At 39.3% G+C, this 58,915-nt stretch overlaps 3 protein-coding genes across 3 annotated transcripts in view; all 3 read left to right on the forward strand.

Annotated features, from left to right (window-relative positions):
• The first annotated feature begins 31,847 nt into the window (after positions 1–31,847).
• LOC137272790 (solute carrier family 22 member 16-like) lies at positions 31,848–38,205 on the forward strand. The gene is made up of 10 exons (XM_067805183.1): positions 31,848–32,048; positions 32,884–33,188; positions 33,545–33,750; positions 34,085–34,300; positions 34,604–34,843; positions 34,957–35,091; positions 35,372–35,454; positions 35,830–35,953; positions 36,257–36,329; positions 37,922–38,205. Exons 2-10 carry the CDS (start codon positions 32,904–32,906, stop codon positions 38,120–38,122), a joined length of 1,563 nt encoding a protein of 520 aa, XP_067661284.1. The 5' UTR covers positions 31,848–32,048; positions 32,884–32,903; the 3' UTR covers positions 38,123–38,205.
• A 3,693-nt stretch (positions 38,206–41,898) lies between these two features.
• On the forward strand, positions 41,899–46,498 carry LOC137271960 (organic cation/carnitine transporter 2-like). Its single transcript, XM_067804340.1, has 9 exons — positions 41,899–42,168; positions 42,605–42,810; positions 43,471–43,686; positions 44,103–44,342; positions 44,432–44,566; positions 44,780–44,862; positions 45,331–45,454; positions 45,830–45,902; positions 46,292–46,498. The coding sequence occupies exons 1-9, from the start codon at positions 41,899–41,901 to the stop codon at positions 46,496–46,498; spliced, it is 1,554 nt and encodes a 517-aa protein (XP_067660441.1).
• A 10,846-nt stretch (positions 46,499–57,344) lies between these two features.
• Positions 57,345–58,915, forward strand: part of LOC137272791 (organic cation/carnitine transporter 2-like) — a 7,303-nt gene continuing 5,732 nt past the window's right edge. The window contains exons 1-2 of the mRNA XM_067805184.1: positions 57,345–57,630; positions 58,043–58,332. Coding sequence (XP_067661285.1) covers positions 58,063–58,332 — 270 coding nt within the window. The 5' untranslated portion in view covers positions 57,345–57,630; positions 58,043–58,062. The remainder of the gene's footprint in view (positions 57,631–58,042; positions 58,333–58,915) is intronic.

The raw sequence follows: 58,915 nt of genomic DNA on the forward strand, positions 1-58,915 counted from the left end.
GATCGACAGGTGAGAAGACACAATTTCAGTTTTATTGATGACTACATGGCGGGTGGCACAAGCTTGTGTTTGCCTCACAGAGAAGCAATTAAATATTTAATGTGGAAGAGCCAAGCATTCAGCTGAACAATATATAGTGATCGATAAAATTTTAAATGCATTAGGATACCATTTGATCGTGGGAAAGCTCTGAGTGAGTACGTAGTGAGTTAAGATCTGAATTACACCAGCAGTATTTCTGCCTCATCGTGACTGAATCAAGTTATACATTAACAGTAATTACAGGTAAAGTATAACACCTGTCAACAAAGGACAATAAAACGACTAGACTATCACACACACACACACACACACACACACACACACACACACACACACACACACACACACACACACACACACACACACATACATACATACATACATTGTAACCAGCTGTTACAACCAGCTAAATGATCATTTATATTTTTCGGGTCTGGTTGTGGATATTCTCCGTAAATGCAGATGTGAATTTTACTGTAAAAGTTGATCAACGTTTATTATGAATGTTCTGAATGAATTCTTGAACATTTGCCTGAAAATGTCTTCTGTGCCACAGCAATTCCTCTGCAACAATTGCAGCTACAATCTTAGAATCCAGTCTCCCTGTGTGGAGTCGTAGTGTCGTTTAGACACTTTTCTTGTGTTCTCCTGCAGAATATATGCAGCTTCGCAAGAATTTCCTAACATATTTAATGGCAAGAGTGCTGGGAAACAATACGTTTCACTTATGGTATTGGTCTTGTCCACAGCAACATAAAGAAACAAAACCTCAGTCCTGTTTTGTATGTTCGAAAAGTGTCCTACAAAGAAGTCACCCTGTGTCAAAAGGTATTATATGGACTATGTAAGTGACATCCTTTTGAGATGAATATACATTGATTTCCTAAATGGCTGCAATATTTCCGATGTCACGTAAAATTGTAAATCACTCACTCACATTAATTTACTGCCCCAATTCACAATTCCTTTGCAAGAACTGAATGCATAGCACTATGATGAATTGTCATTAACGGCATTTCCCATTATAATGTCGGTTAATAGTAGTTATACAGTCTTCATTGCCATTCCTGATATCAGAATGAATTTAGTTGCACTGTAGCTGCATTCGACCTTACTTGGCGTTTGACTACTAGATGATCGGTCATTCTGGTTCTCTTGTACAGCCTTATATACAATATAGGTAGAATGTTCCTGCGTGATAAATATATACTTACATCATATAATGTGGCAAAGATACATTAGTGAGGTTCTACAATGCGACCTCGCTGGAAAGGAATATATTAACACCGTTCACTGTGGCGACAGTAATGGTCAATAGCGTTACGCATTTAGCGCTTCTCACTAATGGGATCTTGTTTTACTTTGCCATGAATGACTTTGATATCACGTCAATACCACACACATTCACATCACGTCTGTAGAAAACAGTGAATCTACTAATTGATTACTGAAATCACTCTATAAATTGGTCGCATGTCAAAGAAACAGCGTTGATAATCATAATACGTGTCCTTGTTATTATTAAAGGAACTGGTCAGTATTGACCTCGATGAAAGCAACGCGTAGTGCGTGTATTAACAGTTAGACATCAAATAATACAGTCAAGGGTGTGTATGCACAAGATCATTCGGACACAAAACGTCCTCACGAAGCCAAATATCCTTTTTCCTGAAACACCATGGCAACTTTATTGTATGATTCAAAGTCCCATATTCATTCCTCAATTCACACCCAGTTCCGATTTTTCAAAGAAGGGTCCCATTACGTAGGATTAGATGCAGACACCATTAGAAATGTCGCAGTAAAAACATTTGCGGATAAGTATCCGTGATTTAGTTGGAAGTGTATTACAGCAAAGAGAGTCACAGAGTTCCACATTTGTCGTCTGGGTGGATTTGATCACCATGGCGCTAAATGTTCAAGTGAAAAATGTTTCCAATTCCCAGGAAGACATGGACATCTTTGGACATTTTTGTAGGGTTGCGTTATTGACGCTTCCTCGAGTGCTCTCCAGAACGTTTCATCGCATCTACAATACTGTTACATTATGAAAGTTACGTTAGACTACAACCATTTCTGAATATTACGCTGCCATTGTCCAATTACGATTTATTCCATACATATTCCAATAATAGTGTCGCTGTGCATAGCAAGATGTGTGAATATAATTTATGTCTGTAATAGCAAAGGTGTGGGGAAATATGAAAAAGGAATGATAAATGGAAGATATGTAACGGAAGACGCGAGTAACATGTCTTGTATCACAGCGTTACAAGTGATTGATAGTTTAAACAGTCAGCTGTTAAACGCTGAAAAAAGTATATCTATTTCTTAGAGCATATTTGGTCAGATTTATACAGATGACTTTATTGGCCGTTTCTTCCGGATAGGGTTATTGCTTCCAGGATTATTTCAATAAATAGTTGCTTCATGTTACTTTTGCGACTTGTGTATAATTTGGATATGGTTTTATATAATATGGTTTTGCAGTCAGAGATTAACATGATAGCAGTATTTTGGAGTTAACAGTTTGGTCATAAGTGAACTGGGTAGTACAGTGGTTCTCTTAGAAGTATTAGATTACGAGTATAATAATTATGGCGTGACCAGTGGTAGAATCTTCAACTATATGTTCCTACTATCAGAAAAAGCAAACTATGACAAATGAATCGATATATGTTTCGCAGAAACATGCTGAGTTTTCCGTATTTGATTGATGAGATTGGATTGATTCCTTAATTGGATGCTTGTGTTGGTGCGACCACTAACAAGGGATGTATTTGCACTTGAATAGTGCAATTATACTCAGCGTTGTTTAGCAGCTAAATCATTTAGTGTTGTTTACTCCCACAATGAGAAACCCTGGATGAATGGAATGATCAAATACCACGAGGTTAAACAACATAAAAAAAATCACATTTCGATTCAGCCGATAAAATCGACGGGTATTACAAAGTACTAGTATGGATATTTATCGGGTTCTTTATCGGAAATTGATTTTGTGGACAATTGTGGTTGGGTATTTTCTGTAACTGAAACTTCATCGCGATCAGACACTCGTGCGACGTACGAGATAGTATGCAACTACCCAAACGTAGACCACGTGTCCAACAGTACAACAAATTTCACACCAGTCAGTTACCAAAAGGCCTGAAAGTTGTTGATCCAAATTGAATACTGACGTGTGTCAATCCCTGATGATAAGGCTAAATGAAAAAGTGAAATGTTTCTCTGGTGTCGGCGCGTCACTTTTATTTGTACGTGTAACAAGTTTGTATTGCCATTCTAAAAAATTAATTTTGACTTCGCCGCGTCCCCATCATCTATTTGTCCACTATAAGAATGTATGTCTGCAAGATCGAGTGCGAATTACATGCTTCCGGGTACCTAAACACTTCTGCTGACAAAAATATCCCTGTGTGAGTGAGTGTGTGTGTTCACGACGATAACAACCGGATGTTGTTGGGAATGTACCACAAAATAAGTTAACACTTACAACACTTACAAGCCTATATAGTATGAGGGAAAACCATACTTTTTCGATATCCGATAGGCTTCGGGTTTGTTTGGTTTTTATTTGTTTGTTAGTGTGTTGTTGTTTTTTTTATTAAGCATTCTTATTATTATCATTAGGTTTTTTTCAAATTTATTAATGGTTTCTATCTGAATGTCAAACTGTTCTCCATGTTCACATATTCAGTGTATCTTATGTGTCTGGGCTAGGGTAGGGCAGCACAACAGTTCACACTATGCATTCAGATTTCATGTGCCCGTGCATCAGTGAAGTTCCGCGTTGGAGTTCGTCCTCTGCAGCCCTTACTTTTGGGACGACGCTGTGTCGGGATCGGGTTGACACATGTCATCGTATCCAAATTGCGAAGATCCATGCTCATGTTGTCACTCGTTTGTCTTGTGCAGACTCACGTATTTTGATTGGTTACCGTCATTTAACTCGGTTATTAACTGGTCACCGCCATTTAACTCGGTTATTAACTGGTCACCGTCATTTAACTCGGTTATTAACTGGTTACTGCCATTTAACTCGGTTATTAACTGGTCACCGTCATTTAACTCGAGAATTAACTGGTCACCGTCATTTAACTCGGTTATTAACTGGTTACTGCCATTTAACTCGGTTATTAACTGGTCACCGTCATTTAACTCGAGAATTAACTGGTCACCGTTATTTAACTGGAATATTGCTGAGTGCGACGTTAAACAGGAAACCAACCAACAACATCCTCTGGCCACGTCTAAACCCCACGGCGTAAATCAATTAACCAATAGATCTTTCGATCAATCAATCAAATGTCCTTATAGCGAAGGAGTGAGTAAGTTAATATTTAACGTCACATCGGTAATATTTTAGCCATATCCTGACGAGAACATGTTTGATATTGAAATGAAATATGTATAAAATATGAAAAAAAAAACGTCGTCAGAGGACAGTAAAACAACTAGAATATCACAGTTACAATTAAAACTAGTGTGGAAAGTTAAAACTAATATCACTATTTGGACATTACAATATTAAATACGAGCTAGACATCACCAACAACTGAAGGTAGATTACCATACTAGGGACCATGGGGACTTACAGTATATTTGCTTACTGCATGGACCTTAGCAGGATTTACATCACCCTTTCAGCTTTTAGCAATGTAGGAAATCTAGCCAAGCATTAAAAAGGCACATAGTCTACGTTTAAAATGTGGAAATTTGTATTTACTTTGAACGTTGTCCTCTTAGCAGGACAATAATTTTACAGTACTTTAATCCCCTTTGAAGATGTACAACTCCTTTCATTTTGTGATGAAATATGTTATACATCTGTAAAAATTGTCATTCTTCATCAACTCATCTTCTAGAATCAATGAACGGTTTCTCACCTGTCCTAACTGTCCTCATCTACAAGTGCTTTGATGGTTGATATGTGCATCCTACTTAAGGTGAATCGTATGGCATGGGATCAGATAAACATATTATCAGATTAAACAGTGCATTATCAGCTAGAGTGTCTGCCTGGCGTTGGAGCATCGCATGTAAACAAGCGTACACAAATACATCGTCAAATGACACTTGTTGTCATATGATTAAATCGATTCTGCTTTTTTACTGCAGATTTTGCAATAATGATTGGGTAATCATATATGATGGGGCTGTTATAATTATTCTCCGTGACGATTGTCATGCCATGTTGATCAGTGTTATCCAAAATTCACACAGGATACAGAAGGTGCGCAAACACAATGAAAACACTGAGATTACATACAGCACAACCATTAATCTTAACGGTATTGATTTATATGGGATTGTTATATCAGGGACAGAAGAAACAAGGATGTTATTGATGTTACATGTTATCTTATTGTTTCTGAATTGATTCAAAACGTGAATAAATACATGTCATTTAAAAAGTGGTTAATTACAATTAATTACAATATAATTGGTTAGCAGATTGTATTCTCAAAAGGAATGAAAACAATGTGAAAGCTATTGTTTTTATTAGAGGGTAGGTGATGCAACAAAACATTCAAAGTGGATTTATCCCTACATAGTTTTTCAATCGTCCACCAAAAGAAATCGCTATTGCAATTCCTGCCCAAATTATTCAAAATCCCTAGCACCTGAGGGAAGGGTGTAAATACAGACAAGGTCCAAACAAAAAACAAATGCACCTATAAATCACAGTTGTCAATAGTATAATGTCGTTGATGTTCCTTCAGTTTGTAGCAATATACAGCCTGTTTTATTATGTTTGGTCCATAGACATGTCGTGTTACTTTACTCTTCGACTCTTAAACATAATCTATGGTATACTAGTTGTGTTACTGTTCCCTTTTTATCAGCCTGGCATATAATGCGGGGGGACAAAGTGGACGCATCGTCCGTCCATCCGTAATCATTTTGTTTCCGGAGGATAATTCAGAAACCAGAAACCTATGGTTGAGTCTTTTGCTATTTGCAGATTTTTTGGCATTTATGTATTTGTTTTTGTTGTTGTTTTTCCATGGAACATTTTGATATTAGTCTCATGGTGGGGTGGGATTCGTTTCCGGAGAAGAACTGAAAAACATCTAAATATCTGTCAATAAAACTTGGCAGATATGTGTGGCAGACCCCAAAGTTGTGCTTTTTACAGCTTTTAGTGATTTATCATTGTCATGGTTTCCATGGAAACGTTTCGGACTTACTCCCAAAAGTGAGAGGTGTGTTTCGTTTCCGGAGAAGAAGTCAAAATCTTCTCAATATCTGTTGGCAAGACTTGGCAGATATGTGTTGCAGACACCAAAGTGGTGCCTTTTGCTATGTACAGGTTTTTGTGATTTATTATTTTCTCGGTTTTCATGGAAACGTTTCAGACTTAGTTTCAGAATCGAGGGATGGGATTGGTTTCCAGAGCAGAACTCGACAAACATTCAATGTTTTTCGGCAAAACTTGGTAGATATATCAATCAAAATTTGCTATGTACAAGATCTTGTGATTTATTATTTTCTCGGTTTCCATGGAAACGTTTTGGACTTAGTCTCAAAAGTGAGAGTTGTGTTTCATTTCCAGAACAGAACTAAAAAACTTCTTAATATCTGTCAGCAAAGGTTTTTGTGATGTATTATTTTTCTATTGGAAACCTTGCGGACATAGTCTCAAAATGGAGGTATGGGCTTCCTTCCCAGAGCACAACTGGAAAACCATTTCATATCTTTCAACAGATCTTGGCAGATACATGAGACAGATCTTGAAATTATGACTTTGCTGATTACAGATATATGCCATTTATAATTTTCATGAATTCCACAGAAACAATGAGTAACTGCGAGATGATTTGTCCTTTCAAACAAGTGGCTTGCCGGGGGGATTTGTCATCTTCTGATGACTCTTGTTTGGATAGCTACTGTTATAGAATTTTTATGAACATTTAGATTTCATTGTCACGATTTGGCCGAAACACTGCCGAAGAAATGTTACTTCTTCACACATTGTTTCTAATTCTATAAGGGATGACTTAAGAATATGTCCATGTGTATATATATATTGCGAAGACTGAAAGTATGAATATATTTCACCACCGATCGTTTCATCGCCCATTCTGTCACACATTGGCCCACACGCGAGGCACGAATGAATCCTTTGTCCTGGATCTATAATAAAAACGCCCTGTCAATGACGGAGTTTGAGTACATATTATCATTGCAGTCTGGTAGCATTGCAGCAATATTTGGTGGCTGTCAAATAACTCGATTATAGGCAATACACACCGCTCGGGTAGTTAAACGGGTATAATGACACGCCATAATCCCTCTCAGCGAGCAGATCATCCGATCAATTCTGGACGTTATTATATATATTATATCACTTATTAAAAAACTAAGGAGTGCTGGTAAATGAATTGGAGTTATTACATTGGTTGTACTGGTGAAAAAGGTTCAGGAAAAGATGTTTCGACCTTCCAAATAATGGTATCTATTATTACACTCGGAATTCCACATACAAATGTAACAAAGTTATTTGCTCTGTCTGAGAGCATCAGGTATGTCCAAATAAACTGTAGTTAACTGTGAAAATATTATCTTTTATTGAAACCTTGCTGTGAAGGTAATTGTGTTTGTATAACAGTTTCAATTAGGTTTGATAATAAAAACTTAATAGTTACCGTTCTATATTACCGTTCTGAAAAAAAAACACCCCAAACCTCTTTGTATCATCGAGAAAGTAAATTCCACGCCATTGTAGACAGAGAAGGACATCAAACACGTCCCTTAATTTCCCCTACATCAACGATGACGTACATAAAAAAGATGAGGTACATGATTTAGTGGCGGTATAAAATATACTGAACCGAAAAAGAAACGTCACCATACCAAACATTTTGCCAGATCTTTGTCATCTTAATCCTTATTATCTTTTTCACATTTTTATGTGCTAGCTAGACCTGGTTCGCAGCCAATGGTCAAGAAAATTTGGTTTCAGATCTCTAGAGAGAGAGAACGAATGATCACGACCCCTCAGTCTTCCACTGCCTGATCGGCTGTGCCAGCATTCAGTCAAAGTAAAGCCTGGTCCCTCTGTTCCCGTGATAATCATGGCATGTCGCTCCAGTCGAACAGTGAATGATTCGATGCATGTTTGGAGAACACGGGACGGGAAAATAAAAGCTATAGTTGTAGCTGTATGAAAATGATGCGGTCTGGAATGTGTGAACCTTTGTTATGCAATGTCAAACCGTTAAAGTGAATGGCTTTTATTACAACGAATACTCCACATTAAACGCGCTTGACTCAACTACAAAGGTGGACAATAGACAAGCAGCTTGGTACGTAAGTAGGTTTATTTCATCAACCTTTTCCAAAGGAAGAGCATATACAACAGAACACATGTTTTTCAGTTTTGGTTGAGGATGGATACCGTTTTGCTGAACTTATTTCTAAATTTGTTATATGGTCAACATATGGTCAACATTTTGCTGACTTAGTCCTTGTTGTTCCAGAAGATTAGTATTGACTCCAGGCCTAAATACTGGAACCACAACACTGCCTTCTACTGAATCTTATGCTAAACAATGCAGTATTAATGAAACTAGATAGAACACAAACTGTGTTTACTCCAAGACTATCACGGACAAAAGCGGAAACCTATTTATCGTCTCGGGCACGGGAAGCCATATATTCTATCCACAATTATAGAAACGTTTTGGTTATATGAATCATTATGAGTTGTTTAAGATATTTGACCCCATGATTGCACCAATACTGTCACGAATCTGAAATATAGGGTACAAGCTACTGTAACATTAATGAAACTGGGTGCACCGGATCTTGCAAGTCAATTCTTAAATTCCGTAAAACTATCAACATCAACATGGTTCGGGTGGTGTGGGGGTGGGGTGCATTAGATCTCCCATCCGGTATCAATACATTTCAAGAGCAGTCAAGCACTGGTGCAGATTGGTGCAGCTTCGACGAAACATTCTTTTGTTTTGTTTTTGTTTGTTTGGGGTTTTGGGGTGTTTTTTATGGATATCTGAAGACATAGGCTGTACATCCACATTCATAGAAGTGTTCAGAGATTTTATGACTGCTTTACTCAGTCTGGCATGCATCACTAGTTTCGTCATCCAAATGTAATTAATATTCACGATATAAATCATCTCCAAGCCCTCAGCCGTGTTTAACCAGTGAATTCAGATTTGGTGCTGTAACTTCAGACTCGCAGTGGAATAGAAACGCCGTATAATGAACGCCTCTGCCTCTTTTGTGATGCTGCTGGCCTTGATTATATAGACGATGAACTCCACGTATTATTAAGATATCCAACATATTCCCAACAATGATCTTATTGTTTTTCAGTAGTCTGACTCAACTGATTGTTGTCATTGGACAATATGCATATTTTGAGGTAATTGAGTTAATATCTTTCACACAAGTTTACCTTAGAAAGAATGAATAAATGTAACAAATAATTTTGCAAGATTATGTATTACGGACCTTGGGCCTAAATCACCAAACAAACCTGTCTGTCTGTCAGACTATAGAACCATATTTTGATGGTAAGCACACTGCCGTATATGGCATGGCTCGTCAGGTTGCAATAACGTTTACTTTATATTGCAAACTTAAACAGCTCTAGGCTGAAGATCATTATTTACATAAATGACAACCATATTCAGCACTATGGACAAAGCAGACAATGGCGTGTTATATTGTGATTCTAGCAGAATTTTAACACCCAAGACTGCCATTGAGGTTGAGGATTCTGACTCATCTGTGATGTCACCCTATCGAAGAGGGCACATACTTCATTGGCGCTGTTGAAGCTGAACATCCCACACAAAGCATGCGCTTTGCAGAGACGTCCACAATCCAGTAGGCGCGTGGGTGTTTCCTCAAGAAGACCGTTCTCAAACTTGACGTTTTCCCCGATGAGTTTGTACACGTCGTCATGTATGGCTCCTAAGAATAAATGTGTCAATGATTACAAATGATTTTCACAGCTGCGAAATGACTTGGTGGTTCAGTCGTGTGGAAAACTGGATTTTTAGTGATCCCGAGAAGGTGGAACAGAACATGATTTCAATGTCCATTCTCATGTTTAACTTTTCTTCTTGTATTGTTTTAACGTACCTATCGCTCTTAATGCAGCTACAACTTGTGGTAGTCTATTTGCTACATGGCACTATAAAACCTTCATAAACCAGGACTAGTAACACCACACACACACACACACACACACACACACACACACACACACACACACACACACACACACACACACACACACACACAAACACACACCCTTGGCAATCAGGTGTCACAATATTCTGAAAATGCATATAAACATGACACCAACACACACAGAAAACTGCCTCCTTTTTAGGGATTTATCGTGAAATTGTGGCCTTTTTAACATTTGGATGTACATGTTAAATGTAGGCGACAGTAACATGCATATCACCGCTTAATGCTCAAATAGAATCTTCCACTGATACTGATACACCGGTGAAGGTGCTTCAGTCGTTGCCCACCTCTCAATGGAGCCAAGGCAAGCTGTCACCTTTCATTTGACGAACGTATCTGAGGTTCATATAACAGACTACAAAGAGAGGACACATGATCTCCTTTCGCCTAAATAACTGTTCTCTGACCCCATTTCGCCATTTAGTTGGAATATTGCTAAGTGCGACGTAAAACTAAACTCACTCACTCTCTGACCCCATTTCAATTCATGTGAGAGTATAGCTGTTTTACTTCTCCTTCACTGATAGATATGTACATTGATTAAGGTGACTTTATCTGATGCGATTTAGGAGATAAACATCATGTGTTGGCCAATTGCCGGGTGTTATTGAGTATTTGAAGCACGGGAATGCATTTGGAACCGACGGCGTCAGCCGGAGGTTTCAAATGAAATATTCCCGTGCTTCAAATACTCAATAACACCCCGAAATTGGCCAACAAATGATGTTTATCGACATTGTAAACACAAAAGTAAACCAAAGGGGTTTTAGTGTCTGCACTCGTTTACATCGAATACGGACACAGCAGTGAAGTGTCATCAGATGGCCGTTTCAGCTGGTTCCCATGGTAGCATCTGGAGTTGCTCATTTGTGACGTCATTCTAACTTTACGTCACAATATGATTTGAATGACGTCACCACTGTTGATGACACAACAAAACAATTGTTTACGTGTCAATACGCGGTGAATAGTCTTTCAGTTTCCGGGAATCTAATACCATTTAATCATGTTTTTCAACCAATCAGATTACAGAACACAGCAACTTTTGGTTTACAATTTAAATTGAAAAACAAACTCATGCTAAATTATTTACCAAATGTATACGTCGCATTGGAAACAAGTGCAGAGACGCTCATGGTTGTGACCCTGTGTGCAGTAGATATGTCGCGGCTGACTAGTACATCTTCACCCTTTACGATTCCTCTTCCTAGAGAAACTTTGTCTGCAGACCAGGCGAGCCACAGTTTCCTGTAAAATTGAAAAGGGACATCAGCTGATCCTCCCCTTTAGAGATATAACGATGTTTCGAATTCCGAGGTTAATGCGGGAACATGCTTCTAGCAGACATGCAGCAAGACTGATTATTACAAAACTGGAATCTGTTAGCACTAACAAGGCAACTGTCAACAAAGAGGCGGAAGCAGACACTCAAATAAATAGTTGTATAGTCCTTGCTCATCGAGATATTCTGGTAAATATAACGTTAAATTATTCTGTTGTCTATGAATACACAATGCCATTTATCGCGTTGTATTTGGGAGTACATGTTCTATACAGATTCTAATAGTGAGTCTGTAACGAGCACCATGTGGCATCTGAATCCAACCTATCAGAGTGAGGTATAAATTAATCGCCAGCGCGCATAAGCAGCCATCAAGCCATATCTCAAATTGACAAAAGTAAAGGCTGGCAACTGGCAGTATAGAACACGTACTTTGTGTATCCCTCTGTAAAGCGTAAGTCTCCTGCCATTTTACACTGAAATGATTTTATTTTCAACAGTAATCCCCTTCTTCTGCGACCATATATGACACATCCATGCTTATCCTAGACAAGCTTAGACTACACAAATGTTACATGTCTGTTTGTTGTAAAGTCATTCGCTTCATTCACACTTCTCAATCAAGATTACAGACAAGATGAAACCTCCAACGTTCTGCGACAGGTCTAAAGAAGTGTATGGGAAAAACTCAACCTAAACAACTTTGGATCATATATCACTGACTTTACACCAACACGACTACCACTTTAATGATTCAAGATGATATCTCTGGAGCATCCAGTATCCTGCAATCACATCCTATGTCACCGACATTAGTGATACTGTTTTTCTATGAATGTCCATAAATGTTGTTGACTTTATGGTAAAATATTCTGGATGTCAACGTATTTTTTATTGTGTAGAAATCGTTTCTGGTTCCTTTTCCTCGTCCTTTCGTCATGTAAATGATCTTGGCGTCGTGGCCATTGTCAGAGCTTTATTTAAAGTGATGAACCGTTTACCTTGGCGTAAAGTTGCCACCCGAAACAGAATCAAAGAGCGAGCATACAAGTTTAATTAGGTCTACCCGAAATGCTGAATCGAATCGAGCCATGTAAAAATGTAATTTCTGGTCTGAACGTAAATGCCGCACTATTGTGTACTTGTCCCAATTGCTGTTAAGTACACCTTAAAGTGGTATTGACAATTCTGGCTGGGTTTGACTGGAAATGGATTCATATGTCATAACTTTATTCTTTGACTCTTTGACAAGTTACACTTATTGTATTTAGACATTTATGAACCGATGTCTTCGTCAAAGCTGGTGAGTCAAACTTTTCCATATGAAAACATATCTAAAGTACTATCCTTACTGTTATTTATTTCGATATATAGCACGCTCCAGCGATTCTGTCTATCTGTCTAATCTACTCTCTAGACTAATAGTAACTGTCTCTGTGTCACTTCTGTCATAAAACGCAATGACTATAGTGGCTAACAGATGTATCTAATCACCTACTTGCCGGTACATATCAAATCTGTTCAAGGTGTCATTTGAATTGTAAACCTCACAGTTTCGACACAAATAATGTGATACATACGTGTACGAATCACAGTCCATCAACTGAGGAGTCTGTTCCTCTTTGCCGTCACACAGACTGCATTCTCGAATAGCACTTTTTGTGTTGCCCCACCCTCCAAGGACAATTTCATAAGACCCTGTGCCGCTACCGTCTCCTAGTAGGATGTAGCCGTCTTCACAGGTCTTCACTGTGAAACTGATGCTTGAACAGCCGCTGATGTCAACACCATGTGTAGATGTGTTCTGATACTCGAGATTCCCGCTTGAAAATATCACTGCAGGTAGACCCTGAACAACTGTTGTAATAGAATGCGTTATTTCATTGTTTATAAAGTTGGCAATATCGATGTTTTACACTGACACAGTAACACAATTACTCAACACAGATACGATATCTCAGGTGGCGTGTTGTAATGACAGAAGAGATGACTTTATTGGCAACACTGGAAGGTCTTATTCCAAAATATAATTTGATTCTATACAGAAATATGTATGAAAACTAATGAATGAATCCAAAAGTGACTTATTAGCCTGTAAAAACAACCTCAAAATCTTTGATTCTATCCATCGCCATGGTCTAAGACTTTGTCTTGGATCTATTAGACCTTTTCCTGTTGGCAGTCTCTACGTTGAGGAAGATGAACCATCTCTTCCACGACGACGCATGAAATTTTCCTTGCAATACACTCCAAAACTATACTCTAACAAATCTAACCATGTCTTTAATTGTGTCTTCCATCCCCTCTAGAAGGATTAATACTGTGAAAAACCTTCTCTTCTTTCGCTTTCTTGGAATAGGTGAGTGAGTGAGTTATCATTTAACGTCACGTCGGCAATATTGCAGCCATATTGTGACGAGAATATACGTGACATAAAAAGGAATATATAGGCATATTATGAAGAACCTGTCGACGAAGGACAGTAAAACCACTAGACTATCACAGTTAGTATTTAAAACTAGCGTAGAAACTTAAAAGCTAATATTATCACTATTTGGACAGTACATTATAAAAACAGGCCATAGATCGCCAACAACCGATGGTAAATCACCATACTAGGGACCATGGGGACTTACAGTACCTCAGCTACCTGCATGGTCCCTAGCTGGATTTACACCATCCCCTCAGCTGCTGGCGACTGTATGCAAGATTAGCCACAATTTAAAATTACACATACTCTACGACTAAAAAAGTGGAAGATTAAATCTGACTTCAACTGTTTTTCTGGACTTACGTACCCTCTCAGGAGGACAATAATTTTACGGTACTTCAACCCCCTTCGAGGATACAGCCACTAACAATCTTAGTTGCTAATTTAACTTCCAATCATAAAACATTTATCTATTTACAAGTCATGTAACAGGTCTAATTCCTTTAAGAACGCAATGATTAAACGATAACTAACATTACTAAAAAGATCCTTCATAGTTCTTGATTTAAAAAAGTTATCCCTTGTGATGGAATATTCAACACAGTCAAGCAAGACATGCTTAACTGTGATTCTTTCATCACAAGGGATACAAAACGGAGGATCTTCACCTTTAAGCAAATATTCATGCGTATATCGTGTGTGGCCAATACGACATCGTCGCATGATGACCTCCTCAAATCTGGACTGACGACCCAAGTAGGTGTAACCAATGTAGGGTTTTATTTCACGTAATTTGTTGATACCTACTTGAGTGTCCCACCTCTTCTGCATCAGATCACGGATGTAAGACCTAATGATAGCTTTATAGTCAGTGTATGGAATAAGAAGTGGTGTCACAGATTTGTTGAGTGCTGCTTTAGCAGCAAGATCGGCCATTGTGTTACCAGAAATGCCAACGTGACTAGGTAACCAACAAAGGACAATGTCGCACTGGCCAGTAGCAAGATTATTGTACAATTCAATAATTTCAATTAAAAGTGGATGTTTACAAGAAATATTTTTAATAGCCTGAAGGCAAGAAAGAGAGTCTGAATAGATTATATACTGTTTATGTTTAGGGTGTCTTTGAACATATTTAAGAGCAGTTAATATGGCGTTTGCTTCTGCAGTAAAAATAGAGCTGTTATCAGGTAATCTAGAAGAGATTGTTCTGGATCCAATGACAGTGGCACAAGCTACTGCGCCACCGTCCTTGGACCCATCTGTAAATAAGGATTTGTAATTGTTATATTTACTTTTTAATTGGCGATATTCTTGCTTATATTGTAAGTCATTAGTTTCTGATTTTTTAAATGATGTTAATGTTAGATCGATCTGTGGTCTAACCAGTTGCCAAGGTGGTGAAGAAAGAAAACGAAAAGGAGCTATATTTTCCAGCGCAATGCCAGCAGCAGTAATAAACGGCTTAATTCTGAGTCCAAGTGGCGGAACAAGAGAAGATTTGTTGTTGTAAGCATCCTCATAAAGAGGATTGAAGACACAGTTATATGCAGGGTTTGACTGATTGGAATACAGTTTTGTGATGTACTGTAAAGTTAATTTTATACGGCGTTGGTCAAGAGATGGCTCATCAGCCTCGACGTAGAGACTGTCAACAGGTGAAGTTCTAAAGGAACCAAGACAAAGTCTTAAACCTTGGTGATGGACAGAATCAAGAAGTTTCAGGTTGCTTTTGCATGCTCCACCATATACGATGGAACCATAGTCAAGTTTAGAACGGACTAATGATCGATATAGGTGTAAGAGGGTCGCCTGATCCCCTCCCCACTTTGAGTTGGAAACAACTTTCAACAAATCGAGTGCCTTCAGGCATTTGGCTTTAAGAGATTTAATGTGCGGCAGAAAAGTTAAATGGGAGTCAAAGATTAGGCCCAAGAACTTGGCCTCCTTTACAACTTTGATGAGAGTGCCATTTAAGGATAGTTCTGGGTCCTTATGAGGCTTGTATTTTCTACAAAAATGTATGCAGTTTGTTTTGGATTTAGAGAATTTAAAGCCGTTTTCAAGACACCATTTATTTATTTTGTTTAAACACAACTGCAGTTGTCGTTCAATAGCATGCATATTTCTGCCACAACAAGAAATATTAAAATCATCCACAAATAATGATCCATCAATTGAATCATTTAAAACTTTGGATAAACTGTTGATCTTAATACTAAATAAAGTGACAGACAAAATACTACCTTGAGGAACACCCTGATCCTGATTGTAATGATCAGACAGAGTAGAACCCACTCGGACTTGAAATTGCCGGTCTTTTAAAAACTGTGATATAAAAAGAGGCATACGGCCACTCAAACCAAAATCATGTAAATCCTTCAAAATGCCATGCTTCCAGGTCGTATCATAAGCTTTCTCAAGATCAAAGAAAATTGATACAGCATGTTTTTTATTCACCATAGCATTTTTAACAAAGGATTCTAACCGTACCAAATGGTCAATGGTACTACGATTTTTCCTGAAACCGCATTGAATATTTGTTATAAGGTTATTGGTTTCAAGATACCAAACTAATCTATTATTCACCATACGTTCCATGGTTTTACAGACGCAGCTAGTGAGAGATATTGGCCTGTAATTTGACGGATCTGTATGATCCCTGCCAGGTTTAGGTACTGGTATTACGATGGCATTACGCCATGAAGGAGGAAATTCTCCAGATGTCCATATTTGATCAAAGATATCTAAAAGTGTTATCAAGCAAGGTTCGGGTAAGTGTTTCAGTAGCTGGTAATGTATATTATCATCGCCAGTTGCAGTGTCATGAGCTTGCTCAAGTGCAGTATGCAGCTCATGTAATGAAAACACTTCATTATAATCTTCACCATTATTTGAGTCAAAATTAAGTTTTGCCTTTTCCTGTTGTTTTTGATATTGCTGAAACTCAGGGACATAATTTGCCGATGAAGAATTTTTGGCGAGAGTTTCGCCAATTTTATTGGCTATCTCAGATTTGTCTGTAAGTACATTATCACCCTCCCTAAGATGGTGAACAGCAGCTTTTGAACCTTTGCCCTTAATTCTTTGAACCATGTTCCATACTTTGGACACTGGCGTACGTGAATTAATCTTGGAGACATAGTCCCTCCAAGATTGTCGTTTATTTTGTTTGAAGGTACGACGTGCCTTTGCATTGAGCATTTTAAATTTGTTTAAGTTGTGGACAGTTGGGTGATGGCGGAAATATTTCTCAGCCTTTTTCCTCGCTTTTCTGGCCTGTCGGCAATCCGAGTTAAACCATGGTTTTCTTATATGTGGACTGACAGAGGACTTTGGAATACATCCATCAGCTATTTCATTCAAAACATCAGAGAATATCTGAATGGGGTCTACAACACCACTAAACAATTCAGGTTTTAGTTTGCTTGTGCATAAAGTTTCAAACATCAACCAGTTTGCTTTTGTGAAATTCCGCCTTGTACATGGTGGAGTATCAGATGGATTTACTGCTGAAAGTATAGTTGGGAAATGGTCACTCCCACAAAGATCATTGTGAACAGACCATTCAAAGTCATTGAAAAGGTTCGCATCAGTTAGAGACAAATCAAGAGAAGAGTAGGTGCCAGTAGCAGGATGCAAATAAGTATGGGAATCATCATTAAATATACACAGGTCGTTATTAGTGATGAACTCCTCCAGAAGTTTACCTTTAGTATTAGTATTTCTACCTCCCCAGAGTGGATTGTGTCCATTCAAATCCCCCATGATAATACATGGTTTTGGAAGCTGATCATAAAGATTTTGAAGATCAGCTTGCTGGAGAGCTGCAGATGGTGGAATGTAAAGTGAACAGAGAGTGAAAGCAACGTGAAGTGTCAGACGCACAGCAACAGCTTGAAGATTAGTCTTAAGCACCACAGGGCTGTGGATAACATCTTGCCTCACAAGAATTGAAGATCCTCCAGTGACCCTTTCACCTGGAGGAGAAAAAGAATGGTATGCTTGGAACTGGCGCAAAGCTATAGTATCGTTCTGCTTTAAATAAGTCTCTTGCAGGCAGAAAGCTGACGGTTTAAAATCTTGGACCAATAATTGTAATTCATTGAAGTTGGTCCGCAGTCCTCGACAATTCCACTGTATAAGATTATTCGAAAACATTATTATTTGGGTGGATTGATTGGGGATCTACCCCGCACTCTCCTTGAGGGCGAAACGCTGTGTGCCCTCGGTTGGATGTTTTCCATAACATCCATCTGTTCAAGTGATCCAAACTTATTGAAAAGTTGGATTTGGTTATTTGACCCCTTTGAAATTCTCGAATTTTGCTGTCCTTTTGATGATTCTGATGTTGGTTTAGGCTTGGATGGTTTAACATTATGCTGAGTTTGAGGTTTTTGTCCTTTTGAACGATCTTGAGACAGAGATGACGACTGTGGCTGAGCTTGAGAGTGATGTTGTGTGACTGAAAGTGATTTAGTAGTTTGTGTGGCCTGTTCGCTAGTATAAATCCCAGGTGCTTTTGTGTTGATCCATGTGAGATCTGTTTGGCAGTCTATAGATTTAGTTGTTACTTTAGGTTTCAAAGCTGCACTAACAACGGATGCATAGGAATCTGTACCATCGTTAGATTGGACAAGTTTCCTAGCTTCAGAGAAGCTGATGTTTCTGGAAAATTTAATCTTATTGATTTCCATCTGTTGTTTCCAGATGGGACAGTCTTTGGAAAAGGATGAGTGACTTCCTGAACAATTTGTACATTTCTTGATATCACTATCACAGTCTTCAGTAGTATGAGACTGCTGACTGCAGTGTGCACATGTAACAGGTCTTGTGCAGGAATTGACACCATGGCCATACTTTTGACATTTAAAACATCGTAAGGGATTTGGAATGAAAATATCAACATTGATATTACAGTAGCCGGCTTTAATTGATCTGGGGGCAGTTGGTGCTGAAAAGGAAAAGAGATAAGTGTTAGTGAGTTGAGTTTGAGAATTTTTCCTGGTTGAGAATCTTTTCACGTATAACACACCTTGGTCTCTCATTTCAAAAGCTATTTCACTTTCAGTCATGTCTGCAAACAACTGATCTCTATCACGTACTATTCCTTTGCTGGTATTGAGAGTTCTGTGTTCAGTGACTGAAACTGGAACACCGACAAGCGAAGTGATTGACAGAAGGTTAACAGATTGCTGTTTTTTACTGCATTCAATCAGCAAAGAGCCTGATCTCAATCTTTTGATGTTTTTAACCTCGCCAGCTATGCCATGAACACCCTTTGATATTGCAAATGGGTTCAGTTTCAGAGGTGTCTTGTCACTAGCCTCTACAACAAGAAAACGTGGCCAATATTCTGTTTGTTTAGAAGTTTGTGGTTCATCATCATTATTAAGTGGACGTTTGGTCTTTTTTGAGGGGGTTTCGTATTCCATGTTCAGGTTATATTGGTTCGTCATCCGAGCTCCCCACCCACCACGGAGTATCACAAGGACAATGCTAAAAACAAGCGGATCTCCAGCTTGCAGCACCAAGGATACCCGGATGATATACTCCAGCAGAAGAATTATAAATAATTAATCTACCAGATTGGCCCATGAGCCACCGCCTTCTGGGCATAAGACTCTAGGCAAAAATATACATGAATTTGAGGAGTTGAAATAGAGTTTGAAAAATCCGCCAAGACTTTAAAAATGGTATACTACATTACTCATAATATTGTATAAGGGTACATAATTTTACCACAGGGCTTGGCGTGACCAGCCGATTGATAGAATCGGGCCGATTCTACCACCCGTCTAGGTGAAGTAAGGGCCGAAGTGGTGTGTTGGGCAAAGGGAACACGATTCAGGCTCCCAGTGCCCTCAACCACCAGACTACCGTCCTCCACCGACACGGGACGCAACCCACGGCAAACAGGTTGCCCAATTCGGTCGCCTCTTACGACCAGCAATGGGGTGCTGTGGACACATTCTGTCCCGGATCCACACGGGAGAAGAGCACTTAGCGTTACCCAGCACCCACCACGAGAAGGTGGCTCTTCACGGGTGCCTTCTTGGAATAGGAATTAAACCTTTCAGTTCTGCTGCTTTCATTGAGCTGGAAAATATAAGTCGTTCCCCTCTTCTTTCTTCTCCACCTTGGCAAGTGATTAGGCCCCAAGTTGACCTAGCAATAACATCTTTTAATGGGAAACTAATGATTTTCAGTATAAACTGAAATAAATATAATACGTGTAAATTCTATTTATAGATGGATCAAAGGATGGTGGCGCTGTACCTTGTGCCACTGTCATTGGATCAAATAAATCAAACCATATGTAATCTTCTCTGACTCTTTCTTGCCTTCATGCAGTTAAAAATCTATCTGGCAAACATCCACTTTTAATAAAAAATATTGAATTGTATAATGATGTTGCCCCAGGCCAATACGACGTCGTCTTTTTTTGGTTACCTAACATTTCTTGTAACACCATGGCCGATCTTGCTACACAGGCATCACTCAGGCAACAAATATGTGACACTACATTTTGTTCCACGTTCTGATTATAAGGTTGTCCTCATGGGACACCCAAGTAAGTATAAATAAATTACATGCATTAAAACCTTATATGGGTTATATCTACTTGGGTTGTCAGTTCCGATTTGAAGATATCATCATATGCATGGACATTGTCGTATTGGCCACGTAAGGTATATACGTGAATACCTATTGAAAGGATGAGGAACCTCCCTTATGCATCCATTGTGCTGAAAGAATCGCAGTAATGCATGTCTTGCTTGACTGTTTTAAATATTCCACCACAAGAGATAACTATTTTAGATCAAGAACTATGAAGGTTCTTTGTCACAATGTTAGTTCTCGTTTACTTATTGCATTTTAGAAAGAACTAGACTTGTTGAATTACTTGTGAAAAGATTTTATTAGTAGTATCGTAGATTATTAACTCCGCTTGTTAGTGGCTGACCCCTCAAAGGGGATTGAAGTATTGTAAAATTATTGTCCTCCTGCGATGGTACGTAAGTCCCAGAACATTCAAAGGAATCTAAATTTACCAGCTGTTTTAGATGTAGTATGTTTGTCATTTTAATTTTGACTAAATTTGATTACAATCGCTAGCGGCTGTAGAGCTGATATAAATCCATCTATGGTCCATGGTGATCTACCTTCAGTTGTTGGCGATCTATTGCCAGTTTTTTAATAGTGTAATGTCCAAGTAGTGTTATTTAGTTTTAACTTTCTATACTAGTTTTAGTTGTAATTGTGATAGTTTAGTTGTTTCAGTGTTGTTTGACGACATGTATTTATGGTATACACATATTTCATTTCAATGCCAAATATGTTCTCGTCACGCTATGGCTGAAATATTGCCGATGTGACGTTAAATCAAAGGTAGCAGAGGGGTTAAAGTAATTAAAATTGAATAAATTGTTTTCGTCACGATGTGGCTTAGATATTTACTCACTCACTTTGAAGCGCGAAGGGTGAATATGAATTCACGCAATGAGGGTAGGCTAGCATCTTCCCCGTTGAGAGGAGGCCAGTTCACAGCCCTTTGTTTTCCTTCCGGTCAGACTCGTGCAGATCCTGGTTAGAATAGGTCTTCATCAACCCATGCTTACCAGTAAGGGATCAGGTGGACAGGTCGCTGACTTGGTTCACACATCATCGGTTAACAATGACGCAAGTCGATGCTCATGCTGTTGATCACTGGACTATATTTGAGATTTATGAACTAATATAATTGATTTGTGATCAAATAGTATTGTATTAGAAATCTGTACTGTCATTCATTTATTCAATGTACAATAAACTCGTTTGTGGTTGGTTTTTTTTGCTGGTTTAAACTGTGCTTACCAGCCTTTTTCCTCAGTAATTTCTAAACCGCAGCAAGACATCTTGTATATCTTTTCGGTGTCAAGTGGCTACATTCAAAGACTAATGAAACTGGCAATGTTTTGGACAGCTGACATCTATATCTACAACGAAATGTTTTTACAGGATCATAAGGTTGGTGTCCAGTCTGACTGCACTGGTCAGGTTGTGGTGTCTCGTACACATCCATACTGGTCATGCCAACGCATACGCAACGTAGTATAGATTAACCGAAGGTCGTGCATTTAGAACATGCCAACATAACCCCTATGGAGACACCTTTTTAACACCTTTGAAAGATTAATACAATGTCTTGCCTGTAGAACATGCCAACGATGAGCACACCTTAAAGAGGATCTTACCTGTAAAGCATGCCAACGTTGAGCACACCCTAAAGACGACCTTACCTGTAGAATATGCCTATGAGCACACCTTAAAGACAATCTTACCTGTAGAACATGCCAAGGATGAGCACACCTTAAAGACGATCTTACCTGTAGAATATGCCAACAGAAACCTAACGTGAAGCAGATTTACACAGGACATTCTTGGTAGCTCGTCCGACTCTTCTAGAACATACGCATCGAATGTGAGCATATCCAATAAATATCCAGTCTAATGATCGGGCATTTGATGACCTGCATAGCAACTGAGATTCAATGTTTACTTTTTCTACATCAATGCACGTTATATGTACGTTAATTGTTCCAATCATTACATTGATTACACACTGTGGCCGGCTTGTGTGGCACCATAAAGTAGTCTATTGTCCTCCGGAGATGGTACCACGGCGTCTTTTAAATACATTAACTTCTGTAGCTTTTTAATCTTAGAATAGGTGTTCTTTCAGGTAGCAAAGGTAATGTAAGTTCGAAAGTTCCCTCTCCACTAAGGTGAATAATCTTGAGTTGTTATTATTATCCTGTTTTATCATGTGCCGTTGAAGATACTATTGGTGTATGGTAACTTACTAGTTTTATTTCTCTATTCTTTTACAGCATTTAATATTTCTAACCGTACATTCACTTTAATGTGGTTCACTTCAAAAACAGGATTATTTGATTAAGTGGGTGAGTGAGTGTGCATGGTTTTAGCCCAGCATTATCACGGCTGAGAACATAAGAAATGGATTTGACACAGTATACCAATGTTCGGAGTCGATCCCGGACATTCGACGTCGACGTAACTAACCAACGCTGAAACCATTATAGGCTACCACACCGCCCCTTGTTTTATTGAAGGGAAGTGTTTCAGAGTAACTGAAATTGGTTGTTAAAGTACCTAAACTGGATCTCAAGCATGAGATCTATACGCTGTTATTAATTAATTATTTTAATTTTCATTTATATCTGTAAGTTGTTTGAAGGACTGTGATCCTAACGGTCGAGAGTTTGAATGTCATAGATACCACACTTCCTTTATCCTGTTCACTACGTAAACGTCCATTTGCTTAAATAGTAGACGTACATAGTGGTCTAAACAACGAAGAAAACAAAACGGTACCGGGGTGCGGGCTCTGTAGACGTCTAAAAGTATTGTACTAAGTGAGGTGTGTCGGGTCTTTTTATTTAAAAAATAATTCCATCTGTTTTTTTTAATCATCACGTGTCAATATGTGGCATTAAATCGGCTTTATCGATCCAGTCAGTGTTCAGAGATCCACACAGAGTTACCATTTATACCTTTATATAACTAGGTACATGGTACAGTGATTAACAGTGCGGTTTTATATGATTATTGTAAAGCCATCAATATGTGTCGTCATGTACAAGAAAAGATTCAATACGTTTCAAAGAACAGGAATTCGTACGTTATCGTATTAACAATAAAGCATATCTGGTGTATCGATTGCAACCTTGTTTTAAACTTACTTTATGAGTAAAGTCGATTTATTGATATTAATCTCAAAGTTGTAAGGTACACACATTTCCCTTCGGAAATGCGTTTACACATTTTAATTTTCAAGGCAATCTATGGCATTTCAGTTATATATGATTACTTTTGTTTGTTGGATGCAAACATGGAACCCACCTTACAGGAATGACACAGGTGTCAATCTTGTTAACATTTTGCATGTATGAAATATACACGTATGCATGCACGGTGCTGGTTGACCGTGTGTATGCATGAAATATACACGCATGTTACACGGCGCTGGTTGACCTTGTCTATGTATGAAATATACACGCATGTATGCACGGTGAGACGTAAATCACCATTGATGTGATGTACGCTGTACAGTTCCCATTAATGACTGGGCAGTGTCGCAAGGGACTAACAAAGAACTATGCTCTCTTATGTGGTTTGTGGTGGTGATAGAAAGCGAAATATCTAAATCTAACAAAAGAACAACCCAATGCGGAGCGTTGGACTATGTATTCAGTGGCGTCTGTACGTACGTCCCAATTCTTGTTAACGCGATATCTCATGAACTATAATTGTACTCAACATCTTCAGATTTGGTGACAACCTACATTGGGGGATTACGCTGATACCAGTCAGTGTTGGTGACCTTGACCTTATTTTCCAGGTCACCCGACATTTTGGCCACTTTCCAGATTCTTGTTAACGCGATATCTCATCCACTATAGTACCCATTATCTTCAAATTTGGTGACAGCCTACATTTGGAGATTATACATACACCAGTCAGTTTGGGTGACCTTGACTTTTTTTCAAAGTCACCACAACACTTTGGCAACTTCTCAGATTCTTGTACCCAGTATCTTCAAATTTGGTGACAGCCCACATTGGATGATTATGCAGGCAGCAGTAAGTTTGGGTGATGCAGTTTACCATAGCTACCTCATGCAGAAACAATTCTAATTCTAACGGAATTAGACGATCGTTTTCTATCAGTTTAGTACCCGTGCACCACGGAAGGCAGCCGGAAGTACCATCTGTAATCGCCTGCTGGCATGAATCAATCGGGCTTCAAACCATCACCCTTACGTTCTCCGTGCAGTAGTTCAACTCCTTATACGGTATGTAGGGCGAACATTATGTAGCAAATGGAATATTATATCAGTATATTGTTATACTTGCCACATACAGAAACTGAGCATTGTCAAAATATTATCCCATTTGATAAGTATGATTACAATGGCGAAGGTACAAGTAAACTTAAATTGAGGGATCATGAGACCATATGAAGACGGGAGAATTTCAGTTGAAAAGTCAATCCCAATGACGTCTCGTGTCCACAAGCGGGAGGGGGGTCAAACGACTATGTCACAAGCTCTATAGCGGGTATGTCCACCATCGGTATGGAGAACAGTAGCGCATCGACGACGCATAGAGCATATCAAACCTGCAAGAAAGGCTTTGGGGATGTCACGCCAGATTCTTCCAAGTTGTGTTGCAAGGTCAAGGAAGTAACGGATGAGGAAGACGGCGTAGACGTCGATCCATCTCGTCCGAAACATTCTCTATCTGGGAGAGATCCGATAATCTGATCCCAGTAGCCCATACCAGTTATCTCGCCCTGAACAATCACAAAAAACAAGTTCTTTGGCGTCCTGTTATACCATCCCAAATCATCGCGGAAGCACCATCAACGCGATTCCTCTCCAAGACACAGGCCTGTGCATAACGCCCTTCCACGCTTCTATAGGCACGTTGACGCCAATCACTGTGGGAAATGTTAAACCTGGACTCATCTGTAAAAACAAGATTTCTCCACCAAAACAAGGGTCTGCGGACATGATTTCGGCACCACATTCGGCGAGCATATCAATGACGTTGTGTCAGGATTGGTGGTATGGCGGGACGTGTTAGGGTGAATACGGGAAGTCATGGGATGGTCCGGGCAGTCATCACTGCAGTCTGAAACCTGTGGCGAAAATGGGTCACCCTTACGCATTTGCCCTGTCTTGGCGTTGTGGACGTCCAGAACGTGACCGATCGATGACGTCATTTGTGTTCTGGTAGCGTCTCACCAGTGCAGATATAGTGTTCCGGTGGCAGTGAAATGTGCAGCCACCTGTAGTTGAGACATTCCCCCACGGACCATCCAAGTGGCCTCATGACGTTGCGCAGACGTTAGCCTTTTTCAACGTTATGCTTCTCAATAGCCTTTGAATGTTTTTAACGATCGCAAATGCAGGGGTTGAGCTTTCCAAAGTGACACTATTGAGTGGCATTCCCTTCCTGTGTTTCCCTTTCCCGGAATGCAACAAAGTAACAACGTATTGCATGTCTCAATACGAAACCACTGACGTCACGAAACGCGGCACATGCATGCATGCTGGATACATGCCACTAAACTCTGAGTTTAAATCCTTATGTGTCTATTCAGAGTTCATAAATTTCGATTATAAACTGTTGTATGCACATTTTCTTTATGTGTCTGGTATATATATACCAGCATTATTGATTCGCCGCAGGGTGACAACTTTAGTATATGTCGGACACAGAAGTAGATGTTTACTTTTCATATACTGCCTGTCCGTCTCAAGCCCATTGAGGATCTGCTAGCTATGGATTCCACTCCAGAGAAGCTGGTATGATTTTACGTTGTATCGATTTGGAAAACTGCAACGTCATATTATATTATGATCACTGTATTAGTCGCAGTACGTGTAATAGTTGAGGATTCAACTGATAGAACCACTTTCATGATAGGTAATGCTCTGCTGAAGACAAAGTAAATAAATACGCGTCCGTGTTTATCATATAGATGGCGTTATATCAATACTCAGTAGTGATGAGGAGTCTGCGAAATGCAAACTGATGTTGGCTGTTACCGTACACTGAAATATTAGCATTTCAATTTGCGGAAGTAAAGGTTTCACACTGATTTTGTTTCTTGTTTGTATGTCAGATTTGCCTTCGTGTATACTTTGTTTACACACGAGGGCATATGCTCATGTCCATCATAGTCACCAAGGCTACATTATGGTGTGGTGATGCAAACAACAGACATGTCAGTGAGCGAGTGAGTGAGTGAGTTGAGGTTTTCGCCGAAAATCCTGTTAGTCGCCTCTTACGACAAGCATAGTCGCCTTTTATGGCAAGCACGGGTTGCTGACGGCCTATTCTACCCCGGACCTTCATGGGTCCAACGGACATAAATCACATGCACCATGTTACCTCCAGAGATGTGAACTGTGCATCTGCTCGGCATAGGAGATTATTGAAAGACTGATATTGAGACCATTTTGAGCCTTTACACATTTTAGAGGTTGTGTGGGGGAACCGTTTGGTGCTTTTGTGAAATTAGATAGTTTAGTTTATATGTTAATGCAGGTGTAGGTAATGCAGTGGAAAAGAGTCGACATGGCTGTTTTAACGATATATGAGCGTTTAACTACCGGGAGAATACGTACAATTTACAGATCAAATTTCTAAGCTTTGATTTGCCAATCCGAAGATCGGATGCAGAGATGCTTCCGTGGGGATGTATACTTCTTGCTCAAATGTTCGTTCGCCAAGCTTCCACACAGACGTTTTCAAACACATTGTGCTCTCAGTAACTCCTAGTGACAAATTTGAATATTTTAAATTATATTTATAATGAACCATATTGTCAGACAGTTGCCAATTCAGAATTCAGAATGATCAAACATATCCACATCCTCTGTATGAAATTATTTTCTATCAGTCAGCTTCTGTTTTGTCAACAGACGTAAAGACAGATGCAGATCATCAAAGCTTGGTACCCGCTATTCGCTCTTGTCTCAAAAATACATGTTTATTTGATGTTGGTAGGTGAGGAATTAACGTGCACGTAGGTTTAAACGGAAACTGCACTGTATATTTCAGTTCACCGAGGTATGGAAGGAAAACAACGATGTACAAAACTCTGATAGATTTTTTTATTACCAGCAGTTGATGACGAATCAACATGTTACACTAGTATTTAACACAGCTAATTACCTTCTACGTAACATTGGAATTCATAACATATCTCAGGAAAGACAGGACTGTCAAACCACTGCGATGATTTTATCAAGAACAGACTACAGCAATATGTGCCTTTTTAAAAAGACCAAATGGAAAGGCCAATTCAGAACTCTGCTGCTTGATTAATCTTCACATTTTCAAAGTTTCACCCTGTAACGCCATTAATGAAAGACCCCCAATGGATTCCTAAAACTCCTCCCATAGCCTTCAATATATTTTTTTCTAGCAGCTAACAAGCGCTACAATCATCTTGAGCAGTCTCATCTGCAAGAACTGCTGCACACCATCTAGACTTCTCCGATCTCAGCTTATGACTTTAAACGTTCTAAAATATAAAAAAGAACCTTCGCTTTGTAAAACCTACCTTGACTTTTAATAAGACTTTACACTAAAATAAAATGCAATCCATCTAGCCATAATCTCGCTACAGATCAACCCAGTGTCGTTATATGAACCTGTAAAGCAATAAACATTATAATGAAAACTGTGAAAATTAGGTAAAAAAATTGTTAACAAAAGACAACGCAGGAGTGATTATTCTTAGTTTGTTATCACCTGGATGTGCTTCTTACTGCTGCTACGCTGACTCAGCCTTGTGGAATGAGCTTCCTACATCTCTGAAAATACGGCAACACTGTCTTTCTTCACAAATTATCTGAAGACTGATATCTTTCAAAAGTGACTGATTGAGTTACAATTCATTGCCACATCGGCAATATTTCAGCCATATCGTTACGATTAATTACATAAATACATATTCATTAATGGCACACTGTAAAAACCTGTCAACTAGGGACACTAAAACTAACTAGAATATCACAGAGAGGATTGTAAAACTAATAATTCGATGTAGAACAGGATAACTTTGGAGGACAATACAATCTGAAAATGGGCTATAAATTACCAACAACTGAAGGTAGGTCACCACACTAGGGACCATGGGGACTTACATTACTTTTTGCTACAAGCATGGATCATAGCTGGATTTACACCATCCTCTCGGCCATTGGCTTTATGCAGAGAATTAGCCATACATTAAAATGACAAAAATACTACGATTAAAAACCTGGAAAACTTAAATTTGCATTAAATGTTTTGGGACTTGGGACGTACTCTTTCAAAAGACTGTGCCTGTGAGAATAGATGCGCTATAACAATATGCATACGGTAAGCAGCAGAGAGAGTTAAGGTGATCCTGGCAATCAGGTTCATCATCATCATCATCCATGGGCCCTTACATCCTTTACATAAAGCAATGCGGCGAATGGGACTTCTCCCAAGAAACGCTGCCTTGTTGAAACCACCAAGAATGTCATGGAGAATATGTGGACTCCCCGCGACTGCGGCCTTCCGCATTACACAGAGTATCAGGGAGGTCGTGCTCTCGGTGGAGTACCCGAGCACGCTCTTGATTTGTGCCAAGATGCAGCCGAGAGAAAAGATTCCCGAGAGCTGATAAATTGACTGGAAATGTGGCAACATAACACCATACAACAGAGTATCAGGGAGGTCGTGCTCTCGGTGGAGTACCCGAGCACTCTCTTGATTTGTGCCAAGATGCAGCCGAGAGAAAAGATTCCCGAGAGCTGATAAATTGACTGGAAATGTGGCAACATAACACCATACAACGCAAATGAATCAATAACACAACTTGTGTCTATTCATAGCATCGTAAATGGTGATGTACAAAGAATGGTCTTACATAACTTGGTAGAATGTACTTATCAACAGAGACTGATTGTGGCTGTTCCCCCGAAGTAAAGTACCGGGAAATTATTATCCCTCTGAGAGTGTACATATCTCCACATATCATTCACACGATATTATCTGAAGACATACCATTATCCAAGAGGTACCACATGACATATCGTTTTCATTTCCTGCATTTATTTTACAAACATGATACCCCAGTGTGTTGTGATGACTCAAGAACCACATTACCCACATATATCAAGCTTGCTAACTTTGTTAATGATCCCCTCCTAACACAATGGAAACTTTACAAACATTGGACAGTATAGTTAGGTTCACTAACTCCCCTCGTAGGTCACAGAGGGTCGTGTGCTCAGCTGATTGCTATTTCCGACTCTGTATACTCGTACGAGACAAATACACACTGTAATGTTAATCCGTGCATATAAGACAATGCCTAGCAAAAAACAAATTAGAAGTGAAGAAGTAACATACGCTGTTCACGAGGGGGCATGGGTTGATGTATCCTCGATGTTTGCTTATGACCCCTGAGCCCGAACCGATTCCACTGTATAGGCATATGTTTTTAGTTTGACCAAACATCTGACCTAAAATCTGAAAAAAAATATTTTATGTCGTTTTTTCAAGACATTGTACAATAATTCTTTCTTTCTCACTGCGATATCGTTGCAATATTGATGATGTGATATTAACTTTCAAATCACCGACTCACTCATTAATAATGAAAAAATGTCGAACCAGTCATAAGTAATGATGAAATGCCGAAATATGCAAATAATTGCACATATTTATATGCCCTTGAGGGATATCTAATACTTTGGGTCTAGTCTTCGCAGTCTCCAGTGTGTTTGTTTGTGCAGTTTGAAGCATCCAAACCCACCAAACAGTTTACAATGTTAACATTAGCTTTGTAAACAATCTTTTCAGAGAGCTGAAAGGGGCGATGTTAGTCATGCGTCTTCCTTACACAACTTACTGAGTACACTGAAACATGTTACCACACGCTGACACGAGTATATATGACAGTGAATATACCTCACAGTAGGCAAGAGCGACCTCACGATGACCCCTTGTTGATCCCTTACCTTTATGGCGAGATAGTGCTTTTGACATTAGGTGCCGCTGTTTAAATATCACCGAGATCTTGCTTAATCCACGTGACATAGTTCTTACACTACACAGTGTATCATCGACTGTCATGCGGGGATCACCACAGGGACTGTCAAGCAAGGCATGAATATAGAATATATTGTGACTTTTTACTTTATTGCAAATCTGTATTGTATGAAGTGCATGCAAAGCAATATAGGATCAATTGACAAAAGGCAAGTGTGAGCAGGGAAACACCGTATTATATCACAGTCTTAACCATTTACACAGCGAACAGAACATCAGTGTTACAGAGTGGTTATCAGACAAGTTGTTCACAAGCTTGTGGATTCCCACATTAGCTGCTCAATCGAATTACGAAGCCACGCAATCCCATCACGACAAACCCATTTTGACTAGCTGACTGTTACGATGGCACTTTTACGGAACTATATGTGCACTTTATGGCGAATACATATAGGCACATATATGTCCTTCTCTTTGTATCTTCTGAAATTCAATTTAACAGATACACTTTTGTTTTTTCTGCTCGATACGGTAAAATCCGAAGTGAATTCGAGTCTTTTTTTGAACTTGTTATGACTGGCATGTATCCACAAATCAGCTCCTGTAACTGTTACATGTGTCCTGTAAGTGACAGTTATTGTTCATCATGAATATTATTTCATTAGAAATATATGATTTTACATATTCAAAACACAAGGTCGTATGACCTTTGTGTGACAGTTAGTTCAGATATAAGAATGTAAATCAAGTGATTGTCAGTGGGTTGTCAGAAACAATGTAGCAAGGACATCACACGCAAAAAGTTTAAAGCAAATAATCCATTTGTTATTTTGACGACTTCAGGTTATCGTTTATAATTCAAACATACATGTCGTTTCATTCTGTACATGCATAAACTTTGAGTTATGGGTTCCGTTTATCCAAATGAATAGCAAATACGTTTATCCATCTGGATATTTGGGTCAGAACGCGCCTGTATAGAAATGGCATACGGATGCACCATACAAACACCTCTTGTTATAAATGTGACGAATTTCTCCAAACATTTGTTCAAACTCGACTTGCAATGGGACACAGCGTAATACATGTAGACAGGTTTGTCTAAGGACCCTGGATACAGGTCAGATAAAGCCAGCGAGCGTACAATAAAGACATTCCTTTCAGGTGCGACTTAATTCATCGTAAATACAGTTGCCACAGGAACATAGCCTTGCCATCTAGGCTCGTGTCACGTTGGTCTGACATACTTCTGAGACATTTTTATGCAAATTTGCCTGTAAGAATCCAAGTACTTGAAGTTCGCGGTCATTTACATATTTACATAAGGACCGCCTTACGATACACGTGAAGGCCGTTACGAACACACAATGTGAATGCACTGTCTTGAGCTGAGGATTATATTGCCTACAGATGCTATACTTTTGAACATCGGCTCATTCCAACTGCTTCGAAGGTACGTCATAAACATAAATGTATTAAATGCAATATTAAATGTGGGAATGAGGTTGCAATGGGTAAGAGGGTGCACATTAACTTCAAAGGCGTTAGGCCATCTTTTATATATTATAATTTGACATGTTTTCAGAACATTAATGAGTTTGCTTGTCAATGGTGACGTGTTTGGAGTGTTGCGCAGAGTGACAGTTCAGAGAAGGGCATGATTGTACACATCAAGCGGCGTCAGGAGGATCATTTATAGTCTCCTATATTGCATGCTGTCCTCTCACACGTAGATGAATGTAACCATGTTTAGTCATGTTTTACCTATTACAATTATCATAAATTACAAGTGGGGTCATTAGGTCGTGTTTTGCATTATGCAAGATTTCCTCTGACGTCGATTTGCCCTGCTTTGTTAACATGGTTTGCATACAAATTGTGACCTATAAACATTTAACCATTTGTGTGTGGTTGAATGACAAACAGCATAGTTTTGTGTAAATTATATTGCTCAATGGAAACGCTATATTAAGTTTTTAAGACAAATCCCAGGCAGAGGTCAAGTTTACTGTACGTTCCCATATTCCTAGTATGGTGATCCTCCTTCACTTGTTGGTGATCTTTAGCGTATTTTATAGTGTATTATCTTTGTACCTAGATTTACATGCTAGTTTTAACCACTATCGGTGATAGTTGATTTATAGTATTTCAATGGCTGGTTATGTAACGGCTCAAATTTTATTATGTACGCAAAAGCTTTCCCGTCACTATATGGCTGAAACGAAGTGACGTTACATTTTAACTCACTCCCTCACTCACTTATCTTACACAAGTTTGTATATATCCAGGTCTACTAGAAGACGCAAAGATGTACTCAGATGAGATCATAGACGGTGTTGGGGGAATGTCCCGGTTCCAGATCACCATCATGCTATTGGTCATGGTTCCTAAAGGATTGATAGCATGGGGAATGTTGATGATGTCGTTCATGGGAGTGGTCCCTGACAAGTGGTGGTGCACAGACGTCGTCAGCGATGCTACTGAAAACGTGGGCGCCAGCAACTACACTGGCCTGAAGATGTGTCCGGCCACAGGCAATGAAAGTACTTGTACTTTTGTGTACAGCCACGAGAAAAAAACTGCCATCAGTGAGGTAAGATACCATTAACTTTCATTGTAGAAACAGCTTTGATGTGTTTAAACATTTTGTTTATGTGTTGGGATGGTTTGGGGTCTTACCGCAGAAGTAAATGAATTGTGCTTACAGGGATATGGAGCTACCTTATTTTCCAGAGACAATATGATTCTGTGCTTCCGGCATGTACCATTGCAGAGTGGCATTTCAGGCTTGTATCACTGGTTTGCGTCTCCGGGTGTTTTTATCCTGTGATGTTTAATCCTTTTGCAATGCATGGCGGTGAATAATCTGGGTGGTGCTCCAGCTATCCGGGAAAATGCATTTCTTACATCTGATATAATTCAAAGCTACATTAAATTTTGTTTCATCAGTGGAACCTGTTATGTGATATGGAAGGGATCAAGCCATTGATAACAGCAGTTCAGATGACGGGGGTGCTCATCGGGGCGTTTATTAGTGGTCAGTCTGCTGATGTCATTGGGAGGAAGAAGACCTACTACATCTCTGTGTTCCTTCACGCAGGGTTCAACTTGACTGCAGCGTTTTCTATATCATGGCAAATGTTTATTGCATTAAGGCATGTATGAAATCATTCTAACTATAAAACTAAAGGCCTCTGCATTGCCTGCGATTTCAGTGTCCTCTCATCTCTGTTCATATAAGCATGTCATAATCAAATTATACACACAACACCACTGATTATATCAAATCAGGATCCACATGTAGCCTAGTGGTTTGAGTGTACTCTTGCCACTATGGAATATCTGATTTAAACCTCCACATATCCATAATGTATGGAATTCAAAGTTTTCTTGCTATGAAAAGAAGCAATTAAAAATGACTGAAAGTAGGTTCAGCTATTAATCACTCTGTGTTCTGTGTAACCATCTGATGGAGAATATTCTTTTCAGATTTTGCATTGGCTTGATGGTTGGTTCCTTCCTGGTGGTGAGTTTCACCTACACCATGGAGTTCATAGGAACCCGCTGGCGCCCAATCATCGCCGCTATTCCCTTCTGGCCAGTCGGATCAGCTTTACTAGCTCTCACTTGTTGGTTGCGGCCGAACTGGTCCGATCTTCACATCATACTGGCAGCCATTCAAGTCCCCTTTCTCTTTGGTTACCTGTTAGTAATTATATTCCTGCTCACCTGATGAACAATATTAATAATTTATTGTATCTGTCCATTAGTTGTCACCCACAGTGTGTAAAACATTGACAAATACGTAAATGGATCGTATGTCTTAAAGTAGTGCTTATATTATCCTAAACTTATCGTTATTTGTAACGATATTTCCTTGAACTATGACATCCACGTCCAAATCATGTCCAAACTGGAATATAATTCACAAATTTAGTCAGTGCTGGGTTATACCAAGTGTCTAGGTGGTGAAACAGAACGTTCAGTAGCTGTACTTTACATTTTCAGGATTGTGCCAGAAAGTCTGCGATGGCTTGCAGTCCATGGTAAGCTGGAGGAGGCAGAGAAGGTTGTGGATCAAATGGCTCGGTACAACAAGAGAGAGAAGCCTGCAAACACAGCCATTCTTCTGAAGAAACTATCAGATGAAGAAAGGAGAGGCGGCAACTCCGATCGTAAATACAGCTATTTGGATATCTATCGTGGTTGGAGTATGTTCAAGAAGTCTACTGTCCACCAAGTTATATGGTGAGAACATTCACCAGCCTGGCACAAACTGAAAGGGGGACGGCTTAAAATAACCAAACTTTCAATGTCTTTCATTTTTTCTGTTTGGTGTCAATATGTCTTGTTTGCTGCAGGTTACTTGTGGCCTTCGTGTACTATGGCATCTCGTTTGGCGTTGGGCGATTGACTGGGAACCTGTATGTCAACATGTTCCTCGTATCGGTGATTTCTTTGCCCAGCGAAATGTCCGTGTTCTTCTTCAACAACAAGTGAGAAGTACTCTACATACGTGGAAATATCTAGATACATGTTTCGAGGGGTCATCCGGTCACAATCCATCAATATACATAACATCAGAAAAGAAAGTTCAAGACGCATGATCTTAGGCGGAGGCGTGATAAGAAAACTACCTTTTAAGAAGCATTACTAACTTTTGTTTCGTTATAAATTGTGCCACATTAACGTACGAAACGGTGAAAGAATTCTTGGTTTTTAAAGCGTTTTGGCACTTTCGTAAACGGAAAAAAATTTCTTATTTCTTATCACCAGGTTTGGGCGCAGATGGACAGGGTTCTCATTTTTCTTACTTGCTGCGGGTGGTGCATTCGGTGTGGTCATTGCATCTAGAGTTGGTATGTTCTGTACGGAATAATGAGTGCGTGAGTGTGTGAGTGTGTGAGTTCTTTGACACAATATTGCTCATAATGAATAGTAACGAGGGTACTAGAAAAGGTCTGTTGTTACAATCGGTTCACCGACCACAGTGCTGTGTTAAACTGATAGCAAGATTATGTATCTGTGCACATTTGATCCAAATTCACTGTGTAATGTGAGAATACAGCTACACTGTGTCTCACCAGTCACATGAATTAGTTCAATCATAATGTTTACCGTACGACAAGGAAAACGTTGAACACAATATATATCAGATATTGTTATCGTTCTTGCTTATAGCAAATACTCAAAATTAAGCTCATACGTGTATATCTCCTCCTTGTTTATTATAGGTATGGACGAAACTATCCGAGGAAAAGTAACGACTACCTTGGCCTTGATATGTAGACTTGGAGCTGCTTCAGCCTGGAGCTGCTATCTTGTATACACAAGTGAATCCTACCCAACAGTCATCAGGTATCGGCGGGAATATAACCAACCTAGCTTTCTGTAATATTTTACGAACGTCTGTAGAAGAGGTATCCGCCATTGTTTCGTCAGTCTTGGGTCGTAACAACGTTACAAGGGCATGTTACTTGAGCATTACTCACTGTAGGTATTTTCTGGTAATATTCGTTTTTCGAAGCACGACAATAAAAGTGAAAATGTGGTAAGTATGAGCTGCTCATTTGCACCTTATCATGTTTACTGTGTTTACATGTAATGTACAGAAATGTGACTTGGGCCATATTAAGCGATTTCGGTACTATTCTCTTCCAGAACTCTGGGCTATGGCGGTGCAAATATTGCGTCACGTCTCGGGGGTATCATTTCTCCATATGTGTTTGCTATGGTGAGTCATAGTGACAGAATTTCCTGTTAGTTGTAAACTTGTGCATAGCTGGTATTGAAGAATGCCCATCTTTTCAGTGAAGATGTAATTAGTGTATGTATGTATGTATGTATGTATGTATGTATGTATGTATGTATGTATGTATGTATGTATGTATGTATGTATGTATGTATGTATGTATGTATGTATGTATGTATGTATGTATGTATGTATGTATCCGTTCATTCATGAACATATACAGTCATATATAAGCATTCAAAATCCAGCAATTACACACGTTGAGATTTCTTAACGCAAGAATAAGCAATTGATATTTCTTCGGTGGGTAATAATGAATGAATGCATGACAAGATAATAACACAGAGAAAAAGCTCCTCCACTATGACATGCAGAAAAGATGTGGAGTCAAATCGAAAAGTCAGTATCACGTGTGACCGCCACTTGCACTGAAACATGCAGTGAAATTATCAATGAATTACCGGGGTGTGTTGCTTGGCCAGATACTGCATGGAACGTCTAGCTATAGGTGCTCGTTCGCTGTCCTATTGAATGTACGGACACCTTGGTGGTGATTGAAGAATCTGTTTACGGTAGTAAGTTGCATTAACTCCTCCTTGATACACACGAACGCAGTCCTGTGTTTGTAACTTATTCTGTCCCACGCCATGATGCTCTCACCACCCCAACGGTCTCTTTGAAGCACACGCTCAACAACATAGCGTTTGCCACCTTTAAGCCAAACACGGAATGTGCATGCAGCGCTACTCGTCAGTGAATACCATACCACGCTCTTGTTTTAACCTCCATGTAACATTCCTGTTAACCGATTGTATGCGCTCCTTACGGTGCATGTCAGCTAGAATTGGCCCATTGTAATAACGTCAAGCATGGAGCCCTGCAGAGTGAAGACGGCGTCTCACGACGTCATCGCTGACAAACCCACGCCGGGTAGCGTTCAATCATCTTGGACAATATGGCGATCCTGATGGCGTGTCGTGACACTTTGTTGCCAAGGTCGTGGAAGGTCACGGGTGCCTGATGTCGTCTGTGAAGCCTAACGATGGTGGAGTGGCTACATCCATGTCGTTGATGAATATCACTGCTACAAGTACCAACCTGACTGTATGCTCTCTTTCCTGGGGTGTTATACGTTGTCCTTGTTGTAAAAGGTGCTAGAGAAGACATGAAAACCTTTTCAGATACATTTGCTTTTAAGGTCAGAGTCGAAGCGAAATTTGCTTATTTCGTGACACGGATGCATATCCCTGCATTTTGGAGTTAAGATTCATATTGTGAAAAGGGGCTCGTATCTAAAATATTTTCTTTCACTTGGACATGCCTTGTGACTTGATGGTCATGTTCTTCGATAATGGTCATGCTGAAATGCTTCTTGATTAAAATATGGATAATTGTAGACTGGAGCGTTTCAATGCTGGTGAGTATATCACCTGAGATGGTACGTGAATGAAAAAAAAAACAAGGCAGAATTGATAAAGTTGCCTTCATGGTTTTAAGTGTACAATTTCACAACTTGGGTGTAACGATATATACTGGGGAAACTGGGATAATAAGAACATGCCTGCTACTTTCAGGGAGGCGATGATCTTCTGCCGCCATTTGTCATTGTGGGGTCTGCAATGGTTGTCTGCACCCTACTGACATTGCTGACGCAAGAGACTAAGGGTGCCCCACTGGCGGACACAACAGTGGGAGCTTCGTGGAAGCCAGAGCCTGGTGATGTAGTGATAGCTGATACGAAAGACATCAAATTGGAGGAGAAGAATGGCAACTAAATGTTCCCCGTTAGCATTGTCTGCGGAGTGTAACTAGGAATGACAGTGGTACATTATGAAGAATAAAGCCATATAAACTTTCAGTAGCTTCAGTCGTGTATTGTGCCACTGCAATAACTGAGCAACATTCTGCCCCTTACTATCTTCTTTGGTTTGTTCTGTTATCAGAAGCTGAGACAATCGTGACAGTACTATTCGTCTTGTGACTTAGTGTCCGAAGTATCAGCAATACTTTTTGAACATATTATCATTATTCTTCAATAGAAACACATTGTTCTAACTGCATTAAGGAAGCATTGCCATTGCGTTCTTTATACATACAAATCTGACAAACCACTGTCATAGCTGGAATATTGCTAAGTGTGGCGTCAAACTAAACTCACTCAACTGCGGATGACATTGTGTAAGGGGCATAGATAGTTTTACATTGTTTTATTTTTATCGAAACGCCTGCGACTAATTAACATTTTAATGCATTCAAGGAGAGTATGAGATAGCCATATCCCAAAACAGAAAGCATTCTATGATGAGAAACGCCAGCAACCATTTTCTCAGGGGCAAAAGAAACTTATCATCTAATGTAGGTTCTCTGAAAGTAGACACCAAAGACATATAACAGAAGCATTCCATGACAAGAATCGTCAGCTAATATTTCCATTTTTACACTGTTCTGTCGCCTTTTATTTTGTTTCACATAAACACTTTTATCTAATCAGGACTGAATTTATCTGTTGTGTAATATGTATTTCAAACATATGGAGTTTGCAACTGAGTCTTACTTCTCATGACATATGGCATCACATGTTACAAAAGGTGCTGTCAGCAAATCGTTGACGCCGTTATAAACCCGTGACCTGATCTGACATCCTATCTAAAGCAGAAAAAGATAAACTGGGACAACCAAGTAGGTGTCAGCAGGTTACATGAAAATTAAATCAACTATCGGTTACACTTACTTGAACTGTCAGTCTAGAGTAGAAGAGGTCACCATGCGACGATGGGTTATGGATCTCCGTATTGGGTCCCTTGTAATGAAAGATTCACGATTAAGCATGACCTTCTTGACTGTATTGATATTTCCATCATAAGTTATGACGACATTATTACATCATCGACGACATATTTTTTCAATACTTTTGTTTCTTATTTAATTATTGGATTTGGAAGGATACTGAACTCAGTGTTAAATGTTGATGTTCAGAAGTGTTTCTTATAAAATAAGATATCAAGACTACCACCTACACACATTGAAAACCGGACCCAAAGAGCTAAAAGGAATGCTGATACAGATACGTTGCATGAAAATACAAGTAAAACGATCCTAAGAAAGACAAAAAACACATTTCCAGGTGGAAAAAATAAAGTTGGAAGTTGATTCAAGGAGACAAAATTCTCAAAATTCGAAAACTGATAATGCATAATGCTGCAGTTGTCAGAGCTTTGTTGTTACAGGAGATTACACGCCCCATGTTGGCTACGGGCTGAAAATGAGATTCAGGGGGTTTGTATGGGCACACAGCCCGCGATATCTCTTCCCGGGTAGAGTTTCCCGAGTCACGTGATGGGCAGCTGTTAAGGTCGTGCGAGAGACCCCGTGGGCTGAATTTTGGACAATAGTTGTATGTTTTCCCCAGTTCTAATACTAAGTTCAACGTGAGTCAGCACATTAGAGTAAGGATCTATCCAAGGTAAATTCAGTATGTAAGGGCATAGTGTTGACATTCGGAAACATAAACTATCCAACTTTTGTTATCGGCATGCTTCTGTGAAAGGTGATACGACATTGTGGACCCATTCTATTGACCAATGCGCATGATCTCAAACGTATAAGTGTGCTTCTTTAAAATACAAGTTTAGTGAGGGACAATCTTGTTTTACGCTTGATTGATCAGTCCGCATCAAGACGTTGGTTCTTTATAACGGACTTCACAAACCTGTGTAACATCCAGGTTAGCAAAGATTCGGAACTTTACGGAGACAAGCATACACAGGTAATGGAGCTTTTCAATTTATGTACTATTCTGCGGAGGTCGTAAACACTGCTTGTGACCTTTTACAATTGCCATTAAGCAGGGCCAAAATATTGTCCTGACATCATGTGAGTCTGACGGGGTACATTCTATAATTCTGAATTCTGGATGTTCGTTCCACTCATGAAGCTGCTACCGTAGCTGCCAACAGCTGCGTAGCTGGAACACAATTTGTCGTTCGATTTTTGCTTTTCCATGACAAATTTCATGAGAAAGGTATGATACTTTACGAATGAATACTTCTTTATTTTTTTGCCATACGACCTTTCAGCATAGCTCGTTATACCGTTGTCACTCATCCTGAAGAATGGTATACGTGAGTTGCATTTAACAATATTCCATCAGTATCACAGGGGAGGACACCAGAAATTGGATTCACACACTGCGACGAGCGACTAGCCTATCCCATCTCCCATGACAGTGTTACATAATTCTACACCGAAACGTCAGATCATGAAATAATAATGAACTTGTTATAAGTACCGTGCCTTTATTATTCATCAACCTCTAAAATGCCAATCAGCAAGCTTCGTGCATGCAAACTCTTGGTATTTTGTACATTTTGTGTGGTTTTCAGAGTTCATAAAGCTACAAAATGAGCTTCCTATGCACAGCGGTCTCGAGCAAATATAATATCCTGCTCAATGAGTTGCTTTTATGGTTTCTCAAAAGTTAACCTGGAACATGGGTAACCTGGAACTGTACTGGAACTACAGTACTCTCTGTGGTTTTATTTATGAATCAATGCTTGCGATGTTTTTACTGGATTCTTTGGTCAAGAATCGATTACGTTTGACAACACACAAACCTCTTTCTAAGAGACGGCCGAATTTTGTTAGCCTTCAATATTCAAGTTAAAACTGATTTTCAGTTACTCGTGCTAGTAAGAAACGATTAAATGGATCCTGTGGCCAGACTTCGGCACAAAATACAAAACACAAAGGAAAAACATGAATACACAATAGGTACAAAATATTACAGAACATCCATCGATCTATAAATCCATCCATCCATCTGGACACACACATATATAATATTCTTATGTAACTGATTTTCACAAGCGTTTTTGCACACGTATTGTACGTCCCCACGTGCAAGGTCACTAGTGTGGTGATCGACCTTCAGTAGTTGGCGGTCTATGGTCTATTTTCATACGATGTGTTTTCTGAATTGTGCTCTTAGTTTTAACTTCACATCTTAGTATTAAATTAGAACTATGCTAGTTTATTTAGTTTACTGTCTTTTGACGACAGGTTTGATTTAATATATGCTAATCCTTTTTAATCGTCAAATTTGTTCCCGTTACGATGTGGCTTAAATATTGCCGATATGAGGTTAACAGGTCGCTCACTCACTCACTCACTCACTCACTCACTCACTCACTCACTCACTCACTCACTCACTCACTCACTCACTCACTCACTCACTCACTCATGTATTATCACTGATATCACTAATATAGTCACAAAATGGGTAAATGTTTCGGCAATGCTTAGCAGGTGAACCTAAAGTAGCGTGACACTAATACCATCAAGAGTCACTTGCACAAAGCGATCTTAACGCTACAACTATTGTTGTAGAAGAACTCCCATTCTTTAAAGTAGGTTTAAGATACTCGTAGCGCTAAGATTGCTTTGTGTAAGTGGGACCAGGATATGACTGTAGGATGGATGCATGAGAGTATGCTTTGTTTCTTTGTTTTTCTTTTTATTTGTTTTTGTTTCAGTCTGAGCAGCAGGAGTAACAATGTATTCTGATGAGATTATAGATGGAGTGGGAGGAATGTCCAAGTTCCAGATCTTGGTTCTATTTCTTTTTATGGGACCAAGACTTATCACGTCTTGGGGAATGCTGATGATGTCTTTCGCGGGGGTGACACCGCAACTGTGGTGGTGTGTTAACGAAATGACCAGCGACGCCGGTAATTATACTGGACTGAAGCAGTGCTCAGCTGGGGACAATAACACTTCGTGTTCTTATGTGTACAGCAAAGAGAAAAACACCGTTGTAAGTGAGGTGAGGAACTAATGTGAGCACCGGCTCAGATTTGTTTCGAAAGTATACAGGAAAGTTTTGAGAAAATTTGCATGTGCCTCATATCAAACCTTTCTTCAACTTGTCATGAAATGGGCCTTGCATCGTATCTGACTATCTGTGATCTATTTTGTTAAAACGAATAAACCTACTTTTGGTACTCTTTGTCGATTAACATTGTGTACACAAACTTTGAAACCGGTATGCATAAAGACCAAATGTGGCAAGACTGTTTCATGTGAATTTGTCGTTGCTAGCTCTTACCACGAATGTAATACAGGTCATGAACTACAGTCTCCTTAGTAGTTTGAATTAGAATGTAACATCGTAACTTAAGGTGTGTGTTTGGTACAGGAAGAAGTCTTAATATTGCTGAGCCATATTCTTTGAAATAGAGATAGTCGAAATTCCCTTTCAGTGGGACTTTGTCTGCGACAGAGCAGGAATCAGGCCGTTCATCACGTCAGTACAAATGGGAGGTGTTTTGCTGGGAGCCCTTTTAAGCGGACAGTCTGCTGATGTTATCGGTAGAAAGAAGACATTTTACATCTCTCTGCTTTTACACGGAGGATTCAACTTGGTGGCTGCTTTTTCAGTATCATGGCAGATGTTTATTGTACTAAGGTAGACTTTTTGAAATACATGAATGTTTTACGTCATTAAACGAGAATATATAAGTATCTAATGCAGATATGGTTCGATTTACTACTAACGTTTATCTTAGCTCACACATAAATGTCGTTTTCTGATTGGCGGGGCGCTCTTCAGTTATTTTCAATGTACCTTGTTTAAAAGCGAGGAACCCCCGATGGGAATACCAAACTCATTTGGAACTTAGTGGCAGTACTTCTTATCTCGAATAACATTGAATCACGCATGTCGTACGAATTACCAATGTTTCGCGAATGAAAATTGATAGAATGAAGATAACTCTGCTTTTCGTGTCTGCAAAATCTCAAGATGGCTACGAAACCTTTGTCTCACATACCGATGAAGACATACTGACAAAACTTTCAAAAGTAGTCCTATCCTACTGTGAAAGTAAATTAGACCGCGGCGACTATTAAGACAACACATGCAGGAAATACAGGTTACATTCACACAGGTTGGCTGCAGTGTACAATCCGATACACATGCTTGAAACACTTCAAAATTAACATTGAGGTGTGCGATAAGATAAATAGATAGTTCACTGGTCAAACATCAACCCATGTTCCCCTCTTGACCACTGAACAAAACCTGTACATGAAACGGTTTCCCATAAAGTGTTAGTATATTTTACAGATTTCTAATTGGTGCAATGGTTGGTTCAAACTTGGTGGTTAGCTATCCATACAGTATGGAGTTCATTGGAAAGAGTTGGCGCCAGATGACATCTGTTGTTCCGTTCTGGCAAGTTGGATCGGCCCTGTTTGCATTGTCGTGTTGGCTGCGTCCGGACTGGTCAGATCTACATATCATACTAGCAGCTTTACATGTCCCCTTCTTGGCATGTTGGTTGTGAGTGCTGTACATATAACCTTAAGCTTACAACGTAACAATGGCGTTTGTTCACAAAATCATGTTCATGTTAAATGTGTTTTTTTCTGTTGGATCATATAGTCTTAATAGATAAATTATATATCTACGGCTTGTAATTATTCGCTTGTTTTGTCCGTTGTTATTGCGTATTATACATTTTTAAGCGGCTAGATTCCACAATTGATAATTGTATGTGACTTATCGTGTTTCGTTTCTGATATATATGATTTTCATAATAAACATATTCTATGTATGAATTGTGCGATATTACTTTTAATCTTCCATAGTGTTGCACCAGAAAGTTACTGTCTTCTGTCTTTTTTTAAGGATCTCATCTTTCATAATCAACAAAATATATGCATGAATTGTTTGATACTTCTTTTAACTTTCAACAGTGTTGCACCAGAAAGTCTACGGTGGCTTGCAGTTCATGGTAAGCTGGAGGAGGCAGAGAAGGTGGTGGATCAGATGGCTCGCTACAACAAGAGAGAGAAGCCAGCAAACACTGCCATTCTTCTGAAGAAACTGTCGGAAGAGGAGAAAAAAGGGAAAGAATCATACCACAAATACAACTATCTTGATATTTATCGTCACTGGAATATTTGCTGGAAATCTCTGGTTATTCAGGTGATCTGGTGAGTTGGCATTCAGAGACGCGCTTTACCTTAAGTCGCACATAATTAAAACACAGAAGCATGATTGTATGTTTTATTGTTCCCCACAGGATGTGCATGTCGTTTTCGTTTTATGGAATTACATTCGGCGTGGGAAGCCTGATGGGGAACCTTTATCTCAACATGTTCCTTGTTTCTGTCATAGCTGTACCTGGAACAGTCATGGTTTTCTTCCTAACTAGCAGGTTTGTTCGTGAATTCATACCATACATACCATTTACAAACGTTACAAAACAGTTGTACGTTTCGAATTTCTAGCATATATTATAATACAATTCAAATAAACGTTTACATGATGGAGGTGGAAAACCATACACACACTTATCAGGAATATTGCTGCATGCGAGGTCAAACTACAAACAGTATTGATCTTTGTACTGAAATTCTTAATTTTTCAGAATCGGCAGACGATGGACAACATTCTCGTTTTTCACTGTAGCTACTATTGGCGCATTCGGCGTGGTTATTGTTTCAAGAGTCGGTGAGCATTCTATAATTCAAGGGTATTTTACAATAATGCATGCATGTGATCGTTTTTACTTTTGATTCTGTCAGCGAAAGGGAGCTTACACTTGAATGTGACATCACAGAAACGTCCTTCGCATAAATTAATCAGTTTCAATTCAGTTTCGCGACTTACATTCAGAACGAAGGTATGTGTGGTGTATGCTTTTATGTATGTGTGTGTGCGTCTCTGTGTGTGTGTGCTTGTGTGTTTGTGTGTGTGTGTTTACAACCGATTCCTTCAAACCAGTTCCTGCTCAGTTTTGATTATCTTGACACATATGACTCGTATGAAACTGTTACTGGTTATTGACACTAACTTCGAGTGAGCAAAGCTGAAATTTTCTAGTTGTGTCATACGGCCTTTAGAAAATCCAAAGCAAGCGTTCAGATTTGGAATCATGTATGCTGCTTGCATTTCTTCAAACTGAGGGCTCATTGACAGTTTCCAGTGACGACATCCGTGGACCAGCAACAACGACAATGGCTCTGATGTGTCGGCTTGGAGTAGCGACAGCCTGGAACTCTTTCCAGACGACCACGAGTGAAACATACCCAACAGTTACTAGGTAATAGATTACTAGATACACCTTGGAGGGAGCACGATCAGATCAGTAACCAGAGTTTTGGACAGTAATGGTGGTCGTGTCAAACACGTGACAAAAAAACATATTTGGGACAAGAGAGCAACGTCACCTGTATGAGGAGCATTCTTCACTGCAAATTATGGCGTCTTGGCCACACAAGTCCCATTTCAACACGAGCTCATAACCTGTCCTAACTCTAGAGTTTAACATAGGCTTGCAAGGGTGTTGGCGGATTGGGCCCCGTGGACCCTGTAACTCCACTTCCACCCTGTCACAAGCCAGTGCATTTGCAATCGATACGTCTGACTGTTGCTCTTGCTTGAAAATAAGGTTCATGATTAACATTTCTTCTTCCAGGAATCTGGGTTATGGTGCTGCAAATACTGCTGCCCGTGTAGGGAGTATCGTGTCTCCTTATGCATTTGCCATGGTGAGTGTTGCCACTGTTTAAGGAGTGTGTTGCTGCAACTGATCTGTGACACCACTTCATATTCCATTCTCTGAATAAATTGCTATCACGAGATCACGACCACGAAATTGGTACTATGATATGGGGTATTAGTGCGTTTACCAAGAGACACAACAACTGAAAGGGTGTGTTATTTTTGTATCGATAAGTATTATAAGTAAACATGTTTACAATCTCGATATTATACTTTATCTTATTAACACGTATTTTTGATTATTTAATTTTGATTATTAAGAACGGGATATAGATCACAATACTAAGGATCATGGGGGTTGTAATGTGAGATATCACATAAAAAACATAATCGAATAAAGTGTTCCCATTTGATCATTTGTTCTCCACCTTTTCAGGGAGGTGAAGACCTTTTGCCCCCCTTCGTTATTGTCGGATCCACTATGGTAGTCTGTACACTATTAACATTATTGTTGCCCGAGACGAATAATACCGTACTGGCTGACACCACAGAGGGGACTTCGGGAAGTCGCTACACACTTCACAGAGATGTTGGAAGCGTCAGTGGAGGAAAGAAAGCTAACGACAGTTCAGTAGAGATTTGATACGGGACATGAGTTTTCGATACTAAAGGTTAAGGCGGTTCTGCTGCACAGGTTAAGGCGGTTCTGCTGCACAATGTGCTTTTGTTTCATCGAACTGCACGTCCTTTTGATTGTAAACTGGGAACTGACTCCAAGAGTTTCTTTGCTTTCTGCCTGTGATTACAATGAAAAGCTTTGCACTACAGCGTTAAGACATTCCGGGAAGCTTACCATACTATATCATACATATTCGATCGGATTAGTACATTATTTACAATGAATTATTGTAAGATGTAATGGCTCCTGGTAACAGTAGTGTGGTTTTAATAAATGAAATGGTAACGCACTGCATGTTTTCCACGAATTATGACAATAATGTTATGTCCGCAATAACGTCTTGTTACTGAAGGTCGATAAGGCACAGTTTATTCAGAAATCATTTTATTCAGAAATCCAAAACTACCAATAGGTACCATTTCACCACCAGACCTATCTTTGTATGGTGAAGAAAAGTTCTGGTCCGGAAAAGACGAATGTGCACATACGCACGCACGCACGGACGGATGGGCAGACGGGGCGCATTTTAGGTATAATATTCTAAAATGTACTAAGCTCACACATCAGTGCCCATTCACTGTAATGCCACATGTATCACAGGACGGAGTACTGATTTTAGACATCCTGGCAGGGTATACTGACCGTCATGCTCAATGCTGGCCTTCTGGTAATTTGATATGTAATTTGAGATGAGTGAGTGAATGAGTGAGTTAATATTCATCGTCATATCGGCAATATCGCAGCCATATCGTGACGAGAACAATACAAAAAATCCATGATATATATCAATAATACTTGAAACAATCTAAAAACTGTTGACAAAGAACAGCAAAATCACTAGTATATCACAGAAATTCATTTAACTAGCAATGATATCTAAAACAGTTTCATTACTGAGGACAATACAATATAAAAACGGGCTATAGATTGCCAACAACTGAAGGTAGATCACCATACTAGGGACCATGGGGACTTTCGCTACCTGCATGGACCCCAGCTGGATTTACATCATCCCTTCAGCCGTTAGCAATTTCGTCATATCTAACCATATATTAAAACTACACGTATGCTACGAGTAAAACAGTGGAAAGCTTTAATTTGTTTAGAATCTTATGGGACTTACGTACCCTCTCGGGAGGACAATAATTTTACTGTACTTTAACCCCACCCCCACCCCGAGGATACTGCCACTAACAATCTCAGTTACTAACTGAAACTTTCATTCGTAAAATATTTATCTATTTACAGCTCAGACAACAAATCAAAATCTTTAACAAAAAGCAATAATTAAATGAGAACTATTATTTAAAAAAGATCCTTTAAAGTTCGTGAATTAAAATATTTATCCCTTGTGATGGAATATTCTACACAGTCAAGCAAGACATGCTTGACTGTGATTCGTTCATCACAAGGGATACAAAACGGAGGATCTTCACCTTTCAATAGATATTGATGTGTATACCTGGTGTGGCCAATACGGCATCGTCGTAAGATGACCTCCTCAAATCTGGACTGACAACCCAAGTAGGTGTAACCAACATATGGTTTCATTGCATGTAATTTATTGATACTTACTTGGGTGTCCCACTTCATCTGCATCAGATCACGGATGTAAGATCTAATTGTAGCTTTATAGTCGGTATAGGGAATATGAAGTGTTGTCACAAATTTGTTTAGGGCTGCCTTAGCGGCAAGGTCAGCCAAAGTGTTACCAGAGATTCCAACATGACGTTATTTCATGTAATTTATTGATACCTACTTGAGTGTCCCACTCTTCTGTATTATATCCCGGATGTAAGATCTGATAACAGCTTTATAATCAGAATAGGGAATAAGAAGTGGTGTCATAGATTTGTTCAGCGCTGCCTTCGCAGCACGATCGGCTGTTGTGTTCCCAGTAATACCAACGTGGCTGGGTAACCAACAAAAGACGATGTCGTATTGGCCAGTATTGGATCATTATATAACTCAATAATTTCTATTAAAAGTGGATGTTTACATGATACGTTTTTAATCGCCTGAAGGCAGGAAAGAGAGTCTGAATAGATTATATATTGTTGATGCTTAGGGTGTTTTTGAATACATTTTAGAGCCGTTAGTATTGCGTTTGCTTCTGGAGTAAAAATAATGCTATTGTCGGGTAATCGGGAAGATAGTATTCTGGATCCAATGACGGTGGCACAAGCCACGGCGCCACCATCCTTGGACTCATCAGTAAATAAGGATTTGTAACTGGAATATTTACTTTTTAATTGATTATATTCTAATTTATATTGTAATTCATTTGTTTCCGATTTTTTAAATGCTGTCAGTGTTAGGTCAACATCTGGTCTCACTAACTGCCAAGGAGGAGACGAAATCAGACAGGAGGGGCATATATTTTCCAGCTCAATTCCAGCAGCAGAGAGGAAAGGTTTCACTCTTATACCAAGAGGCGGAACAAGAGAAGACGTTTTATTGTATAGAGCCTCATAAAGAGGATTAAAAACACAGTTAAATGCAGGGTTGGACTTATTGTAATATAGTTTAGTGAGGTACTGTAAAGATAATTTGATACGTCGTTGGTCAAGAGATGGCTCATCGGCCTCGACGTAGAGACTGTCAATTGGGGAAGTTCTGAAAGTTCCAAGACAAAGTCTTAGACCTTGGTGGTGGACAACATCTAATAGTTTGAGATTGCTGTTACATGCTCCTCCATATACAATGGAGCCATAATCAAGTTTCGAGCGGACGAGAGATCTGTATATGTGTAAGAGGGTAGTTTGGTCTCCTCCCCACGTAGAATTCGAAACTACTTTCAGTAAGTTAAGTGCCTTCAGGCATATATTTTTAAGTACTTAATGTGTGGTAGGAAAGTCAGATGAGAATCAAAAATAAGTCCCAAGAACTTGGCTTCCTTTACAACTTTGATGGGTGTGCCATTTAAACATAATTCTGGGTCTCTATGCGGTTTATATTTTCTACAGAAATGTATAGTTTGTTTTGGACTTAGAAAATTTAAAACCGTTTTCAAGACACCATTTATGGATTTTATTTAGGCATAATTGTAACCGCTTCTCTATGGCATGCATATTTTTACCACGACAAGAAACATTAAAATCATCCACAAAAAGTGATCCATCAACTGCATCATTTAAAACTTCAGAAAGACTATTTATTTTAATACTAAATAAAGTAACAGACAAAATACTCCCCTGTGGGACACCCTGATCCTGATCGTAATGGTCAGACAGAGTTGAACCCACTCGGACTTGAAATTGCCTGTCTTTTAAAAATTGTGAGATGAAATGAGGTAAACGACCTCTCAAACCAAAATCATGTAAATCCTTCAAAATGCCATACTTCCAAGTAGTATAATATGCTTTCTCCAGATCGAAGAAAATTGATACAACGTGTTGTTTATTTACAATAGCATTCTTAACATAGGATTCTAATCGTACCAAATGATCAATAGTACTTCGGTTTTTCCGGAAACCACATTGAATATCTGTGATAAGATTCTTCGTTTCCAAATACCAGACTAATCGATTGTTTACCATTCGTTTCATGGTTATATATATATTACAAACGCAACTGGTTAACGATATATATATATATATAATTACAAACGCAACTGGTTAACGATATAGGGCGGTAATTTGAGGGATTTGTATGATCCCAGCCAGGCTTTGGGATGGGGATTACAATGCCATTGTGCCACGATTGAGGAAAGTTTCCTGAAATCCAAATATGGTCAAATATTTCCAAAAGTGTGAAAAGACATGTCTCAGGTAAATGTTTCAGTAATTGGTAATGAATGTTGTCATCACCAGCGGCAGTGTCATGAGCTTCCTCGAGAGCAGTATGTAGCTCATGTAATGAAAATACTTCATTATAATCTTCACCGTTATTATAGTCAAAATTAATTCTTTGTTTTTCTTGTCGATTTTTATATTTCTGAAATTCAGGTATATAATTTGATGATGATGAATTTCTGGAAAGAGTTTCACCGATTTCATTAGCAATATCACCCTTACCAATTATCAATGTATCACCTTCTTTAAGATGTTTAACAGAGGATTTGGAACCTTAGCCTTTTATTCTTTGGACCATATTCCACACCTTAGACATGGGTATGCGCGAATTTATATTGGAAACGTATTTCCTCCAAGACTGGCGCTTATTTTGTTTATAAGTTCGTCGTGCCTTGGCACACGTAATTTTAACAATATTTAAGTTATGAACTGTAGGGTGTCTGTGAAGGTATTTTTCTGCTTTCTTCCTACATTTTCTTGCTTGTTTACATTGATTGTTGAACCATGTTTTACGAAGGTGAGGAATTGTAGAGAACTTAGGAATTGGTTGACCTGCGATTGCATTCAACACAGCTGAAAACAACTCTATCGGATCTGATACATTCATAAAGTTTTCCGGTATTATTTTTTCCATACACAACATTTCATATAAAGACCAATTGGCCTTATTAAAATTCCACCGTGACAAAGGTTTGATAGCTTTTAGGACAGTTGGGAAGTGGTCATGTCACAAATTCGTTGTAAATATTCGAATCAGCAAGAGACAGATTAAATATAGAATAGGTTCCTGTTCCAGGATGTAAATAGGTGTATGAGTCGTCATTAAAAATATACAAGCTATTATCAGATATAAAATCCTCAATAATCTGGCCTTTATGGTTTGTACTTGTACTTCCCCATAGAGGGTTGTGCCCGTTCAAATCGCCCATGATGATACAGGACTTTGGTACCTGATCATAGAGATTTTGGAGATCTTTTTGTCGGAGAACAGATGAAGGTGGAATGTACAAAGAGCACAGAGTAAACGCAGTGTGCAGGCTGAGGCGAATAGCTACGGCTTGGAGATTGGTACTTAAATGGATATGCTGTGAATGATGTTACGTCTAACTAATGTAGTTGAACCTCCAGTCGCTTTATCCCCTGGAGAAGAAAAAGAGTGATAACAAATGTACTGCCGTAAATCGAATGTTTCAGTATACTTGAGATACGTCTCTTGGAGACATAGTGCTGGCGGTTTAAAGTCTTGAACTTACAACTGTAGTTCATTAAAGTTATTCGTGAGGCCTCTTCAGTTCCATTGTACTAGATTAGGGAAATGACTCATGCTGGTTTAATTATCTAAGGAGCTGTAACAGGAGACACTGCTCTACCTTTCTTTTTCGGAGAGTGACCACTTGTATGGCCACCAGTGCTCACACGGGGGGATACTTCTGTATCCATGTCTTCAAGCAGTCCATATTTATTATGGATCTGCACTGTATTTTTCAATGCGTTTGGCAATCTGTCAGGCTGAATTTGTTTCTTCTTTATATCCACTTTGGTAGCTTTTGATAAATTGATTTGATGTCACTCTGTTTGTGTAGATGTTCCTCTTTGTTTTACTGGTAACTGATCTGGATCTGTGCCCGATTTGGAACTTTCTGTATTTAGTGCAGTTTCTGAGAGGGATTTTGGATGTTCAGATTTAACCCAAGTAAGGTCTGTCTGACAAAGAATACATGTAGTTACCTTTGTGACCGTTGATGCATATGATGGGCGTGATGAATCAGGTGTAAGAAGTCTGGCTTGTTTCCTGGCATCGGAGTAACTGAGACGTTTCTAACTTTTTAGTTTCTGTACCGTGGCTTCATATTTCCACACAGGACAGTCTATAGAAGATGACACGTGGTCACCTTTGCAATGTAAACACTTCATGGTGTTTGTTCATATTTTCCCACCATGGTCAGGTTCTCCACATCGGAAGCAAGTTAACTTGTTCCTACAGCAATTTTGCCCGTGGTCAAACTTCTGACAGTTAAAACAACGATTAGGGCATGGGATAAAGAGATCAACTGTCATGGAAAAACATCCAACCTTAATAGAATGAGGTAAAACCGGGGTGTCAAAAGTCAACAGATATGTGTTAGATGGGAACACACGATCATCTTTACGATATGTAAATCGTTCGGCCTCAATGACACCTTGACTTCGAAGCTGAGATATAATGTCTTCAACAGATTCATCTGCGAGACCTCGGTGTCTGTCACGGATTAGTCCTTTGGAAAAGTTAATGGTCTTGTGTGCTGAACATGTAACTGGAATATCAGCTAATTTGGTTGACGTCATAAGGTTAATCGCTTGGGACTTCCTGAAACATTCAACCAAAAGACCTCCAAACCTTGGTAACATTTTTCAACTCACCAGCTTTGCCCTGCAATCCCTTTTCTAACAAAAATGGTGAGTAAGAAGAATGGGCTCGTTCACCCTTTGCTTCCAGAACAAGAAAGCGTGGCCAAGTATCCCGTTCAGAATATAACAATTTAGTAACAAGCTCATCTTCATCAGAGCCAAGCTCAGAATCAGATTCTGAAAGTAGCCCTTTTGTTGTTTTTTTGTTTTTTTGTTTTGGATTGTGCTTACCCATAGTGAATTGTAGATTGGTTCATCAAATCTGTTCCCTGCCCACCACGGAGCGCCAACAAGGGCGATATAATATGTAAGCGGTGTTCCAGCAAACTGACACCTAAGGGTTACAGAAATGATATACTCCAGTTAATCCGGAGGATAAACCAGACTGACCAATGAGCCACCGCCTTCTGGGCATAAGACTCTAGGCAAATTACAAAATTGAAGTCACTCATTAAGCCATGACATCTGATAAACTTTAAAAAGTTTCGGAAATTTATGCATGAGAATATACATACTCTTGGCATGACCAGCCGATTGGTTGAACCGGGCCCATTCAACCACCCGTCTAAGCGAAGTCAGGGCCAAAGTGGTGTATTGAGCAACAGGAACACGGTTACAGGCCCCTATTGCTCTCAACCACCAGGATCCCTTTCTCCGCCGACACAGGGCCGCAACCCACGGCAAACGGGTTGGTGGATCACATATCTCCCCGGGTCCACTACGGGGGTGTCGGCGAACTCTTGGCGTTACCCAGCACCCACCACGAGGAGGTGGCTCGCCACGGGTGCCGTGAGTGAATGAATGCGTTCGGTTTTACCCAGCACTGAACAATACACCTGTAGTACTGCGGCGGTCTGGGAATATTCGAACCTGGATCAGACAATCCAGTGAACGACATCGTGAGCATTGATCTTGGATACGATAACATGAGTCAACCATTTCAGCGAGCCTGACCATCCATCCCCGCAGTAGCCGCTTACTACAAGCATGTATTTTTGCCCGTGCGATGTAAAATTTTAACTCACTCACTCACTACAGATGATGATCAAGTCCAATGGAGCTCTTTAATGGTTAATATGAAATAAGAGGCAATAGCTTCCTTCCCTTATACACAAAATACTTGTTGGGCTGGATGAACGAGGCCACCTGGTACCATCGTTAGTGCTCCGAAAAACCTCCGAAGTCCGATGGATTCTTTGATTCCAGTTATTCTGCAATGTATTTCACATGTCCTTATATCATGCTTAGCATCAGGTCTGCTCTTGTAATCGAAGAGTCCATGCACTATAACGTCTACGCAATCGATCATTTATTGTAATAATGGAAATATACCCGAGACTCTTGATATTTGTTCAGATCAACATCCTAAGTGTGTACCGAATTTTGAACGGACTTTCAGATTTATTTTCTATTTTAAAAATCCTCAGGTGTTAATATGCATTTCAGCCTGTGCTGTATATCTCGATTCTACAACGCCTGTGCCACATTTTACAACCGAAAAGTATTTGGTGCTAAGAAACAGGGGCTAATATTTAACGTCAGTAGTGTTTCAACCATGTCGTGCTAGTAAAGACTACTCACTGGTTGTCTCCAGTATTTGCAGACCATTACAGATGCTTAGTCACAAAAAATGTAAGTTTGTCAATTTTCAAATCATAATACATTGACATAAAGTATACACTGACATATGTAGAACAACACCAGTGGGATTCATATGTCAAGCTTTCCAATGTGTAATCATGCAGTGCCTTATATTCGTTATACCATTTATACCGCCATGTAGATATAGCAAGAATGTTGATGTGGCGTACCACTTATTGCGTATTGAACGAACTGTCGAAACATTCAGTAAACCTCAAGGAATGTGTAGTGCAAAAGATGTTGAACTCACAATCGTTCATGAATTTCACATACACCTATTAAGGTATTTCAAATCTTTTAAATCCGAATGATTCAAGGTTGCGAAGAGATCGTAAACCGCTGGATCAAAGCGTGGTACAGATCCATACGTGTCACTGTCATCTTACTGTCACTGTCTGTCATTGTTGTTCACATTTGAAATTTAAAATGGACAAAATATACGACCTTGGCACGTACACCGTTCGGTCACATGCAACGTTATACTCTCACATGCCCTCGTGTCATCTGAGGATGTATATGTCATTAAAACATGCCATGCAAACGTGTTTTCAAGCACTTGATGTTCGCATTCACTTCGCCCATCTACATCCACATTCACAACATCGCAAATGCGATCGTCGTCACGAGTATCAGCTTCAGTCATACATGTTCTACAGAAAAGCAATTCAGCCTTTCTAGCTGCTCATAAGGTACGTCATTGTTTCTTCGTAAACTCGTATGTGTATGCGGTAGATATTTGTTGACTTCTTTAGTGAGTGAATGAGTGAGTGAGTGAGTGTTGAGTTACATTTGGATATTTCAGCTAGTGACTGAAACAAGTTTACAAATAACCATCCATAAATTCCTGTAAATTTGAAAACCTATTAACGAAGGACAGTATAACCAACTACGTTTTTCACAGTATGAAGTAATAAAACAAGCAACTCTCTCTAAACTGGATTTCAAATGAAGACAATACACTACATAAATGGGCTATAGATCGCCAACATCTGAAGGTAGATCATCAAACTAAGGACTATGGGAACTCGCAATGCCTTTGCTAACTGCATAGACCGTGGTTGGATTAAACCATCCTTCTGAATTTAGTGATTGTAGGTTCCAGGTTCTTGCCATAAGTTAAAACAACATATATCCTACGATTAAATATGGGGGTAGTTTTAAACTTACCGTGAATGGTTTGGTGCTTACGTATCTTCTCTTGAGGAGCCGACCTACTTGTGTGAGAGATCGAAATCGAAATCGAAAATGGCACAACCCAAATAATTTACCTATTCTCTACATTTTCGAACTAGAACGGCATTCAAGTTTGTCACTATGTCCTAGATATGAATATCATGGATGAGATGATAGTGGACACAATAGTCCATTGTTATGCAATACAACAACTACGTTCTTGAACGTCTGTCTGTGGTTTATTCTTATTCAAACTTTCTAAATTAATAATTGTGTATTAGTGGCACAGTGGCACGTTATACTGCAGCGGACAGCATACTAGTATCATATCTTTTCATTTTTTGATAGGGAATATAAGGTAATATAACATGAAATCAGTAATGTGTATATTGCACTTTAGAGATGTGATGTTATCTGTGTCTCACTGCCTACGTTCACAAAATGTAATGCTGGAAAGTTCAGTTTTCATGTTAAAGTAATAATTGCTGAAGCATGCAACATGTCTTCAGAATTATAATTGAGGTTTTCATAAAGCGGTATATCCTGTACATATTTATTATACTTCCAAAGTGGAATTTTCTAAGAACATTATTTGTGTTTGGGACAGTGTTATTGCACAGGCTTAATGGGTTATTAGCCTAAAATAATCACTTCTACATTTTCGAATCCACATAAGCATAATATATTACATTAGGGATACATTTTCGGTTTCATTCACTTCATGATTTAAAGATGAAGCTATGCACAATAATCGGCGTCACGAAAGATGACATGCTTCATTGCTCACTCCAAATCGATCTCCAGTAACCCACGCTTGTCGTAATATGTGACTAACGGGAACGAGTGGTCAGACTTCATTGCTTGGATGAGACTTGTCATCGATTCCCAGTTGCCCAGACTGATGCTTATGCTGTTGGTCACTTGCAATTGGGTATCTGGTCCAGACTCGACTATTTACAGATACGTAAGTCCCAAAACATTCGATGTAAAGTCTACCGAGTTTTTAATCGTAGTATTCTTCTTGTTTCAATTTTGGCTAGCATATTTTACACTCGCCAGCGGGGATGGTATGGTGTAAATCCAAATGGGGTCCATGCAGGTAGCTAAGGTACTGTAAGTCCACATGGAACCTAGTGTGGTGATCTCCCTTCGATCTATAGCCCGTTTTATATTGTATTGTCCACATAGTGATATTACCTTTAAGTTTACTCGCTAGTTTTAATGATAATTGTGATATTCTAGTTGTTTTGCTATCCTTTGTCGACAGGTTTTCATAGGAGACATATATTTCATTTCAGTATTAAATGTTCTCGTCACGATATGGCTGACATATTGCCGATGTGACGTTAACTATTATCTCCCTCACTCACTCGATTATTTACAGACCGCTGCCGTGACTTCAGCTTCAAAATAAACTCACTCGCTCACTCACTCTTACAGTTGCGACCGGTAATGTTACGTTTATGGTACAGGAGTTTTAAATACAATTACTTCCAGCACCTTTGACCTGTGGTGACTCTGCAGACGAAAGCCGACATGGGGGACTCTCATCCTGTTAGGGAAAATAAACAGATGTTTTGCCTGGAGGAAATTTTCGCAATTTACACTTACTTCTCCAAATGAGCCTATAACATATTCTTTGTTACCGGCACCTTGACAAATGATAGCTATCACATGTCAGCAAATACGAACAGGCAAAAAGCAACTAAAGATAAAAGCAACCAAGATCCGGTTTTGCTTGTACCCATTCGTAAGCTCCTAATCTCACATGCACATGACGGCTCCTTTCAAAGGGCAGGTTAAGTGAGGAGTCTATTTTCATCATTTCGATTTGAGACGTCCACAACTGACGTCTGTTCTTGGTGAACTGACGCGTGAACATGTCGGATTCTGGCTTTCTGATGCATTACATGTATTCTGAAGTTTAGCTCTCTATTATTATACTTTCTCATGGAAATTTCCTTGCTAATGTTATCGAGTGGTTTATGTTCTCTCATCTAGTGTCTGCGGTGCCCGCTTGCCGTCTTTGAAGTTTAATACCGCGCACAACAGTGTTTGAAAGTTAGTCTGGAAATAATCGCAGAAAACTATATTACCGAGGTGAGTTGGGAGTGGGAGTGAGTTCGGTTTACGCCGCTTTTAGCACAATTTCAGCAATATCGGGGCTGGAGAAATGGTCTTCACACACTGCACAGATGTAGGAAATCGGCTTGATGAGCGAACGCTTTAATCACTTGGCTTGTCCACTGATCCGCTTGATGTGGATGACACTGTTTTGGCATCGGCAGTGTTCTTTTCGAATGGCTTGGCTCTAAAAATGCCTGAGTGACTTCAAGCTGTAACTCACTCACTCCAGAAGACGTAAACGGTACGTGCACTCACGGCATAGCAAATTTACGTTAACTTCGTGCATGTTAACTATATATGTCATAGCATATGTATTAACAGAAAGCGCTATGGCATTAGATGATATATGCCTCAAATATAGTTTCAGACATTGTGTTTGTTGTAGTTTCCGCAGCACATGGGAAGATGTATTCTGATGAGATTATAGATGGAGTGGGAGGAATGTCCAAGTTCCAGATCTTGGTAATATTTCTGTTCACGGGACCAAAGCTAATCATGTCTTGGGGAATGTTGATGATGTCTTTCGCGGGGGTGACACCGCAACTGTGGTGGTGTGTTAACGAAATGACCAGCGACGCCGGTAATTACACAGGATTGAAGCAGTGCTCAGCTGGTGACAATGGTTCTTCGTGTTCTTATGTGTACAGCAAGGAGAAAAACACCGTTGTAAATGAGGTGAGGATCTTTATCCAAATATTTATCAAGTATGATATTTAAAGGATACATGCAATGTCTCCATCTCATATAATTCACACACGCATGCTAGAATGTGTGTAGTTTCCCATACATACCCCAGACTAGTGACAATGGGTCTCGTGTTCTTATGTGTGCGACAAGGAGAAAAACAGCTTTGTAAATGAGGTGCGATATTTTTCCCCAAATATTATCAAGTGTGTTATTTATAGGATACACAACACGCCTCCATCTCACAGAAAATCTCAATCTCGCATGCTCGCCGGGTCATTGCTCTTTGTAACATACATTTTGAAGGGACGTAATTTGTCTCCAACGAGACACTCATATCATTGTTCAAGGAGTCTTTCAAAACTTTGTTACAGATGAGCCATTGATCCTTCATTTTTTTCCCAGTACAAATACAATCAACTAGAAAGGTATATCAACTCATTCACATGAAAAATGTGAAAACAACTTAGGCTGGTATCGATCAGGCAACATTGCGTATCGAAACACTGCACTGCAAGGAAAACGTCACTCCATTTTGAAAATTGGCAACCAGTTTACTTCAAACACATGTAAA

Source organism: Haliotis asinina, chromosome 2 (assembly GCF_037392515.1).
Source record: "Haliotis asinina isolate JCU_RB_2024 chromosome 2, JCU_Hal_asi_v2, whole genome shotgun sequence".
Taxonomy (NCBI): Eukaryota; Metazoa; Mollusca; class Gastropoda; order Lepetellida; family Haliotidae; genus Haliotis; species Haliotis asinina.

Coding starts and splice junctions, on each gene's coding strand:
- LOC137272790 (XM_067805183.1), top strand. CDS start 32,904: ATGTACTCAGATGAGATCATAGACGGTGTTGGGGGAATGTCCCGGTTC. Junction 33,189..33,544: donor AAAAAACTGCCATCAGTGAG/GTAAGATACCAT, acceptor TTGTTTCATCAG/TGGAACCTGTTATGTGATAT. Junction 34,844..34,956: donor ACTGTCCACCAAGTTATATG/GTGAGAACATTC, acceptor TGTTTGCTGCAG/GTTACTTGTGGCCTTCGTGT.
- LOC137271960 (XM_067804340.1), top strand. CDS start 41,899: ATGTATTCTGATGAGATTATAGATGGAGTGGGAGGAATGTCCAAGTTC. Junction 44,343..44,431: donor CTGGTTATTCAGGTGATCTG/GTGAGTTGGCAT, acceptor TGTTCCCCACAG/GATGTGCATGTCGTTTTCGT. Junction 44,567..44,779: donor GTTTTCTTCCTAACTAGCAG/GTTTGTTCGTGA, acceptor TTAATTTTTCAG/AATCGGCAGACGATGGACAA.